The sequence below is a fragment of the Triticum urartu genome, chromosome 4A (assembly GCF_056163025.1).
Source record: "Triticum urartu cultivar PI428250 chromosome 4A, HENAU_Tu73, whole genome shotgun sequence".
NCBI lineage: Eukaryota > Viridiplantae > Streptophyta > Magnoliopsida > Poales > Poaceae > Triticum > Triticum urartu.
In genome coordinates this window covers 390193998-390266086 of record NC_141876.1, presented here as the reverse complement: position 1 = coordinate 390266086, position 72089 = coordinate 390193998, and positions in this window count along the sequence as shown.

Genomic DNA, 72089 nt, shown 5'->3' with positions numbered 1-72089 from the left:
AGGGGTCATCCTCCGCTGTTCCATCGCCATTGCCTTCTTTTGGGGTGTCCACCATGTATATATCATAGGATGAGGTGGCTTTCCAGTGCCCTATAGGCGCTGGTTCTTGATCGTCTCCTGCATCGGCGTCCATACCGTCAATGTCTTCGGAGTCGAAGTCGAGCATGTCGGTTAAATCATCGACAGTGGCAACGAAGTGGGTGGTGGGTGGGCTTTGAATTTCTTCATCATCTGCCTCCCAACCTCGCTGACCATAGACCGGCCAGGGCTCTCCTGATAAAGAGAGAGACTTTAGTGAATTCAGAATATCGTCGAAGGGCGAGTGCTGAAAGATGTCCGTGGCGGTGAACTCCATGATCGGCGCCCAATCGGGTTCAATCGGTAGGGGCGCGGAGGGCTCGGAGTCTGGAGAGGAGTCCGGCTCCTTGGAGTCACGGGCTTCGCAGAGAATAGGGCTGGTGTTCGGCTCGATCTCCGTAGAGATTGCAGCCCCCGAGGCGGTGTCCAACCACCCATCTTCGATTGGCGCAGTTGGCTTCGAATTAAGGGTCGGAGCCGATGCGGGCGCGGCCTCTAGGGCACTGTTCGGCGGCAGGGCTAGATCATGCCCATCGTGACAGTGCGGCGCGCTCGGCTGCGGCTCGAATCCGTCGAAGATCAAGTCTCCGCGGAGGTCGGCCGTGTAGCTCAAACTTCCAAATCTGACCTGATGGCCAGGGGCGTAGCTTTCGATCTGCTCCAGATGGCCAAGCGAATTGGCCCGCAGTGCAAAGCCGCCAAATACGAAGATCTGTCCAGGGAGAAAAGTCTCACCCTGGATTGCATCGTCGTTGATGATCGGAGGAGCCATCGGGCCTAAAAGTGACGACACAGAGGAACTCTCAACGAAAGCACCAATGTCGGTGTCAAAACCGGCGGATCTCGGGTAGGGGGTCCCGAACTGTGCGTCTAGGCGGATGGTAACAGGAGACAAGGGACACGATGTTTTTACCCAGGTTCGGGCCCTCTCGATGGAGGTAAAACCCTACTCCTGCTTGATTAATATTGATGATATGGGTAGTACAAGAGTAGATCTACCACGAGATCAAGGAGGCTAAACCCTAGAAGCTAGCCTATGGTATGATTGTTGTCCCTACGGACTAAAACCCTCCGGTTTATATAGACACCGGAGAGGGCTAGGGTTACACAGAGTCGGTTACAATGGTAGGAGATCTACATATCTGTATCGCCAAGCTTTCCTTCCACGCCAAGGAAAGTCCCTTCCGGACATGGGACGAAGTCTTCAATCTTGTATCTTCATAGTCCAGGAGTCCGGCTGAAGGTATAGTCCGGCTATCCGGACACCCCCTAATCCAGGACTCCATCAACCATAAAGACCGAATACCTTAGGGAGCGTTCGGCGTCGCGAGTTTGGCCTTATATGCATCAGCTCTGAATCATGTCTTTGGTCAAATGTTGGGTTTGCCCGGCTCCTATGTTTTGCTGCCTTACGTTCCGCTCTATCTGCTAAGGCGGCACCAGGAGAACTACTGCGATTGTGCCCTGGTTCATCCGGACAAGCACCTCAGTAGAGAAAGCCGAAAACCGACTATCATGATATAGTGTGAGACTGGTCAACCACTCGATGACCTATCGGAATCTTTGGGATTCCTTCGCCTTATCGAAGGGCCGTTTCTCGGCCAGGCATGTACGCACCCTGAATTCGGATGAGTGCGGAGCCACCAGGGGCTATATAGTAGCCCCACTGTCAAACTCCTCTGGCTAAGTGAAAGTGTTAAAGCATTATAGTCCGGTTGCCTAGTTCGCTGCGCTATCACCTCCTTAATGGACCAAGACGCTGGATCAAGTGTGAACACGCGTCTTCTACGAACACCCCCGCATTATATGCGTGGGGGCTGAAGCCGACGACTGCAATCTTTCAGGTTATATACATATATACATAAACGGTTGCACAGGAGGCATCATAATACTTTCAGGCAAAAGTATAAATACAGCCTTGATAAACTTAACAAAACATTGTTTTTACAATGGGAATACATGTCACTCAAACATAATATTCTTCGAGCACTGGGCCTCTATCGAACGAGCGCCTTTAAGAACTTCTTCAAAATAGTGCTCGGCAGCCACTCGGCCTATGGCCGAACCCTGTGCCGCAACAGTGGTGGCATCCATCTCCGCCCAGTATGTTTTGACACGGGCAAGGGCCATCCGCGAGCCTTCTATGCACGCCAACCTCTTCATCGCATTAATGCGCGGCACCGCACCAAGGAACTACTGCACCAAACTAAAATAGTTGTTCGGCTTTGGCCTTTCCGGCCACAGATGATCCACAACAGACCTCATGGCAAGTCCGGGCAATCTATTCAGCTCGGCCCATTCGGCAAGCCGATCAGTCAATGGAAGCGGACGCTCTGGAACGTTAAATTGTGACCAGAATAGCTTGTCCACTTCACGATCTGTTTGATCTCGGAAGTATTCGACCGCATCGACAGCACTCGCCGCCAAGTCCAAATATGCGTCCGCCGAACTCCACAGCCGGTCCAGAGGAGCATACCGAGGATCTCCAAACTTCCTCCGTAGCATAAAGGGTTTCCCAGCCGCGATATCGCCGGCTTGACGCAGCTCCTCCTTCTTTGCTCTCATCGCAGAGCGGGTGTCTTTGGTCGCCATCGTGGCCTTTTCCAGGTCGTCGCCTTCGCCCGGTTTTCTTCTTCAAGAAGCTGGCACCGGTCGGCAGTATCTTTTAACTTTACAGCCATCTTGGCCATTTTTCTTTGCTCTCGCTATGTGCGGCCTTTTCGGCTCTTAACTCTTCGTCCGCCTTTAAAGCAGCCGCATTGCTACTCCTGGCTTGCTCCTTGGCTCGGGCAAGCTCCGCCCGAAGGGTCTCCACGGTGGCCACTCCATCTGCAGTCACAAACATATTAAAGATACTGGCATCAGGCAGCTCTTATTATGTGACAATCGCTAGAAAAATCACTGACCATGCGCCTCGTCAAGTCACTCGTTGACAAGCACGATGTCGGCATCCGCTGCATCCAGCTGCCGCTTTAGTTCGACATACCCATCAGTCCGGCTAGCCACTGGAGCCTCCACCACTTGCACATACAGGCAGTCTGGTTATTATCTGGGACTATGATACTCTGTTTTCCGCCGTTTTCGACAACAACCAAAGTCTCAGGGGCTACTATCTACACAGGGCACATCCCAAAATGTGCGGTACTTTCAAAAATGTACATCATTTCACGTACCTCAAAACCCGTCAGTAGACTCATAAAGTCTTCATGCAGCCCGCTTTCGGTGGAAGAAATCCTTTCGATCACTGTACCCATCAATGTGCGGTGCTCTTCTAAGATAGCCGCTTTCTCCAGCAGATCCCTTCGTACATCCGACCGCACACCAGACAGTGCCGGACTCTTTTGATTTCTCTCTTCGAGAGCCGGATACTAAGGACTTTGGGTGGCCATAGGATTACCTTCTGGCCTTGCCGGATCAGGAGAAGCCCTCCGTGATGACACCTCAAGGTCGCCCGCTTCGTAAGGCGGTGTGGCAAGGGGAGGCGTGTCACTCTCCATCATCTCTGGAAGAAGATCCCCCGAAGATGAGCTCAGCTGAGAAGGGCTAAGATCCTAACTATAATATAAATGCTTCGATTATTCTCCTCAGAAATAGAGCAATATATTTTCGTTATTGAATACCCTTTTACTTATAGCTCGGTAGAGGGTTGATCCCCGCGCGGACATTGTGCGGCAAGAGTACCCTCTGAGGCAGGTCCCTCTGGCGGAGATTTCTTCTCCTGTTTGGAAACCATAGTTTCCGGATCTTCAGAGGTAGACCTCTTCCTTCCCCAGAGAGAGAGAATGTCAGATTCTTCCCCTTGGTTATCCTCCCTTGCGGAGGCGCTCATTCCCTCGGTTGGAATAGGTAGCGATGGAGGCCCGCTTTCACCCTCTTTATTCCCCCCTTCATCTTCCTTTGAGGGCACGAGGCAAGGTGCTGGCTCGAGCATCTTTTCTAGCACTGGATTGTCCAAGCCTCAGGAAGGGGGGCCGAACACCGGATCATCTTCGCCTTTGTTATCCTGTCCTAGTCAAAGAGTGATTCTTCAGAATGATGTCATGATAAATAAAAGGACAGTGTGTTCGGCCATGGGATTACTTACTTGGGTAGCGGTGCGGTTGCTGCTCAGGCCCACATCCTCGGTAGTGTCCGGACACTCTATTTGGGGTCCGAAGAATGACTTGTACATCTCCTTGTGCGTCATGCCGAGGAAATTCTAAATAGTGCGCGTACCTTCTGGGTTGAATTCCCACATGCGGAGGGGCCAACGTTTGCAAGGCTGGACTCGACGAACCAGCATAACGTGCATTACCATAACCAGACTAAAATCTCCCTCGAAGAGATCCCGGATGCGGCTCTGCAGTATGGGCACGTCCTTGGCTAGACCCAGCTTAGCCCCCTGCTGATCCATGACATCAGTTGTGGTGGAGGGCCCGAGCGAAAGGTGGGGGCAGCTACCCACTTGGCACTTCAGCGAGCTGTGACATAAAACCACTCCGTTGCCACAATCCGGACACCTCTGGGAAGGAACCCTTTGGCCACGGAGCGTCAGCAATCTTGCTTATTAGAGCACCTCCGCATGCTGCTTACTGCCCCTCGACCATCTTCGGCTTCACATCAAAGGTCTTGAGCCACAGACTGAAGTGAGGGGTAATGCGGAGGAAGGCCTCACACACGACAATAAATGACGAGAGGTGAAGTAGGGAATCCGGGGCCAGATCGTGAAAATCCAGCCCATAATAGAACATCAGACCCCTAACAAAGGGATCCAGAGCGAGGCCTAGTCCTCGGAAGAAGTGGGAGACGAACACAATGCTCTCGTTGGGTTCGGGAGTAGGGACAACCTGCCCTCGGGCGGGCAGCCTGTGCGAAATTTCGGCGGTCAGATATCTGGCCTCCCTCAACTTCTTGATGTCCTCCTCCGTGACGGAGGAAGGCACCCACCGGCCTTGAAGGATGGATCTGGACATGATTGAAGGTCTGAAGCACCAGACCTTGGCTTTGGGTGTTAGAACTCGAGGCGGGGGAAGGATTCGATTGAGCATGGGAGGGAAAAAGGTAAAAGCCTTGTCCCTTTATAAAGAGGGTGAATATCAAGCGTCCTCCTCGTGGCCGTTTGGGACTTGCCTAAAATCTAGGAGTCCTGGGCACGGTTGGGTTACCCACATCCGTATTAATGAGAATCCCGTAATAAAGGGAACATGATCTCTGCTTTGAAAAGACGTGTCAAGAAACCGCCTCGCGTTATGTGCGGGGCTGGTTAAAGAAAAACGGTTCGAATAATTACCGGGCCATGGCGTGATGCCATGCTGCTAAAACATGTCAACAGATTAGATTTGTGGAAATATTATTCTCTCTACGGTGGTATGTGGAACTTATTTTGCAGGGTCGGACACTATCCTTGTATTCAAACTCTTTTGTGGTGTGTTCGGAGGAGGAACCCGCCTTGCAATGCCGAAGACAACACTGCACGCCGGACTCATCGTCATTGAAGCCTGGTTCAGGGGCTACTGAGGGAGTCCTGGATTAGGGGGTCTCCGGATAACCGGACTATATCCTTTGGCCGGACTGTTGGACTATGAAGACACGAGATTGAAGACTTCGTCCCGTGTCCGGATGGGACTCTACTTGGCGTGGAAGGCAAGCTAGGCAATACGGATATGTATATCTCCTCCTTTGTAACCGACCTTGTGTAACCCTAGCCCCCTCCGGTGTCTATATAAACCGGAGGGTTTTAGTCCGTAGGAAAACATACAATCATACCATAGGCTAGCTTCTAGGGTTTAGCCTCTCCGATCTCTAGGTAGATCAACTCTTATACTACTCATATTATCAAGAATAATCAAGTAGGACATAGGGTTTTACGTCCATCAAGAGGGCCCGAACCTGGGTAAAACATCGTGTCCCCTGCCTCCTGTTACCATCTGCCTTAGATGCACAGTTCGGGACCCCCTACCCGAGATCCGCCGGTTTTGACACCGACACTGTCCTTGAGCATGGAGCCTGTGGTGGATCTCCACGGTCAGGTATCTGGCCGCCCGAAGCTTTGCAATATTCTCCTCTGTGATGGAGGAAGTCACCCATCGACCTTGAGGGATGGGTCCGGACATGATGGGGAAAGCTTGGAGCAATGAAGTCGAACCTTGGGTGCTAAAACTCGAGGTTAGAAAGGTTGAGGAGAGGTTTGGCATAAAAGGATAGCCCTTGGTTCCTTTATAAAGGCAGCAGGTATTGAACGCCTCCTCCTAAGCCTAAAAACCTGCCTATTCCCAAGGAATCTTTCCAGTGGAATAGTTGGGTTACCCATGCTTGTATTAATGAGGATCCCGCAATAAGGGGACACGATCTCTGCTTCAACAGAATGTGCCAATAAAAACTGCGCCTCGAAACGTGGAACAGGAAATGGTTCGAAATAGCAACCGGAAATACGTGATGTCATCTTGTAAAAAAGTTGTCAGCGGATAGGACTCGTGAAATATTATATTCCCTGCAGTCATGTGTGGTACTTGTGTTGCAGATCTGGACACCTTCATTTTATCCAAAGACTATCTTGGAGTATTCGGAAAGTGGAACCCGCTTTGCAATGCCGAAGACAATCTGTGCGCCGGACACATCATCATTGAAGCCTGGTTCAGGGGCTACTGAGGGAGTCCTGGACTAAGGAGTCCTCGGGCGTCTGACCTATCAATATGGTCCAGACTGTTGGGCTGTGAACATACAAAGACCAAAGACTCTACCCGTGTCCGGATAGGACTCTCCTTGGCGTGGAAGGCAAGCTTGGTGTCGACTATGAATATTCCTTTCTTTGTAACCGACCTTGTGTAACACTAGATCCCTCCCGTGTCTATATAAACCGAAGGGCTAGGTCCGTAGATATCACAGAATAATCATAGCCAGGCTAGACTTTTAGGTTTTAGCCATTACGATCTCGTGGTAGATCAACTCTTGTAATACTCATATTCATCAAGATCAATCAAGCAGGAAGTAGGGTATTACCTCCATAGAGAGGGCCCAAACCTAGGTAAGCATTGTGTCCCCCGTATCTTGTTACCATTGATCCTAGACGCACAGTTCGGGACCCCCTACCCGAGATCCGCCAGTTTTGACACCGACAGTAGAAGCACTCAGTTTCAGGCTTAGGTCTAGCTTTGGGCTTCTTCACAGGAGTGGAAACTTGCTTGTCATTCTTATTGAAGTTCCCTTTCTTTTCCTTTGCCCTTTTTTCTTGAAACTAGTGATCTTGTTAACCATTAACACTTGATGCTCTTTCTTGATTTCTACCTTCGCCGATTTCAGCATCGTGAAGAGCTCAGCAAGCTTTTCTGTTATCCCTTGCACACTATAGTTCATCATGAAGTTCTAGTAGCTTGGTGATAGTGACTAGAGAACTCTGTCAATCACTATCTTATCTAGAAGATTAACTCCCACTGATTCAAGTGATTGTAGTACCCAGACATTCTGAGCACATGCTCACTGGTTGAGCTATACTCCTCCATCTTGTAGGCAAAGTACTTGTCAAAGGTCTTGTACCTCTCAACACGGGCATGAGTCTGAAATACCAATTTCAGCTCTTGGAACATCTCATATGCTCTGTGGCGTTCAAAATATTTTTGAAGTCCTTGTTCTAAGCCGTAAAGCATGGCACACTAAACTATCAAGTAGTCATCATATCGAGCTTGCAAAATGTTCATAACGTCTGCATCTGCTCCTGCAACAGGTTTGTCACCTAGCGGTGCATAAAGGACATAATTCTTCTGTGTACCAACGAGGATAATCCCCAGATCACGGACCCAGTCCGCATCATTGCTACTATCATCTTTCAACTTTTCTCTAGGAACATATCAAAAATATATAGGAGCTACATCACAAGCTATTGATCTACAACATAGATATGCAAATACTATCAGGACTAAGTTCATGATAAATTAAGTTCAATTAATCAAATTACTTAAGAACTCCCACTTAGATAGACATCCCTCAAGTCATCTAAATGATATGTGATCCAAATCAACTAAACCATGTCCGATCATCATGTCAGATGGAGTATTCATCAATGGTGAACATCTCTATGTTGATCATTTCTACTATATGATTCACGTTCGACCTTTCGGTCTCCCGTGTTCCGAGGCCATGTATGTACATGCCAGGCTCGTCAAGGTTAACTCGAGTATTCCGCATATGCAAAACTGTCTTGCACCCGTTGTATGTGAACATAGAGTCTAACACACCCGATCATCACATGGTGTCTCAACACAACAAACTTTCGCAACGGTGCATACTCAGGGAGAACACTTATACCTTGAAATTTTAGTTAAGGGATCATCTTATAATGCTACCGCTGTACTAAGCAAAATAAGATGCATAAAAGATAAACATCACATGCAATCAAAATATGTGACATGATATGGCCATCATCATCTTGTGCTTTTGATCTCCATCTCCAAAGCATTGTCATGATCTCCATCATCACTGGCTTGACACCTTGATCTCCATCATAGCGTTGTGGTCATCTCGCCAACTATTGCTTCTACAACTATCACTAATGCATAGTGATAAAGTAAAGCAATTACATGGCATTTGCATTTCATACAATAAAGAGACAACCATAAGGTTCCTGCCAGTTGCTAGTAACTTTTACAAAACATGATCATCTCATACAATAATGTATATCACATCATGTCTTGACCATATCACATCACAACATGCCCTGCAAAAACAAGTTAGATGTCCTCTACTTTGTTGTTGCAAGTTTTACGTGGTTGCTACGAGCTTCTAGCAAGAACCGTTCTTACCTACGCATCAAAAACACAATGGTGATTTATCAAGTTTGTTGTTTTAACCTTCTACAAGGACTGGCCGCAGTCAAATTATATTCAACTAAAGTAGGAGAAACAGACACCCGCCAGCCACCTTTATGCAAAACTAGTTGCATGTCTGTCGGTGGAACCGGTCTCATGAATGTGGTCATGTAAGGTTGGTCCGGGCCGCTTCATCCAACAATACTGCCGAATGAAAATAAGACATTGGTGGTAAGTAGTATGACGATCACCTCCCACAACTCTTTGTGTTCTACTCGTGCATATCATCTATGCATAGACCTGGCTCTGATGCCACTATTGGGAAACGCAACATGCAATTTCAACAAATTTCCTACGCTCATGCATGATCTATCTAGGAGATGCATAGCAACGAGAGGGGGACAGTGTGTCCATGTACCCTCATAGACCGAAAGCGGAAGCGTTTGAAAACATAGTTGATGTAGTCGAACTTCTTCTAGATCCAACCAATCAAGTACCGAACGTACGACACCTCCGAGTTCTGCACACGTTCAGCATGATGACGTCCCTCGAACTCTTGATCCAGCAAAGTTTCGAGGAAGTAGATGAGTTCCGTCAACACGACGGTGTGGTGACGGTGATTGTGAAGTGATCCGCACAAGGCTTCGCCTAAGCACTACGAAGATATGATCGGAGGCGTAAACTGTGGAGGGGGGCACCGCACACAGCTAACAATTGTTGGTGTGTGTTCTAGGCGCCCCCTCCCCACATATATATAGGTGGGAGGGGGAGGAGAGGCAGCCAGGGGCAACCTAGGGTTGGCTGCCGCCCCCTAGGGGCCCTGCCTTGCCCTGTGCCCTGATAACCCACAAGTATAGGGGATCGTTTGTAGCCTTCTTCGATAAATAGGAGTGTCGAACCCAACGAGGAGTTAAAGGTAGAAAAAATATTCCCTCAAGTTCTATCGACCACCGATACAACTCTACGAACACTCGACGTTTGCTTTCCCGGAAACGAGTATGAAACTATTTGGTAAGAATAAAGCTATGAGTACTTTGCGAGAATAAACCAAGTATAGGGGATCGTTTGTAGCCTTCTTCGATAAATAAGAGTGTCGAACCCAACAAGGAGTTAAAGGTAGAATAGATATTCCCTCAAGTTCTATCGACCACCATTACAACTCTACGAACACTTGACGTTTGCTTTCCCGGAAATGAGTATGAAACTATTTGGTAAGAATAAAACTATGAGTACTTTGCGAGAATAAACCAACGGATAAATTGCAAGGTAATAAAAGTAGATAGCTTTTATCAACAAGAAAGTCATTTGTCCCTAGGCAATTGATAACAAGTACTGGTAATCATTCTTGCAATTTATACGGGGGAGAGGCATGAGCTAACAAACTTTCTCTACTTGGATCACATGCACTTATGATTGGAACTCTAGCCAGCATCCGCAACTACTAAAGATCATTAAGGTCGTGAAACCCAACCATAGCAGTAAGTATCAAGTCCTCTTTATCCCATACGCAAAAACCCACCTACTCGGGTTTAAGCTCCTATCACTCCCACAACCCACCATAAGCGAATTATGAATGTATTGCAACACCCTACAGCGAGGATCCCTCCATTTGCGCGAGATGGAGGGCACCGTAGGACATCACCATAAATAAAATATACAATCATACCAACCAAGATCATGATTAACCCACAGGACAAAACGGATCTACTCAAACATCATAGGATAGCCAAATATCATTGGGAAATAATATATGAAGTTGAGCACCATGTTTAAGTAGAGATTAGAGCGGAGAGAAGAGGTGTTACACTGCTGCATAGAGGGGGGAGTTGGTGTTGATGGTAGCAAGATTGTTGATGTAGATCGTCGTCCTGATCCTTGCACCGGCGACACTCCGGCGCCACCGGGAGAGAGGGGGGAGAGCCCCCCTCCTTCTTCTTCTTCCTTAGCCTCCCCCTAGATGTGAGGAGAGTTCCCCCTCTGGTCCATGGCCTCCATGGTGGCGGAGGGGCGGGAGCCCCTCCGAGATTGGATCTCCCTCTCTGTTCTCTTCTGTTTCGCGCTCCCCAGATCTGGTCAAAAACCACTTCTTATATTCCAGGAGATCCGTAACTCTGATTGCGCTGAGATTTTAACACGATTTTTTTCGGATATAAGCTTCCTTGCACCCGAAGTAGAGCTCCAACTGACGTACGAGGTGAGCACAACCCACCACCACACGCTTGGCCCCTAGGACGCGCCCTGGTGTCTTGTGGGCACTGTGGGCCCCCGTTTGCAATGATTCCAACTCCCAAAAATCACATATATTCCAAAATAATTCTCTGTAAAATTTTATTGCATTTGGACTTTGTTTGATATGTATTTTCTGCGAAACAAAAAACATGCAACAAACAGGAACTGGCACTGGGCACTGGATCAATAGGTTAGTCCAAATAAATCGTATAAAATGTTGCTAAAAGTATGTGAATGTTGTATAATATTGGCATGAAACAATAAAAAATTATATATACGACGGAGACGTATCAGCATCCCCAAGCTTAATTTCTACTCGTACTCGAGTAGGTAAATGATAAAAAAGATAATGTTTGATGTGGAATGCTATCTAGCATAATCTTGGTAATATATCTAATCATGGCATGAATATTAAGACATAAGTGATTCAAAGCAATAGTCTATAATTTGACATAAAGACATCAATACTCAGGTATCCCAACAAACAATCATGTCTTTCAAAATATCAACACTAAAGAAAGCTACCCCTACAAAATCATATAGTCTTGTCATGCTCTGTCTTGTTAATACAAAGTATTTATCATGCACAACCCCGATGACAAGCCAAGCAATTGGTTCATACTTTTTAACGCGCTTCGGCTTTTTCAACCCTCACGCAATACATGAGCGCAAGCCATGGATATAGCACTACGGGTGGAATAGAGTATGATGATAGGGGTAAATATAGAGAAGACAAAAAGTAAGTAAGTCTCACACCGACGTGGCTAACCAACGGGCTATGGAGATGCCCATCAATCGATATCAATGCGAGGAGTGGGGATTTCCATGCAACGAATGCACTAAGAGCTATAAGTGTATGAAAGCTCAATATGAAACTAAGTGGGTGTGCATCTAATCCTGAAATGGAAAATTCCCACCAGTATATGAAAGTGACAACATAGGAGACTCTTCATATGAAAAACATGGTGCTACTTTGAAGCACAAGTGTGGAACTAGCATGCTCCTTCTCTCTTTATTTTTTTTCTTTCTTTTGTTTCTTTTTTTCTTCTTCTTTTTATATTTTTTCTCTCATTGTCCGGAGTCTCATCCCGACTTGTGGGGGAATCATAGTCTCCATCATCCTTTCCTCACTGGGGCAATGCTCTAAAAATGAATAATGATGATCATCACACTTCTATTTACTTATAACTCAATATTACAACTCGATACCTATAACAAAATATGAATCTATATGAATGCCTCTGGCAATACCAGGGTGTGCAATGATCTAGCGTAACATGTATGAAAATGATGAACGATGGCTGAGCCACAAATACTATGTTAGCTATATGATCATGCAAAGCAATATGACAATGAATGCTCAAGTCATCAAAACGGAAGCGGCGGAAGTTGCATGTCAATATATCTCAGAATGGCTATGGAAAGGCCATAATAGGTAGGTATGGTGGCTGTTTTGAGGAAGATATAATAAGGCTTATGTGTGACAGAGCGTATCATATCACGGGGTTTGGACGCACCGGCGAAGTTTGCACCGACTCTCGAGGTGAGAAAGGGCAATGCATGGTACCGTAGAATCCATGGACTCACATTAGTCATAAAGAACTCATATACTTATTGCAAAAGTTTATTAGCCCTCGAATAAAAGTACTACTATGCATGCCCCTAGGGGGTAGATTGGTAGTAAAAGACCATCGCTCATCCTCGACCGCCACTCATAAGGAAGACAATCAATATAATAAATCATGCTCCAACTTCATAGCATAACGAGAGACTATACGCGCATGCTTCGGGAATCACAAACCTTAACACCAATATTCTTACTAACCACAACCGTTTACTAGTACCTCCCACATATTCCATCTCTATATCGCAAAATTATTGCAAGGGATCAAACATATCATATCCAGTGATCCATAAGTTTTATGTAGGATTTTATGACTAACCATGCAAATGACCAATTCCTTTTGACTCTCTAAATAGGTATAAGTGAAGCATGAGAGTTTAATTATTTTTAGAAAATATCATGCTCTAACAAATATAAGTGAAGCAAAAGAGCATTCTACAAACAACGGTTTTCTATGTGAAGAGAAACAGGCAATCCACACTTCAAATGATATAGGTGAAGCACATGAAGCATTCAATAAAGCCATACTCAAAAGATATAAGTGAAATGCAATGATCATTCTATAAATCAACCATGGACTTTCTCATACCAGCATGGTGCATAAAACAAAAATGAAAGCTAAACGCAAAAGACACTCCAAGATTTGCACATATCACATGAACGAAACGAAGACGAAAACATACCGATACTTGTTGAAGAAAGATGGGATGCCTTCCGGGGCATCCCCAAGCTTAGATGCTTTAGTCTCCTTGAATATTTACTTGGGGTGCCTTGGGAATCCCCAAGCTTGAGCTCTTGCCTATCCTCCTTCTCCTCATATCAAGACCTCCTCGATCTTTGATCACTTCATCCACACGAAACTCAACAAAAAAAACTCGATAAGATCCGTTAGTATAATAAAGAAAATCACTAATCTAAGTACTGTACTGTTGCAAACCAATTCATATTTTGTTTTTTCATTGTAGCTACTGTAATATAACTTTTCCATGGCTTATACCATCGATAAAAATTGATAGTTTCATCAAAACAAGCAAACAATGCATCAAAAACAGAATCTGTCTTAAACTGGACAGTCTGTAGCAATCTGAACATTCACCATACTTATGGTACTCCCAAAATTCTGAAAAAATAGGACAAAATAAAAACATTGTATAGCAATACTGCGCAAAAAGTTTGAGAAACCTTTGACGTTCCAGTAAAAAATGTAAAATCGCGCACTACAACCAAAGTTTATGTTTTTGCACCGCACATACCAACAAGCAATCTACTCGTCCTAAAGGCAAATCTTGGCACATTATTTTTATAATACAATGGAATTGTACAAGGGGATAATTATTTTTGTGAGAATCTTCATGAAAAATTCTACATTGTTTCCGTGAGCATGAACACAAGTGTTCAAGGTCGACCCTCACTTCTCCAATGCATAACTTCCAATCGCTTCTCTTTTGTCGAAAAGTTTTAAGTTCCCCTCTATATATTTTTTGTTTTAAAACTTTATAAAAGCACTCAACAGAAATAAATGACTCTCTAAAACTTTCGGGTTGTCTCCCTGGCAGTGCTTTCTTTAAAGCCATTAAGCTAGGCATATCCACCCAGATCCCAAGGTATATCAAAGCCAATTTTAATTAACAATTATTTACAATTTAGTAGTGAGAACAAAGAGACATATATCATGCAATGACGAAGTCTAAATCTCTTCCTATGCATCGGCATGTCATACAAGGACAATCCATGCACATCAAGTACAGGCCAACACATAGTATAAGCAGTTTCTTGCAATTTTATCGTGTTGGAAACATAGAAAGGCGGAGATATCGTTCCTCTCTCATAATAATTGCAAGTAGGAGCAGCAAGCACATTCATATTATATTCATCAAAATCATCACGTATAATGGTAGAATGCAACCCATCAATATAATCCTTAATATAACACCCTCGATGCGGCTATAGCTCCCACGTGTCGAGGCACGACTTAGAGACATAACCGCATTGAAAGCAATGTCGCAAGTTAGGCAATCTTCACAACAACCCATGTAATATAAATAATAAAGGGGAGAAACATAGTTGGCTTACACTCGCCACGTCAATCAAGTACATAAATAGCATTACAACATTCAAACACTCATGGCCCGACTACGGCGCCAAAATAAAAGATAACCCAACATGCGACACGGTCCCGATCACCCCCAACTGGGCACCGCTACTGATCATCAGGGAAAGACACGTAGTATTGTTGAGAGTCCTCGTTGAACTCCCACTTGAGCTCAAGCGCGTCACCTGGAGCGGAAACATCAGGCCCTGCATCTGGTTTGGAAGTAATCTGTGAGCCACAGGGACTCAGCAATCTCGCACCCTCGCGATCAAGACTATTTAAGCTTAATAGGAAAGGCAAGGTAAATGTGTGGAGCTGCAGCAAGCGACTAGCATATATGGTGGCTATCCTGTTCGCAAAAGAGAGCGAGAAGAGGAGGCAAAGCGCGAGCGAGAAACTAGAGAGCAACCTGCGCAAGCATTACTCCAACACCGTGTCCACTTCCCGGACTCCGCCGAGAAGAGACCATCACGGTAACTCACACTGTTGATTCATTTTTAATTAAGTTAAGGTTCAAGTTATCTACAACCGGACATTAAAAAATTCCCATCTGCCCATAACCGCGGGCACGGCTTTCGAAAGTTCAAATCCCTACAGGGGAGTCCCAACTTAGCCCATGACAAGCTCTCATGGTCAACGAAGGAATAGACCTCCTCCCGAGACGTTCCGATCAGACTCGGTATCTCGGTTCTTCAAGACACTTCGACAGGTTAAAACAAATCCAGCAACACCGCCCGAATGTGCCGACAAATCCTGATAGGAGCTGCACATATCTCGTTCTCAGGGCACAATCGGATAAGCAATCCTTACAACTAAAACCAGCCCTCGAGTTTCCCCGAGGTGGCGCTGCAAGGGGCTCTAGGTTGGACCAACACTCAGAGGAGCACTGGCCCAGGGGGGTTTAAATAAGATGACCCTCGGGCTCCAGAAACCCAAGGGAAAAAGAGGCTAGGTGGCAAATGGTAAAACCAAAGTTGGGCATTACTGGAAAAGCTTTAATCAAGGCGAACTATCAAGGGGTTCCCATTATAACCCAACCGCGTAAGGAACGCAAAATCCGGGAATATAACACCGATATGACGGAAACTAGGGTGGCAAGAGTGGAACAAAACACTAGGCGAGAGGCCGAGCCTTCCACCCTTTACCAAGTATATAGATGCATTAAGATAACAAGATAATATAATGATATCCCAACAAGTAAATAATGTTCCAACAAGGAACAGTCTCCAATCTTCACCTGCAACTAGCAACGCTATAAGAGGGGCTGAGCAAAGCGGTAACATAGCCAATCAACGGTTTGCTAGGACATGGTGGGTTAGAGGTTTGACATGGCAATTTGGGAGGCATGATAAGCAAGTGTTAGGCATCGTAGCATGGCATAGCAAAAGAGCGAGCATCTAGCAAAGCAAAGATAGTAGTGATTTCGAGGGTATGATCCTCTTGCCTGCAAAGTTGTCAGAGTTGACTGGGTCCTCGAAAGCAAACTCAACGGGCTCCTCGTTAGCAAACTCATCTCCCGGATCTACCCAAACAAGACAAACAAGCAAATGGAACACAATCAACCACGTGCAAGGCTCAAACAATATGATGCAAGGATGGTATGCTATGCGGGATGCGATGCGGGATGCATATGCAAGATGTTACAAGGAATGCATGAACCTGGCCTCAACTTGGAAAACCAAGTGTTCCACTGGAAAGATGAGATGAAATCGCTTGAAAACGATATAAAGAACGCCGGAATCGGAGTTACGGTTTGGAAATGGCAAGCAATTCAAATATGACCACGTTCTGCGATTTACAGCAAGTAGCCATCTAAATGCAACAAGATGAACATGTTACAACACCCAAACATGGCATCAAAATACATGGCAGGAATCCATTCAAGAAGCTTAACAAAAGTCTAGCACTGAGAAACGGCCAATTCATCCATTAACAGGTTCAAACAAGCATGGAAAAAATGCATTTGACAAACAGATCTCAGACTTAGTGAAATTAACACTTGTCTGGAATTTCAGATCAGATAGCACTCTTTGGAGCAACAAAACTACATGCTACAGGACCTTAACATGGCAAAGTAAAGCATGGCATGGAGCTACTCAAAGATCTTAACAAAATTCCCTTAGTGACCTTGAGCCAACATGGAACAGAAAATACATTTGCAAACATGTGAACATGGCAAAAACATAATCAGTTCTCAGACTTAGTGAAAACTGGAGCATGCTGAAACAGATATCAAGTAGGCATGTTTACGAGCTCGATGCACTCACTACGTAGCATGTCATGACAATCTAAGCATACATCCATCAAGAATACACAAAATGCAAGCTATACATGGCAAGAACAATAGCATAGCATGCGCGGATCAACTACAACATCATCGGCAAAATCGCTAACAAGTAGACAATCTGCCTAGATTCACGAAATGACAAAAGTAGAGCTCGATTGACTCAAGCTAGGGTGCTCCATAATTGCAAACAAAGACATGGATGGATAGAGCACTACAAGATTAAAAAAACATCCTTACTGATCATCCTCAAAAGAGGCACGGATCACTAGGAAACAACATGAACATATGGCCATATGAGATAACCAGCTCAAGGACTTAGTGGAAATGCTAAGTCCCTGAAATCAGCATTAACAAATGCACCACTTTGCAAGCTTGTGCTAGTCACCACACACGTCACAAAAATACATGGGTTACACCTCTGGAAAGATGGAAAAACCCTTAACAAAACATATGTAGAGCTCATGGGCATATCATGCACACAATAATCATGGCAAAAATGAAAAATATCTAAATGGAGCAGCAGATCTGACAATTATCTCTAGTAGAACTCTTCCAACAGCATTTCGGGCATCAAGATGAACTCAAATGAAAATGATGCAATGATATGAAATGATGTACTCTCTGAGACGAACATTTTGATATGCTATACGCCCAAAATGGAGCTACGGATGAGGACTTACAATGCGTCAAAATATGCAAAAAAAATACTGAGATTAGGGTTTCGGGGAAAAGAGGTCAACCGGATCCAGATCTGGAGTTCGTCGGCACGCGAACCGAGGTCGGCGGCGCGGACTCGCCGGAGAAGGGGGTGGCCAATCGAACGGCGAGGTGGCGGAGGGCGGCGCCGGTGGGTGCGGACGACGCCGAAGACGGTGGCGTGGGCGGCGTGCGGAGCCGGCGGGTCGCCGGAGCCGGACCGGCGAGGAGGCGCGGCGGGCTTGCTCCGGCCGGCGACGAGGGCTGCATCCGGCGCGGTCTCACGGCGGCGCGGCGAGCCGGAGTTGAGGACGCTGGCGGCGGAGGTCGGGCGCGGGGCGCGGCCCGTCTTGCGGCGAGGAGGGCCCGGCTCGGGCCGAGCGGGCCGGCGACGGGGAGGCTGGCGCGGGACACGTGTCATGTGTCCATTGGCTGCGGGCGGCAGCACAAAGACGTCCGGCGGACGGCGGACATGTCCGGTGGCGGCGAGAGCGATTTTAGGGTTTCGGAGAGGGAAGAACCGAGAATTTCGGAAGGGGGCTATTTATAGGCATAGAGGGAGCTAGGAGTGTCCAAATGAGGTGCGGTTTTCGGCCACGCGATCGTGATTGAACGCTCTATATGATGGAGAGGTTTTTGGTGGGTTTTGGGCCAACTTGGAGGGGTGTTGGGCTGCAACACACAGGAGGCCTTTTCGGTCCCTCGGTTAACTGTTGGAGTATCAAACGAAGTCCAAATGGTACGAAACTTGACAGGCGGTCTACCGGTAGTAAACCAAGGCCACTTGGCAAGTCTCGGTCCAATCCGGAAATGTTTAATCCCCACACACGAAAGAAAGGTAGAAATGACCAGCGGAGGAGAACGAAGCGCCGGAATGCAAAACGGACAAGGGGGAAAATGCTCGAATGCATGAGATGAACACGTATGCAAATGCAATGCACATGATGACATGATATGAGATGCATGACAACAAGAACAACACACAGAGACAAAAACCCGAACCCGAGAAAATAAAATAACTTAAGGCCGGAAACGGCAAGAGTTGGATTACATATTGGGTAAATCACATCTGGGGTGTTACACTTAATAAGTGCAAACTTCTCCGATATAGTGTAGTTTGGAGAATTCAAAAATATAATAGTACTATCATGTGTGCGTGCAACAACATTGTCATTCTTAACATAAGGAACTATAGAAAGTTCATCTCCATAAGCATAATTCAAATTCGCATCATGGACACAAGCATAGCAAGCATAAAGTTCATCAAAAAGGGATATTTCAAATGAATCAACGGGATCATAGCAATTATCATAGCATTCATCCTTCGGTAAGCATGAAGGGATATTAAATAATGTATGAGTTGGAGGGTTACTCTCATTAGAAGGTGGGCACGGGTAGCTAATCCACTCTTCCTCCTTTTGTTCTTCGCTCTCATCATGTTTTTCATCCAATGAGCTCACAGTTTCATCAATTCCTTCTTCAATAGACTCCTGCAAAATATTACTCTCTTCTTGGACAGCAGAGACTTTCTCAATAAATTCATCAATGTCGGAATTGTATTTATAACTATCATAGCAAAACTTTTAGGTCTATAGATTGAATCATCAAAATCTTCAAACTTGTCAAACAAAGATTCAATTTCATAAGCACCCTAAAAAGCAACAAATTCTTCTAATTGTTCCACATCATAGTAATCATATATACCATTAGCATAAGAAGCCTAGGTTTCATTATCATTAAATTTGCATGAAAAGGGAAGGTGTGGAGCTTTCATCCTAGAGCAACAAGCATACATATCTCAAGCATAGCTCCTAAGCATACCAATGCAACATATGAATTTGATCCCATAATAATTTCCCTTTTTGTGTCAAGCAATAATCCCTAAAGTATTCACATTGATCCAATGTTACTCCCATTATCAAGTTGAATGGGGTTTTCTCAGGATTATCAAAGTACAGCATAATATTTTTCACATAATGAGCATCGAGGGTCTTAGGAGGTTCCCCATCTCCATGAGTAGCAACTATCACTACTTTTTTGGTCTTTCGTGTTCCATATCCATAACTAAAGATACAGAACAACTCAGAACAGAAAATAAAAACTACTTAGTGATAAAGCAAACAAGCACACACGAGAATATTCATCCCACGCTATTGCTCCCCGGCAACGGCGCTAGAAAAAGGTCTTAATAACCCACAAGTATAGGGGATCGTTTGTAGCCTTCTTTGATAAATAAGAGTGTCGAACCCAACAAGTAGCTAAAGGTAGAAAAAATATTCCCTCAAGTTCTATCGACCACCGATACAACTCTACGCATACTTGACGTTTGCTTTACCGGAAACGAGTATGAAACTATTTGGCAAGAATAAAACTACGAGTACTTTGCTATAATAAAATTACGAATAAATTGCAAGGTAATAAAAGAAGATAGCTTTTGTCAACAAGAAAGTCATTTGTTCCTAGGCAATCAATAACAAGTACCGGTAATCATTCTTGCAATTTTATACGGGGGAGAGGCGTGAGCTAAAATACTTTCTCTACTTGGATCATATGCACTTATGATTGGAACTCTAGAAAGCATCCGCAAATACTAAAGATCATTAAGGTCGTGAAATCCAAACATAGCATTAAGTATCAAGTCCTCTGTCGGTGTCAAAACCGGCGGATCTCAGGTAGGGGGTCCCAAACTGTGCGTCTAGGACGGATGGTAACAGGAGGCAGGGGACACGATGTTTTACCCAGGTTCGGGCCCTCTTGATGGAGGTAAAACCCTACGTCCTGCTTGATTAATATTGATGATATGGGTAGTACAAGAGTAGATCTACCACGAGATCAGAGAGGCTAAACCCTAGAAGCTAGCCTATGGTATGATTGTATGTTATGGTTGTTGTCCTACGGACTAAAACCCTTCGGTTTATATAGACACCGGAGAGGGTTAGGGTTACACAAGGTCGGTTACAAAGGAGGAGGTATCCATATACGTATTGCCTAGATTGCCTTCCACGCCAAGTAGAGTCCCATCCGGACACGAGACGAAGTCTTCAATCTTGTATCCTCATAGTCTAACAGTCCGGCCAATGGAGATAGTCCGGCTGTCCGGAGACCCCCTAATCCAGGACACCCTCAGTAGCCCCTGAACCAAGCTTCAATGACGATGAGTCCGGCGCGCAGTATTGTCTTCGGCATTGCAAGGCGGGTTCCTTCTCCGAATACATCACAGAAGAATTTGAATACGAGGATAGTGTCTGGCCCTGCAAAATAAGTTCCACAATCCACCGTAGAGAGAATAATATTTTCGCAGATCTAATTTGCTGGCTTGTTTTGGCAGCACGACGTTATGTCATGGCCCGGTGATTATTTGAACCGTTTCCTTTAACCAGCTCCACACATAACGCGAGGCGGTTTCTTGACACGTCTTGTCGAAGCGGAGATCGTGTTCCCTCAATTACGGGATTCTCATTAATGCGGTCGTGGGTAACCCAACCGTGTCTAGGACTCCTAGATTATAGGCAAGTCCTAAACAGATACGGAGAGGACGCTTGATATTCACCCTCTTTATAAAGGGACAAGGTTTTCGCTTTTCCTCTCTCGTGCTCAATCGAACCCTTCCCCTGCCTCGAGTTCTAACACCCAAAGCCCAGGTTAGGTGCTCCATATCTTCAATCATGCCCGGATCCAGCCTTCAAGGCTGATGGATGCCCTCCTCCGTTATGAAAGAGGACATTTAGAAGTTGAGGGAGGCCAGATACCTGACCGCCGAGGTTTCGCATCGGCTGCCTGCTCGAGGGCAGATCGTCCCTACTCCCGAACCCAACGAGAACGTTGTGTTTGTCTCCCACTTCCTCCGAGGTCTAGGCCTCACTCTGGATCCTTTCATCAGGGGTTTGATGTTCTATTACAGGCTAGATTTCCACGATCTAGCTCCGGACTCCTTTCTCCACATCTCGACATTTATTGTCGTGTGTGAGGCCTTCCTCCGCGTTACCCCTCACTTTGGCCTGTGGCTCAAGACCTTTGAAGTAAAGCCAAAGATGATCGAGGGGCAACATGCAGCGTGCGAAGGTGCATCAATAGGCAAGATGGCAGGAGCTCAATGGTTGAAAGGTTCCTTTTCCAGAGGTGTCCGAATTATGGCAACGGGAGTGGTTTTACGTCACGTCTCCCAGAAGTGCCAAGTGGGCGGCTGCCCCCGCTTTCCTCTCGGGCCCCCCACCACAACTGATGTCATGGATTAGTAGAGGTCTGAGCTGGGGTCCAGCCAAGGACGTGCCTATACCGCAAAGCCGCATACGAGATCTCTTCGAGGGAGATTTTAATTTGGCTGTGGTAATACAAGTTATGCTGGCTCGTCAAGTCCAGCCTTACAGACGCTGGCCCCTTCGCTTGTGGGAGTTCAACCCAGAGGGACCGTGTGCCATTCAAAGTTTCCTCGGCCTGACACACGAGGAGATGTACAAGTCATTCTTCGGACCTCAAGTAGAGTGTCCGGATATTACCGAGGACGTGGGCCTGAGCAGTAACCGCGCCGCCGAACAAGTAAGAAAACCTCTGGCCGAACACACTGTCTTTTATTCATCATGAAGTTATTTCTGAGAGTTTGCTTTTTGACCAGGACTGACTAACAAAGGCGAAGATGATTCGGTGTTTGGCCCCCTCCCTGAGGGTTTGGAAAATCCGGTATTGGAAAACATGCTCGAGGTCGCACCTTGCCCGGAGCCCTCGAAGGAAGATACCGGGGGGGATAATATGGGCGGACGCGGGCCCCCATCGCTGCCAGTTCCAACCGAGGGAATGAGCATCTCCACGAAGGAGGACAACCGGGGGAGGAAAAGGACTGCTTCTGAGGATCCAGAAGCCGGAGCCTCCAAACGGGAGAAGAAGTCTCCCACAGAGGGTCCTGCCTCGGGGGGTGCTTTTGCCGCACAAAGTCCGCGGGGGGATCAGCCCTCCAACGAGTCGTAAGTGATCAAAAATACTTTAATAGTAAAGGTATTCTATCTTTTTTCTGAGAAAATAACCACCGCATATATCTTGCAGTTCGGGCCTTAGCCCCTCTCAGATGAGCTCGTCTTCGGGGGATCTTCTTCCAGAGATGATGGAGAGCGAAACGCCTCCACCGGACTCCTCCTCTCAAGAAGCGGGCGACCCCGAAGTGTCGTCACGGAGGGCCTCTCCGGATCCGGTGAGGCCAGAAGATAATCCCATCGACCCCCGAAGTCCCCAGCGTCCGGCTCCCGAAGAGTGCAGACAAAAGAGTTCGGCACCGTCTGGTGTGCGGTCGGACGTTCTGAGGGAGTTGGTGGGGCGAGCGGCCATCTCAGAAGAACACCGTATGCTGATGGGTACGGTGATGGAGAGAATCTCGTCCGCCGAAAGCGGATTACATGAAGCCTTTATGAGTCTACTAACAGGCTTTGAGGTACGTGAGATAATATGTGATAGTACTGCACATGTTAGGTGGGCCCTGTGTAGATAGTAGCCCCTGAGACTCTGGTTGTCGTCGAGAACAGTGGCGAACAGAGGATCATATTCCCAGGCAATAACCAGACTGCGCCTATGTGCAGGTGGTGGAAACTCCGGTGGCTAGCCGGACTAGTGAGTTTGCCAAATTAAAACGGCAACTGGATGCGGCAGACGCTGACATCGAGCTTGTTAACAAGAGGCTTGACGAGGCACAGGGTAAGTGTTATTATCCGGTGAACGCCACATAGTAAGAGCAGCATGATGCCAGTATCTTTAATATGTTGTGACTGCAGATGGAGCTGCCACCATGGAAGCCTTGCGGGCAGAACTTGCCCGAGCCAAGGAACAAGCGAGGATTAGTAATGCGGCTGCTTTGAAGGTGGCCGAAGAGTTGAAAGCCAAGAAGGCCGCACATTGCAAGAGCCAAGAGAAGATGGCCAAGATGGTCGTAGAATTCAAAGACACTGTCGACCGTTGCTGGGTCCTTGAAAAAGAAAACCGAGCGAAGGCAACGGACCTTGAGAAGGCCGCGGCGGCGGACAAAGACACCTGTTCTGCTATGAGAGCGAAGAAGGAGGAGCTGCGGGAAGCCAGGGATATTGCGGCTGGGAAACCCTTCATGTTACGGAGGAAGTTCGGAGATCCACGGTATGCCCCTCTGGATCGGCTGTGGAGTTCGGCAGATGCGTATATGGATTTGGCGGCGAGCGCTGCCAATGCGGCCAAGTACTTCTAAGGTCAGACAGATCGTGAAGTGGACAAGCTATTCTGGACGCAATTCCACGTTCCAGAGCGTCCGCTTTCATTGACTGACCAGCTAGCTGAATGGGCCGAACTGAATAGGTTGTCCGGACTCGCCATGAGGTCTGTTGTGGATCAGCTATGGCCGGAAAAGCCAAAGCCGAACAGCTATTTCAGCTTAGTGCAGCAGTTCCTTGGTGCGGTGCCGCGCATTAATGCGATGAAGAGGTCGGCGTGCATAGAAGGCTCGCGGATGGCCCTTGCCCGTGTTAAAGCATACTGGGCGGAGATGGACGCTACCACTGTTGCGGCGCAGGGTTCGGCCATAGGCCGAGTGGCTGCCGAGCATTATTTCGAGGAGGTTCTCGAGGGTGCTCGTTTGATAGAGGCCCAGTGCTCGAAGAATATTATGTTTGAGTGATATGTATTCTCATTGTAAAGACACTGCTTTTATGAAGTTTTTATAAGGCTATGTTTATACTTTTGCCTGAAAGTAGTATGATGCCTCCTGGGCGGCCGTTTATGTATACATGTGTATAACCTGAAATATTGCAGTCGTCGGCTTCAACCCCCATGCATATAATGCGGAGGTGCTCGCAAAAAACACGTGTTCACACTTAACCCAACTTCTTGGTCCTATTAAGGAGGTGATAGCATAGCGAGCGAGGCCATCGGACTATAATGCTTTAACACTTTCACTTAGCCATAGGAGTTTCACAGTGGGGCTACTAGATATCCCCTGGTGGCTCCACACTCTCCCGATCGTGGGGTGCGTACATGTCTGGCCGGAAAACGGCCCTTCGTTAAGGCGGAGGAATTCTAACATTCCGATAGGTCATCGAGTGGTTGACCAGTCTCACGCTATATCATGACAGTCAGTTTTCGGCTTTCTCTATTGAGGTGCTCGTCCGGATGAACCAGGGCACAATCGCAGTAGTTCTCCTGGTGCTACCTTAGCCGGTAAAGCGGAACATAAGGCACCAAAACACAAGAGCCGGGCAAACCCAACATTTGACCAAAGACAATGATTCAGGGCTGATGCATATAAGGCCAAACTCGCGACACCGAACACTCCCTAAGGTATTCGGTCTTTATGGTATAAACCGGGCCTAAATAGTGCCCTTCGTAGGAAGCCCCTTGTGTCCAGGTATGTGCATTATTCTGACGTGGCCACATGCCCTGACGTCAGCATCCTTCTCAACTGTGCTGAGAATTTGGTGGATATGTATCAACAAGAGACAGTAAAAAGGTTTACGCAGGGTCTTAATCTAAAAAGAATCCTTGGAGTGGGTCCCTGTTGCATGTCTGCGCCTGTGTCTCCGTTGTGCCGTATCCTGGACGGGTGTTGCACGATGATCATCTGTAAAAGAGAGGAACTTAGGTGAAAAAGTTGTTGTGCGAAAAGATAGTTTTTAAAGAAACCATATATAATTCAAGATGAGTAAAAATTGTCACTTGTCTGCGCGTGTTGAGCCCCTTGTATTTGTAATAGGGGTGTGACCATTGATCCGGTATAAATTACATATAGCGGCGCCGGACTCGACTAACCGTGTCCGAGGTCTTGACGACCTGTTAAATGCTTTAGTTGGTGAGGCCGTTTTTAATGTGCGGCTGCCAAGGCAGCCGCATTCTCTTCGGCGCGCAAAGATCGCTTAATACTTCCGTTTACTATAATGATGCCACGTGGACCGGGCATCTTGAGTGTGAGGGAAGCGTAGTGTGGTATTGCATTAAAGCGAGCGAAAGCTTCGCGTCCAAGTAGTGCTTGATAGCCACTTTGGAATGGAGCGATGTGGAAGGTTAAATGTTCGCTACGGAAGTTATCGGGGAAGCCGAATATAACTTTTAGTAGCAGGGAGCCCGTGCAATGTGCCCCTGGGACTGGCGTTACTCCTTTAAAGGTAGTATTGCTATGGCAAATTTTTGTTGGGTCTATCCCCATTTCGCGGATTGTATCCTGATATATCAGGTTTAGACTGCTGCCGCCGTCCATCAGGACTCGTGTGAAGTGGTATCCGTCAATTATTGGGTCTAATACCAGGGCAGCCCATCCTGCACGCCGGATACTTGCTGAGTAATCACGATGGTCGAAAGTGATCGGTTGAGACGACCAGTGGCAGGACTCCGCGGTGATAGGCCCTTGGGCATATTTTTCTGGGAGTGCCGTTTTGTTTCTTCCCTTGATCACGTGTAACACGTTTACTGTTTTGACTTCTGGCAGAAATTTCTTTTGTTCCCCAGTGTCTTGCTTGAGAGGCTCATCCTCATCTTCGCTTGGTGTATCCTCCCCCTTGTGTACGGCGTTGAGCTTACCGGACTGCTTGAAGACCCAACATTCTCTGTGGGTATGATTAGAAGGTTTACTAGGGGTGCTATGGATCTGACATATTTGGTCCAGAATTTTGTTTAGGCTGGACAGTTCGTCTCTAGCGCCTTTAGGGGGCGGCTTTTGCTGACCTGGCCGAGAGCTTTTGAATCCGGCGTTTACTATCGTGCTCTTCGTGTTGTCTTCTTTATCCTGGTGTTTGTTATTGCTGTTGCGCCGTGATTTTCCGTTTCCATCTCTAACTTCAGATGTACTGGGGTCGTTGGTGCTGCATCTGGCTAGCCAGCTGTCCTCACCCGCGCAAAAGCGAGTCATGAGGCTTGTTAATGCTGCCATTGTTCTCGGCTTTTCTTGGCCGAGGTGTCTGGCAAGCCATTCGTCATGGACGCTATGCTTAAAAGCTTCCAAGGCTTCGCGTCCAGACAGTCGACAATTTGGTTCTTTTTAGTAAGAAATCTTTTCCAAAGTTTTCGGGCTGACTCTTCGGGCTGTTGAGTTATATGACTCAAATCGTCCGTGTCCGGAGGTCGGACATAAGTCCCTTGAAAATTTGCCCGAAACGCGTCTTCGAGCTCTTCCCAGCTTCCAATGGAGTTTTCGGGGAGGCTTTTGAGCCAGTGACGAGCTGGCCCTTTGAGCTTGAGGGGTAAGTACTTGATGGCGTGGAGATCATCTCCTCGAGCCATATGGATATGGAGGATATAGTCCTCAATCCAGACCCCAGGGTCTGTTGTTCCGTCGTATGCCTCTATGTTTATGGGTTTGAATCCCTCTGGAAATTCATGGTCCAGCACCTCATCGGTGAAACATAGGGGGTGTGCGGCACCCCTGTATCTGGGTGTACCGCGTTGTTCAGATGTTTGTTGTGTTACATTGTATGCTGGGGCGCGCTTGCGTGGTCCATAGATGGATCTGGTTGCACCGTCCTTTTGGTGCGAGCCCTCGCGTGGATCGCGTATTGTCTTGTGAGTGGCATTGTTTGCCGCTCTATGTTGGCCGTGAGGTCGTCTATCCGGCCAGGTGGCTGTTTTGATTTTTGGCTGTGGGGGGTCTGAGGCCTCCTCATCGAATTTAGGTAGCAACTTCCGCTTTGGGTAGCTCTTGCTGGGGCGATTGTCGCCGTACTTCGCTGCTGTGTTGAGTACTTTACTCCATCTAATTTGGAGTGTGTCCTGCGCAGCCTTGAGCCTTTGCTTCTGCTTTTTCAGACTCCTCGTGGTGGCAACAAGCCTTTGACGGGCATTCTGCTGCTCCGGGTGCCTGTCCGGCGTTATGTCGTCCGGACTATAATCTTTGACAGAATTGGTTTGTTTGGTTTGATTCCCCGTATTGCCATGGTCTGACAGTGGTTCGCCCTGCTCCAACGCTGGGTCTGTATGATCGTTATTTCTGCCGAGGCGGGATTTGGGGCGGCGCTTGCGCCGCCGCTTTGACTGCTTCTCGAGGGAACAAGCCTTCGGTGCGTCCTTCTGTTCCTCGTCATCGTCTTCTTTTGGTGTGTCCACCATGTAAACGTCATATGATGAAGTGGACGTCCAGCGCCCTGTGGGTGGTGGTTCCTCTTCGCCTCCCGCATCGTCGTCCATACTGTCGATGTCTTCGGAGTCGAAGTCGAGCATGTCGGTTGAGTCATCGACAGTGGCTATTAAGTGGGTGGTGGGTGGGTGTCGAATTTCTTCGTCGTCCGCATCCCAATCCTGTTGGCCATAATCCGGCCAGGGCTCTCCTGACAAAGAGAGAGACCTTAGTGAATTCAGAATGTCGCCGAAGGGTGTTACGCCCTCGATGCGGCTATATCTCCCACGTGTCGAAGCACGACTTAGAGGCATAACCGCATTGGAAGCAATGTCGCAAGTGAGGTAATCTTCACACAACCCATGTAATGCAATAAGGGAAAGAGATACATAGTTGGCTTACAATCGCCACTTCACACAATTACACGAATAAAGCATTACATCATCCAGATACAATCAAGGTCCGACTACGGAACCAAAATAAAAGAAGACTACCCCAAATGCTACACAGATCCCCGATCGACCCCAACTGGGCTCCACTACTGATCAACTAGTACGAAACAACATAAAGGACAAGATCTTCAACGAGCTCCTCCTTGAGCTTGGTTGCGTCATCTGCACGGTATCATCGGCACCTGCAAACTGGTTTTGGAAGTATCTGTGAGTCACGGGGACTTAGCAATCTCACACCCTCGCGATCAAGACTATTTAAGCTTATAGGAAGGGTAAAAGGTATGACGTTGAGCTGCAGCAAGCGACTAGCATATATGGTGGCTAAACATACGCAAATGAGAGCGAGAAGAGAAGGCAAAGCACATTCGAGAAATATATGATCAAGAAGTGATCCTAGAACAACCTACGTCAAGCATAACTCCAACACCATGTTCACTTCCCGGACTCCGCCGAGAAGAGACCATCACGGTTACACACGCGGTTGATGTATTTTAATTAAGGTCAACTTCAGGTTTTCTACAACCGGACATTAACAAATTCCCATCTGCCCATAACCGCGGGCACGGCTTTCGAAAGTTCAAACCCCTGCAGGGGTGTCCCAACTTAGCCCATCACAAGCTCTCACGGTCAACAAAGGATATTCCTTCTCCCAAGACAATCTGATTAGACTCGGCATCCAGGTTACAAGACATCCTCGACAATGCTAAAATAAGTCCAGCAACACCGCCCGAATGTGCCGACAAATCCTGATAGGAGCTGCACATATCTCGTTCTCAGGGCACAATCAGATGAGACATCCTACGAGTAAAACCAACCCTCAAGTTGCCCCGAGGTGGCCCCGCAGTCTACTCGGTTGGACCAACACTCAGAGGAGCACTGGCCCAGGGGGGTTTAAATAAAGATGACCCTTGAGTCTGCAGAACCCAAGGGAAAGAAAAGGCTTGGTGGTGAATGGTAAAACCAATGTTGGGCATTGCTGGAGGAGTTTTATTCAAGGCAAACTGTCAAGGGGTTCCCATTATAACCCAACTGCATAAGGAACGCAAAATCCAGGAACATAACACCGATATGACGGAAACTAGGGCGGCAAGAGTGGAACAAAACACCAGGCATAAGGCCGAGCCTTCCACCCTTTACCAAGTATATAGATGCATTAATTAAATAAGAGATATTGTGATATCCCAACCAAATATCCATGTTCCAAACATGGAACAAGCTCCAATCTTCACCTGCAACTAACAACGCTATAAGAGGGGCTAAGCAAAGCGGTAACATAGCCAAACAACGATTTGCTAGGACAAGGTGGGTTAGAGGCTTGGTTTAACAATATGGTGGGCATGATAAGCAAGTGGTAGGTATCGCAGCATAGGCATAGCAAAAGAGCGAGCAACTAGCAAGCAAAGATAGAAGTGATTTCGAGGGTATGGTCATCTTGCCTGAAATCCCGCTAGGAAGAAGAACGAGTCCATGAAGAAGACAAACGGACGTAGTCGAAACCAATCCTCACAACACGATGTTACCGGATTACCGGGAAGAAGTACACCGGAAAGAAAGCAAACAACATAGTAAACAACCATCACATAAAACATGGCATGATGCACAATCAAGTATGATGCATGTCCGGTTTAATGAAGCGTGACATGGCAAAATGCAACAAACAACACTACAAATTAAGTGGAGCTCAATATGCAATGGAGTTGCATATTGAAGAAAACACCACATGACTTATTTAGTTCTCTCCCGTTTATATACCCAACAAGATTAAATGTTGTTAGCATGGCAAGAGGTGAAGCATAATGAAACTACCTATCTAGGCAAGTTTAAATGAGGCCGGAACAACAAAACAACAAGTCTGGAAACTCCTCATGTGCATATTTTAGGTTTGGTACTGATCTGCCCTAAACACAATTTTAGAGTTGTTAAACATGTAAAGTGATGCCACCATGTTAAATTAGGCATTTTTCTACCCTATTTACATATCAAGTTTATTTAAAACCGAGCTATGGTTATTTAGTTATGAATTAAAGCATTTTAGCAAGTTATTTAAGCAAATTTAAACAAACATCATTTTAAGCATTTCAAACATGGATGAATATGTCCATGGGCTGAAACCACCTTGCCCAACAAATACAGGATAGGGGCTGGGCGCTGCACACATGGGCCAAGGCCCGGCTGGTGGAGAGGGGAGGCCGGCAGGGGGGCGCAGCTGGGCCTGCTAGCCCTCTCCTCGGTCGACTCTTGCGAGCCGAGCTGCTGCTGTTCTCGTTCCTGAAGAAACAGAACAGGAGCAGAGCCATGGCAATGGAGAAGACAACCGCAAGGGTCTTGGCAACAGGGTCGACGGGAACCGGCCGGAACGGGCAGAACTGAGCGCGGGGAGGTGCCTGGGTTCAAATCCGGCAAGGGGAGTCATATATTGGAGCTCGGGACGGTCGGCGCGCGCTGAGCCCCTGCAGGACACGGGCACGAGAAAAGGGTCAGGGAGGAAGAGAGGGAAAGATAAGAAGGAGCAGGGGCGCACGGCGACCTGCGGAGGTCTGGCGAGGCGTTCGTCCCTGGTTCGTTCGAAGAGGCGAGGCGCTGGGGTCGTGGGGCTCCGGCAGCAAGGAGGCGGACCCGATGGAGCTCGTGCCTGAAGAAGACGGGCGGCGGCCATGCTTGAAGAAGGGATCGGGGATGGGTCTCCCAGGTAAGGATCCGGCCGGTGTAGCTGTGGAGGCGCGCCGGCGTCGAGCTGTGGCAAGACGCGGGCATCCTGCTCTGCTCAAAGCAGAGGCCGGAACTCTCGTTGGCGGCGCGCCAGAAGTTGACTACGGCGAGGAGCAGCAGGGATGGGGGTCTGACGACGGGACGGTGACGGCTCGGCTCCTGTCCAGCAACACAACACGGTGGTGACTCCTGCAAGGCAGAGAGGCGGGCGTCGGGGCTCTAGGTTCAGTATTTGGGACGGGACGGAGGAAGCCGGCGGCGGCTGCTGCTTGCGACACGGCATCCACGGCTGCTCCTGCAGCAAGAAGAGCACGAGGGAGAGAAGCCGTGAGAGAGAGCTACAGAAGGAGAAAGGGAAACGAGAGGGAAGGGCGAAGGCACGCCTGATTCGGTGCTCCGGCGAGATGCTTGCGGAGCCGGAGGATCTAAGGAGGCCGGTGCCTCACGGGCTGTGCGGGGACGAGGAGGCGCGTCCTCGGGCGGCTGCGGAGAGAGCGCAGGCAGAGGAGCTTGGGAGCGACGACCAGGGTCTCGGGCGGAGGATGGTGGTAGGCTGTTGTGATAGGCGGCGCTGAAACCCAGGGAAGTGGTCGGGGGGATTAAATCGGGAGGAGATCCCAAGGGGAAGCGAGAGAGTGGCGGCGGCTGCGGGAAAGGATGGATGGGACGGCTAGGTTTTAGGGTTAGGTAGGCTCAATATATAGCAAGGATTTTTGGTCAGGGGCTAAAAGGACCCTTCGATCGCAATCGAACGATCGCGAATAAAATAGCTAGGGAGTCCAAATACAAAAACGGTGACGTTTTGTAGATGTTTGGGGATGTTCCGGATCCAACGGTGACGAAAGTCCGGTTCGGGTCCGGGACAGCTATCGGACGCGCGCGCGAGGAGGGCCGCGGGCTGACGAGAGAGGTTAGGTTGGACCTGGCAGGAGGTAGTGGGCTGTGTAGACGGTCTCGAGCTGAGAGAAGAGAAGAGAGGGAGGCCCGGCGACTGTTTCCGGAGACCGTAAACGTCCGACGATAGACCGACTATATTGCCGCTATAATTAATCGTTGGGGCATCAAACGAACTCCGAATGCGATGAAACTTGACAGGCGGTCTATCTACACTATAATAAGACCACAAGCCAACTTTCATCCCATTCTGAGAACCTTTTCCAGCCACTTATAAAATACTATTTCGGACGTGCCGCGGGCGCGTGCAAGTGTGTCTGGGCTCAGAACGGACGACGGAAGGAACTGGGAGAAGCCAGGCAAATGCAAGTTTTGAAAACATGATGATGCAATGCACATGATGACATGGCAAGATGCAACACGCAAGCAAAGACATCGCAAAGACAACGAATAATTGGAAGACACCTGGCGCAACGGTCTCGGGGCGTCGCAACACTCCACCACTACGAGAGGATCTCGTCCCGAGATCTAGAATGGCACCGGAGGGAAAAACGGAAGAGAAAGAGAAGAGGTTAAACTAAGTTGCTTCTTTGACAATTCAGTGAAACCACATAACCTTGAAAGGTTGAACAAATTGAAAGAAAGTATACAACGAAGATGAACGAAGCTGAAGACACTCCGTTAGTAAAAAGGAATAATGAACATCACTAGAACTTTGTAGGTTGAAAGACATAAGAAAAAAGGTTGCAATGGACAAGAAGTACATGCTAGCACTCCGGTAGAAAAAGAGAAACAAGGAACGATAAGGATCAATTACGACAACACTCCGATTAAAACAAGATAGAGAAGGAATAAGAATGATGTAATTTGGGCAGCACTCCGACTGTAAATGGAAGGAATTGGACATGATCTTGACAAAACAAGATGATGGGTCAAAGAGAGCAGCTTCGCGATGCCTCCGGAACAAATGGAAGAATGCAATGAAAAGAACGGAGAAGAAAACAACATGTTCTACCTCAAATGAATTTGAGAGAGCATCCTTAAAAGAAGGATTTAACGGAGTTGTTGAGAAATCAACAACGAAAAGAACAGGCTTGTTGAGGGCTTATGGAAAACATCTCAAGAACTTGAGGTGAAAACCTGCCATAAATGGAAACAAGATTGGATTGATATGAACAAGGAGACAACAAACTTATTTCACCGGGAGGATAAATGAAGAACTTGGATCATATATTATCACCATTAATAGCATTAATCCTTAGGGAAAGCTTTAGGTGAAATATAACCCCAAATAACTCTAATGACGAGATTGATGGATTTAAAATACCTCATTCTTAATAACATGTGAATCATGAAACATGAACTCGAATTATCAAGAATGACATAATACCACCTCCAATAATATGGAAGAAAGAATTGCACTCCGGATTGCAATATGAAGAAACTTGAGCTCCTTAGAAAAGAATCTCGATGAACACTTCGAGAAGGAACTAAATCCTTGATGAGCCATCATGTAGAGCCTCCATGAAGAATTCCGGTACAAAAGGATGATCAAACGAAAGGAAGGAGAAATTATAAACACAAGGTGAAGCCTTGCGATGATTTAGAAGGAGCTTCACGACGAGATAATGCGGAAAAGCTTGGAAGTCCGGAAAAGAAAGAAGAAACAAATTTAACCGAGAATTTGATGAGCCTCTGGAATAGGGAATTGAGTTCACTCGATGAAACAAGAATAAGAATTACATTATGCTTATCCTTCAAAAATTAAATTGATGACAAACAACGGATTTGGCATATTACTTATTCTCGTAGAAAAGATTAAGAGAGATATCGCGCCAACTTGAGAAGGTCTTCAACGAAACACCGGTGGAATCGAAACAACGAATGAATTGATATGATAACCAAGGAAGAGAACTCTTGAACGAATCACCGTAAGGATTAAAAATGAACAAAGAAAAGATAAGGAAGACACCGGGAAGAATTTAGCAAATGAACGAAGATGATTGAGAGAATTTAGATACATGAGAACGAAGAGATCACGAGCTGATAAGAGAATACTTGAATGATGCACCAGTAAGATTTAGAGAATGATAGCTAAAAGCTGAGAATGAATAAGTCTTCTGAAATGATGGGCTTCGGAGAATCAAACTGAAAAGACTCCTGAATAGCTCCGGGTGAGAGCAATGAATTCTCACAATCGAAAACAATTATGAGAGGATGGCATCAAGCTAGCATCACGACTCTTGAAGAGAATGGAGCAATATTGATAGAAAAAAACTTCTTCGGTCTTTAAATCTGAGAATGACGACGAGAAACACCACCATGAATTATTTAGATGCTCCGAAAGAATCAGAAGCGAAGAGATTTAGCCAACGATGAAAAGAATTTGAAAGATCTAGGAGAAAGACATTTGACTGATGATAATTCATTCTTACGTCAAACTTTAGAAGATTTGAGAATATCTCCGGGAGAATAAGAAGAGTCAGGTAAGATCCTGGAAAAAAACCTGTGGGTTAGGGCCCACTCAAAAGAAGCACCGTTGAATGATTTAAAAGATATATTGTGCCGGTTGAATTAAAAGGCTTGAATGAGATAACATCCTCGAAAGAGTTTGAACGAAAGCAGAGTGGAAACATGAATCTTCTGAGCTATCTTGAGCACTCCGGAACAATTGAATAGCAAGTGGGGAATGATTAAGAATTGCACCGGCATGAGAAAGCATTGAAATACGGAAAAGAATATGATCAACACCAAAAACTTGAATTGAAACCACCAGAGAAGAAAGAGAATGGGTAAAGATGTACTTGAGGTTCCGTTAGGATCTTCATGAAAATCATCGGGTAAGAACATTGACGAAAAAGAATGGAGAGACTTCATATCCATAAGATGGATGCTTGATAAAGAAATCTTAGTCCTTGAAGAAAAAGGGTGGGTGGGCGGGAAAAACAAAGGCAACTTGGAGACGGATGAAACAAACACCGTTGAGAAGAACTGATACTTGATCTTGCGGATGTTGAGATGATCGGACCCACTTGAAGAGAGACACGCCGTTTGAAAAGAATTGACAACACAATCTCGATGATCAAGAAGGATTAGTATTCACATCGGAGTATGCGAACACCGTTTGGGGAAGGTATGGAATCAACACTTGACATGGAAGCAACTCGAATACCACAACTCAAAACAAAAACAAAGGATTGGCTTGGAAAATAAGCCGGAACAAACATATGATAGAGATTTCATCCGAAGTTTTCGTGGTGGGACCTACACGGGCTCGATTGTATAGCACCATTATGTACAAGGAAGTGCACATGACATACGAAGCGTCCCCGAGTCGGCATAGCCAAGGACTCTTTAAGACACAACGAGACCACTGTAATACCAACCGTGGATAGGCGGACCACTAGACGTCGAACCCCAATTTCATATCATACATCTGTCAAAAAGAAATCCTAAGAGCTACTTGAATTCCCACTTATAAACTCCCGAAATTTTCCGGTTATGCAATCAGGTGTTGGGGATACAGGGGAAGCATAATATCTCACCCAAAACTAGCAAATCCTACATCAAGCTGTATCCATCCTTCAACACATAACCAAGAAACCTTCGGAAATCATCTACCTCAACCTTCGAAAAGCATCCGTTATACGAGTTATGGCAATACTCCCGAACTCCCGCCCCAGTACTAGGTGGCGTCGAGGTTATCTCACCAACAACTGCATAAAAGAGATTTTCGATGTCGGCGAAATTAAACTCAGGTATTCCAGAACTGCAACGATAAAATTGTGACGACAACACCTCGGAGCTCAACTCCCCGGGACACTGCCACAACCCCTAAATGTAAGGAGGCACCAAGAATAATGTTCTCGTCACAAATTGATCGGAACGATTCCAAGATACCCGCGTGATCCTAATTTTTTTTAGTGAAATTGAGAAGAGAAGAGTCAAAACTCTACGTCAGGATGCCTTACCAGAGCGATGAAGGGACTGAGGAGTAAAAAGAATTCCTAACTCTCCGATATATAATTCCTAAATGACTCAAAACATTTTTCTAGACTCAACAACGCCAGCTATTCGATCAAGCAGGGGGTTCCTAAAGTCGGGGAAGGCTCTGATTACCAATTTGTTACGCCCTCGATGCGGCTATATCTCCCACGTGTCGAAGCACGACTTAGAGGCATAACCGCATTGAAAGCAATGTCGCAAGTGAGGTAATCTTCACACAACCCATGTAATGCAATAAGGGAAAGAGATACATAGTTGGCTTACAATCGCCACTTCACACAATTACAGGAATAAAGCATTACATCATCCAGATACAATCAAGGCACGACTACAGAACCAAAATAAAAGAAGACTACCCCAAATGCTACACAGATCCCCGATCGACCCCAACTGGGCTCCACTACTGATCAACTAGTACGAAACAACATAAAGGACAAGATCTTCAACGAGCTCCTCCTTGAGCTTGGTTGCGTCATCTGCACGGTATCATCGGCACCTGCAAACTGGGCACCACTACTGATCATCTGGGAAAGACACATAGTAACGACGAGAGTCTTCATCGAACTCCCACTTGAGCTCGGTCATATCATCTAGAACGGTATCATCGGTCCCTGCATCTGGTTTGGAAGTAATCTGTGAGTCACGGGGACTCAGCAATCTCACACCCTCGCGATCAAGACTATTTAAGCTTATAGGAAGGGTAAAAGGTATGAGGTGGAGCTGCAGCAAGCGACTAGCATATATGGTGGCTAAACATACGCAAATGAGAGCGAGAAGAGAAGGCAAAGCACGTTCGAGAAATATATGATCAAGAAGTGATCCTAGAACAACCTACGTCAAGCATAACTCCAACACCGTGTTCACTTCCCGGACTCCGCCGAGAAGAGACCATCACGGTTACACACGCGGTTGATGTATTTTAATTAAGGTCAACTTCAGGTTTTCTACAACCGGACATTAACAAATTCCCATCTGCCCATAACCGCGGGCACGGCTTTCGAAAGTTCAAACCCCTGCAGGGGTGTCCCAACTTAGCCCATCACAAGCTCTCACGGTCAACAAAGGATATTCCTTCTCCCAAGACAATCTGATTAGACTCGGCATCCAGGTTACAAGACATCCTCGACAATGCTAAAATAAGTCCAGCAACACCGCCCGAATGTGCCGACAAATCCTGATAGGAGCTGCACATATCTCGTTCTCAGGGCACAATCAGATGAGACATCCTACGAGTAAAACCAACCCTCAAGTTGCCCCGAGGTGGCCCCGCAGTCTACTCGGTTGGACCAACACTCAGAGGAGCACTGGCCCAGGGGGGTTTAAATAAAGATGACCCTTGAGTCTGCAGAACCCAAGGGAAAGAAAAGGCTTGGTGGTGAATGGTAAAACCAATGTTGGGCATTGCTGGAGGAGTTTTATTCAAGGCGAACTGTTAAGGGGTTCCCATTATAACCCAACCGCGTAAGGAACGCAAAATCTGGGAACATAACACCGATATGACGGAAACTAGGGTGACAAGAGTGGAACAAAACACCAGGCATAAGGCCGAGCCTTCCACCCTTTACCAAGTATATAGATGCATTAATTAATAAGAGATATTGTGATATCCCAACAAAATATCCATGTTCCAAACATGGAATAAGCTCCAATCTTCACCTGCAACTAACAACGCTATAAGAGGGGCTGAGCAAAGCGGTAACATAGCCAAACAACGGTTTGCTAGGACAAGGTGGGTTAGAGGCTTGATTTAACAATATGGGGGGCATGATAAGCAAGTGGTAGGTATCGCAGCATAGGCATAGCAAAAGAGCGAGCAACTAGCAAGCAAAGATAGAAGTGATTTCGAGGGTATGGTCATCTTGCCTGAAATCCCGCAAGGAAGAAGAACGGGTCCATGAAGAAGACAAACAGACATAGTCGAAACGAATCCTCACAACACGACATTACCGGAATACCGGGAAGAAGTACACCAGAAAGAAAGCAAACAACATAGTAAACAACCATCACATAAAACATGGCATGATGCACAATCAAGTATGATGCATGTCCGGTTTAACGAAGCGTGACAAGGCAAAATGCAACAAACAGCACTACAAATTAAGTGAAGCTCAATATGCAACGGAGATGCATATTGAAGAAAATGCCACATGACTTATTTAGTTCTCTCCCGTTTATATACCCAACATGATTAAATGTTGTTAGCATGGCAAGAGGTGAAGCATAATGAAACTACCTATCTAGGCAAGTTTAAATGAGGCCGGAACAACAAAACAACAAGTCCGGAAACTCCTCATGTGCATATTTTAGGTTTGGTACTGATCTGCCCTAAACACAATTTTAGAGTTTTTAAACATGTAAAGTGATGCCACCATGTTAAATTAGGCATTTTTCTACCCGATTTACATATAAAGTTTATTTAAAACCGAGCTACGGTTATTTAGTTATGAATTAAAGCATTTTAGTAAGTTATTTAAGCAAATTTAAACAAACATCATTTTAAGCATTTTAAACATGGATGAAAATGACATATTATGAAACTAGATGGAAAACTAAGCATATTTCATATATAAATTGTTTTAAACCGATGCACGAATTGTGAGTTATTATATGCATGTTGTTGAGGGACTTTTCTGCAAAACAGGGTTCTCTGGAATAAAAGACAAATTCTTTCAGGGGAAAAAATATGTCCACGGGCTGAAACCACCTAGTCCAACAAATATAGGATAGGGGCTGGGCACTGCACACATGGGCCAAGGCCCGGCTGGTGGAGAGGGTCACGATGAGCCCCTGCAGGACACGGGCACGAGAAAAGGGTCAGGGAGGAAGAGAGGGAAAGATAAGAAGGAGCAGGGGCGCACGGCGACCTGCGGAGGTCTGGCGAGGCGTTCGTCCCTGGTTCGTTCGAAGAGGCGAGGCGCTGGGGTCGTGGGGCTCCGGCAGCAGGGAGGCGGACCCGATGGAGCTCGTGCCTGAAGAAGACGGGCGGCGGCCATGCTTGAAGAAGGGATCGGGGATGGGTCTCCCAGGTAAGGATCCGGCCGGTGTAGCTGTGGAGGCGCGCCGGCGTCGAGGTGTGGCAAGACGCGGGCGTCCTCCTCTGCTCAAAGCAGAGGCCAGAACTCTCGTTGGCGGCGCGCCAGAAGTTGACTATGGCGAGGAGCAGCAGGGATGGGGGTCTGACGACGGGATGGTGACGGCTCGGCTCCTGTCCAGCAACACAACACGGTGGTGACTCCTGCAAGGCAGAGAGGCGGGCGTCGGGGCTCTAGGTTCAGTATTTGGGACGGGACGGAGGAACCGGTGGCGGCTGCTGCTTGCGACACGGCGTCCACGGCTGCTCCTACAGCAAGAAGAGCACGAGGGAGAGAAGCCGTGAGAGAGAGCTACAGAAGGAGAAAGGGAAACGAGAGGGAAGGGCGAAGGCACGCCTGATTCAGTGCTCCGGCGAGATGCTTGCGGAGCCGGAGGATCTAAGGAGGACGGTGCCTCACGGGCTGTGCGGGGACGAGGAGGCGCGTCCTCGGGCGGCTGCGGAGAGAGCGCAGGCAGAGGAGCTTGGGAGCGACGACCAGGGTCTCGGGCGGAGGATGGTGGTAGGCTGTTGTGATAGGCGGCGCTGAAACCCAGGGAAGTGGTCGGGGGGATTAAATCGGGAGGAGATCCCAAGGGGAAGCGAGAGAGTGGCGGCGGCGGCTGCGGGAAAGGATGGATGGGACGGCTAGGTTTTAGGGTTAGGTAGGCTCAATATATAGCAAGGATTTTTGGTCAGGGGCTAAAAGGACCCTTCGATCGCAATCGAACGATCGCGAATAAAATAGCTAGGGAGTCCAAATACAAAAACGGTGACGTTTTGTAGATGTTTGGGGATGTTCCGGATCCAACGGTGACGAAAGTCCGGTTCGGGTCCGGGACAGCTATCGGACGCGCGCGCGAGGAGGGCCGCGGGCTGACGAGAGAGGTTAGGTTGGACCTGGCAGGAGGTAGTGGGCTGTGTAGACGGTCTCGAGCTGAGAGAAGAGAAGAGAGGGAGGCCCGGCGACTGTTTCCGGAGACCGAAAACGTCCGACGATAGACCGACTATATTGCCGCTATAATTAATCGTTGGGGCGTCAAACGAACTCCGAATGCGATGAAACTTGACAGGCGGTCTATCTACACTATAATAAGACCACAAGCCAACTTTCATCCCATTCTGAGAACCTTTTCCAGCCACTTATAAAATACTATTTCGGACGTGCCGCGGGCGCGTGCAAGTGTGTCTGGGCTCAGAACGGACGACGGAAGGAACTGGGAGAACCCGGGCTAATGCAAGTTTTGAAAACATGATGATGCAATGCACATGATGACATGGCAAGATGCAACACGCAAGCAAAGACATGGAAAAGACAGCGAATAATTGGAAGACACCTGGCGCAACGGTCTCGGGGCGTCACAAAGGGCGAGTGCTGAAAGATATCCGCGGTGGTGAATTCCAGGATCGGCGTCCAATCGGATTCGATTGGCAGAGGCGCGGATGGTTCGGAGTCCAGGAAAGAGTCCGGCACCTGGGAGTCACGGGCTGCGCAGAGGGTTAGGCAGGTGTTCGGCTCGATCGTCGTTGAGACTGTAGCCCCTGAGGCGGTGTCTATCCACCCGTCCTCGATTGGCGCAGTTGGCTCCGAACTAAGGGTCGGAGCTGATGCGGGCACGGCCTCTGGGGTACTGTTTGGCGGCAGAGCTAGGTCATACCCATCGTGATAGTGCGGCGCGCCCGGCTGTGGCTTGAATCCGTCAAAGATCAAATCTCCGTGGATGTCGGTCATGTAGTTCAAACTTCCAAATCTGACCCGATGGCCAGGGGCGTAGCTTTCAATCTGCTCCAGATGGCCAAGCGAATTAGCCTGCAGTGCAAAGCCGCTGAATACGAAGATCTGTCTAGGGAGAAAAGGCTCACCCTGGACCGCATCGCTATTGATGATAGTAGGAGCCATCAAGCCTAACGGCGATGACACAGAGGAACTCTCAATGAAAGCACCAATGTCGGTGTCAAAACCGGCGGATCTCGGGTAGGGGGCCCTGAACTGTGCGTCTAGGCCGGATGGTAACAGGAGGCAGGGGACACGATGTTTTACCCAGGTTCGGGCCCTCTTGATGGAGGTAAAACCCTACGTCCTGCTTGATTAATATTAATGATATGGGTAGTACAAGAGTAGATCTACCATGAGATCAGAGAGGCTAAACCCTAGAAGCTAGCCTATGGTATGATTGTATGTTATGGTCGTTGTCCTACGGACTAAAATCCTTCGGTTTATATAGACACCGGAGAGGGTTAGGGTTACACAAGGTCGGTTACAAAGGAGGAGATATCCATATACGTATTGCCTAGCTTGCCTTCCACGCCAAGTAGAGTCCCATCTGGACACGAGACGAAGTCTTCAATCTTGTATCTTCATAGTCTAATAGTCCGGCCAATGGAGATAGTCCGGCTTTCCGGAGACCCCCTAATCCAGGACTCCCTCATCCTCCTTATCCCATACGCAACAACCCACCTACTCGGGTTTAAGCTTTTCTCACTCTCACAACCCACCATAAGCGAATCATGAACGTATTGCAACACCCTACAGTGAGGATCCCTCCATTTGCGCGAGACGGAGGGCACCGTAGGACAACACCATAAATAAAATATACAATCATACCAACCAAGATCGCGGTTAACCCACAAGACAAAACAGATCTACTCAAACATCATAGGATAGCCAAATATCATTGGGAAATAATATATGGAGTTGAACACCATGTTTAAGTAGAGATTACAGTGGGGAGAAGAGGTGTTACACCGCTTCATAGAGGGGGGAGAGTTGGTATCGATGGTAGCAAGATTGTTGATGTAGATCACCGTCCCGATCCTTGCCCCGGCGGCACTCCAGCGCCACCGGGGGAGAGGGGGAGAGAGCCCCCCTCCTTCTTCTTATTCCTTGGCCTCCCCCTAGATGGGAGGAGAGTTCCCCTCTGGTGCATGGCCTCCATGGTGGCGGAGGGGCGGGAGCCCCTCCAAGATTGGATCTCCCTCTCTATTCTCTTCTGTTTCGCGCTCCCTAGATATGGCCGAAAACCGTTTCTTATATTCCAGGAGATCCGTAACTCCGATTGCGCTGAGATTTTAACACGATTTTTCCCGGATATAAGCTTCCTTGCGTCCGAAGTAGAGCTCCAACCGACGTACGAGGTGAGCACAACCCACCACCACGCGCCTGGCCCCTGGGGCACGCCCTGGTGTCTTGTGGGCACTATGGGCCCCCATTTGCGATGGTTCCAACTCCCAAAAATCACATATATTCCAAAATAATTCTCTGTAAAATTTTATTGCATTTGGACTTTGTTTGATATGTATTTTCTGCGAAACAAAAACATGCAACAAATGGGAACTGACACTGGGCATTGGATCAATAGGTTAGTCCAAATAAATCATATAAAATGTTGCCAAAAGTATGTGAAAGTTGTATAATATTGGCATGAAACAATCAAAAATTATAGATATGACGGAGACGTATCATGCCCCCCCTTTCCATGTATGCATCAAGGGGAAGGAAAGAGGGGGTGAGGGAAGGAAGTGGGAATCCTAATCCACACTTTCCTTTCCCTTCCCCCTTTCCTTCTCCTCCTCCTGTAGCCTTATAGGGCGCACAATCCCCTTGTGGGCTGGTGTATTCCTTCACAAGGCATATATGGCCCATAGGATTGCTGGGGGTACCCGAAACACCTTCCAGTGACCCGATACCCTCCGGAACACTTCCGGTTTCCGAATACCATCGTCCTATATATCAATCTTTACCTCTCAACCATTTCGAGACTCCTCGTAATGTCCCTATCTCATCCGGGACTCTGAACAACATTCGGTCACCAAATCACATAACTCATATAAAACTAAATCGTCATCGAATTTTAAGCGTGCGGACCCTACGGGTTCGAGAACTATGTAGACATGACCGAGACACCTCTCCGGTCAATAACCAATAGCGGAACCTGGATTCTCATTTTGGCTCCTACATATCCTATGAAGATCTTTATCGGTCGAACCATAATGACAGCATACGTTATTCCCTTTGTCATCAGTATGTTACTTGCCCGAGATTCGATCGTCGGCATCTTCATACCTAGTTCAATATCATTACCGACAAGTCTCTTTACTCGTTACGTAATACATCATCTCGCAACTAACTCATTAGTCACTTTGCTTGCAAGGCTTCTTATGATGTGTATTACCGAGAGGGCCCAGAGATACCTCTCTGATACTCGGAGTGACAAATCCTAATATCAATCTATGCCAACCCAACAAACACCTTTGGAGATACCTCTAGAGCATATTTATAATCACACAGTTACGTTGTGACGTTTGATAGCACACAAGGTATCCCTCCGGTATCCGAGAGTTGCATAATCTCATAGTCAAAGGAATATGTATTTGACATGAAGAAAGCAATAGCAATAAAACTGAACGATCAATATGCTATGCTAATGGATGGGTCTTGTCCATCACATCATTCTCATAATGATGTGATCCCATTCATCAAATGATAACACATGTCTATGGTTAGGAAACTTAACCATCTTTGATTAATGAGCTAGTCTAGTAGAGGCTTACTAGGGACACAGTGTTTTGTCTATGCATCCACACATATATCAAGTTTCCGGTTAATACAATTCTAGCATGAATAATAAACATTTATCATGATATAAGGAAATATAAAATAACAACTTTATTATTGCCTCTAGGGCATATTTCCTTCAGTCTCCTACTGGATTGATACCTTGGTTCTCAAAACTGAGGGAAATACTTACTCTACTTTGCTGCATCACCCTTTCCTCTTCAAGGAAAAAACCAACGCAAGCTCAATAAGTAGTAGTGGGTCATGAAGAGAAAATTTTATATGATAGCTATATTGTTGAATATGATTATGATACTACATTTAATTATTATGAGATAGGAAAATATGGTTGTAGAAATTTTTATGTCACTAAATTACCTCTCGGTATGTTGAGACTGCTATTGTTTCTTTCTTCTTCCTTGCATATGCTAGTTTCTGCTTGTCTTCATAATTTGTTTGCTTATAAAATGCCTATGCATAGGAAGTATGTTAGACTTATACTTGTTTTTCATATGATACATGATGCTCTCTTTGTGTTTCAATTATTATCTTTCATGTGAGCATCATCGAAATCTCAAAGCCTAGCTTAATGGCTATAAAGAAAAGCACTTGTTGGGAAACAACCCAATATTTTTATTTTCTGTTTTTATGAGTATATGCAATTATACTTATTTTATGATTGTGTTGTGGTGTTTTAATTAGTGTTTGTGACAAGTAAGACCTTTGGGATGATTTGGAAGATTGTTGATTTGATTCTGTGAAAAAACAGAAACTTTTGCGCTTAGTTCTGGAATTTTGTAAATTCACATAAACATATTCTTGCTTTGAAGTTTTTATACAAGATTTATATACAAATTTCCCACGTTTTCCTAATTTTTTAGAATTTTTGGAGTTAAAAAAGTAATGTCAAAATTCAGATTACTACACACTGTTCTGTTTTTGACAGATTCTATTTTCATTGTGTTGTTCACTTATTTTGATGAATCTATGGGTAGTATCGGTGGGTATGAACCATGGTGAAGTTATAATACAGTAGATATAATGCAAATATAGAATTGAATGAGTTCACAACAGTACCTAAAGCTGGTGATTTGCTTTATTATACTAACGAATCTCACGAGTTTTCTGTTGAGTTTTGTGTTGTGAAGTTTTCAAGTTTTGGGTGAAGTTTCGATGGACCACGGAATAAGGAATGGCAAGAGCCTAATCTTTTGGATGCCCAAGGCACCCCAAGGTAATATTCAAGTACAACCAAGTATCTAAGCTTGGGGATGCCCCAGATGGCATCCCCTCTTTTTTCTACAATCTATCGGTAAATCACTTGAGGCTATATTGTTATTCATCACATGATATGTGTTTTGCTTGGAGCGTCTTTTATTATATGAGTCTTTGCTTCATTTGCTTTTTAGTTTGCCACAATCATCCTTGCTGGACACACCTTTTGAGATGGACACACATTAATCGTGAATTTGTTAGAATACTCTATGTGCTTCACTTATATTTTTTGAGCTAGGTAGTTGCTCTAGTGCTTCACTTATATCTTTTTATAGAACGGCGGTGGTTATATTTTAAAGAAATTGATTAACTCTCATGCTTCACTTATATTATTTTGAGAGTCTTATAAATAGTATGGCAATTTGCTTGGGTTACGAATTTAGTCCTAATATGATGGGTATTCAAGAGGGATATAATAAAAACTTTCATGAAGATCATTGAATATATGGGATGTTACACTCCTTGCATTTTTTGAGATATAAAGATGGTGATATTAGAGTCATGCTAGTGGGTAATTGTGGTTTAGTAAGAATATTTGTGTTAAGGTTTGTGATTCCCGAAGCATGCACGTATGGTCTCTCATTATTCGATGATATTGGAGCATGATTTGTTATTGATTGTCTTCCTTATGAGTGGCAGCCGGGGACGAGCGACAATCTTTTCCTACCAATCTACCCCCTAGGAGCATGCATGGTAGTACTTTGCTTCAAGGGATAATAAACTTTTGCAATAAGTATGTGAGTTCTTTATGACTAATGTGATTCCATGGATTATATGCACTCTCACCCTTTCGCATTTTACTAGCCTCCTCGGTATCGTGCATTGCCCTTTCTCACCTTGAGTTGTGGTGCAAACTTCACCGGTGCATCCAAACCACGTGATATGATACACTCTTTCACACATAAGCCACCTTATATCTTCCTCAAAACAGCCACCATACCTACCCATTATGGCATTTCCATAGCCATTCCGAAATATATTGCCATGCAACTTCCACCATTCCGTTTTATCATGACACATACTATCATTGTCATATTGCTTTGCATGATCATATAGTTGGCATAGTATTTGTGGCTTGGACACCGTTCATATTTTTTATACATGTCACGCTAGATCATTGCACATCCCGGTACACTGCCAAAGGCATTCATATAGACTCATATTTTTGTTCTGGTATCGAGTTGTAATTTTTGAGTTGTAAGTAAATAAAAGTGTGATGATCATCATTATTAGAGCATTGTCCCATGTGAGGAAAGGATGATGGAGACTATAATTCCCCCAGAAGTCGGGATGTGACTCCGGATGAAAATAAAAAAAAAGAGGCCAAAGAACCCATAAAAAAGAGGCCAAAGAGACCAAAAATAAAAAGAAAAAAAAGAAAAAAGAGAGAAGGGACAATGTTGCTATCCTTTTCCACACTTGTGCTTCAAAGTAGCACCATGTTCTTCATGATAGAGAGTCTCCTATTTTGTCACTTTCATATATTACTAGTCACTAGTACAACGACATGTTATACAAACGGTTTTTAACCCCTTTCCGCGACGGCATTTGGAACCGTCGCCAAGTGAGTGTGGGCGATAGGGCGGTCCTTCCCATGGGACCCAGAAATTGTCGGGGATAGGCCCTCCTGGGACACAGGCTGGGGCCGTGTGCGATCGGGCGAGGCATCAAAACACAATCATTTTCATAGATATGTACATCCCACACGGTAATCTGAGAAAAATATTTCCATAGGTATGTACATCCCACACGGTGAATCCCAGAAAATCATTTTCATAGGTATGTACATCCCACACGGTGAATCCCAGAAAATCATTTCCGTAGGTATGTACATCCCACACGGTGAATCCTAGAAAAACATTTCCGTAGGTATGTATATCACACACAGTTCTTTGTGTGGAAACGTTTGTGCAAGGTGGCCTAACACAAACAGTTTGCTGCCGGAAGCCGTGTGTGATTGTTAGTTGATCGAACACATCTGCTTTCGAGAAACCGTGCGGGTTGTTTGAGTTCATCACCCACGGTGTTATCTCAGTAACCGTCTGCAATAGAAAACCCCAATAAGCAGGGTAATTAGCCTATTATTGATAATCCATGTACTAATCAAACTGATATTCCTTATAAAACACGCCAGATATTTCATATCCGTATAAAACCAACCAGGATTTCATAATCGAATTACATCAGATAGCTTTGGCACTCAGTTACGCCATTACACAACAGCACCAAGTTTCACATGCAGCATCAAAAACCTTTGGAAAGTAGCATCATACACAGTAAATAGATAGATGAATCTCATCTGGGAAACTGCAGAAGCGGAAGGAAAATATTGAGCCTTCAGTGATGTTGAATGTCCTTGCAAATTTAGGCCAGTGGCTATGGATAATTGCCCGCCCAACCTTCGTCCTCTTTAGCAAGACTTAAATATTGTACCGTGGGTGTTGGATGAATACCTTCATCGCCTCTTGACCATGCAGGTGGTTTGAGAGGTAATCATCGGTGAACTGCTTTGAAAAGTACTGAAAACGAAGCTATGCATAAATCGCTGCTGTAAATTTTGAAATGGCGCAAGGGGTAAAAACAAGGTAAAAGAGTTGGTACCATCCTATAGTGGACTGATGTCTTCTTCATTGTGCAAACAAAGATCTTGTTGTTATTCGTCACAAGTTTCTTCATCCTAACAATCTTTCTGAGTTTCTTGACTTGACTGATATTCATGGACATCTCATTTTGCAAAATGGGTCAAACAGTGGGTCTAAGCCTCTGACAGCAGGACCTACATGTGCAAGACCAAATTGTAAGAAACATAAATATTAGAATGATTCCTGCAACTGCACAATAATGTGCTATTAGCCAAAGGACCCTGCTTGAACAAACGTCGATGGTAAACCGCAGTGTCTCCCATTGTTTCCCTGCAACACACATAAGGAAGATCTTGATCAGGTTAACTGAGAGTTGCCATATTGTCAGTAGAATATGTATTGAGTACAGCCAAATTCGATTGGTGTCACATGCATAACAATACAAAATTGTACCCACAGCAAATGAAAATCAAATTGGAGAACCGAACCAAATAGTTAAATGGACAGCAGACCAAATGAACCGAAATAGTTAATTGAGCACGACATTGCAGAATAGAAACATGTACTAGAATATAAGACAGTTAACAAAACAAAGAATGCTTGAGAACAGTACTACGAAATGTAGCAATTGTTGGACCAAAGTGTTAATTGAACATTACATTTCAGAGGACCAAACTGTTAACTGAACATCAGATTGCGTATTAATATTACAGAGGACAAATCACTAGAAGGCACTAGCGGTGGCCTCGAGAAAACAACACGAACTGTATTTTAAAGTAGACAACCACGTGGCGGTGTCGATGGTGGCCTCGAAGACGAGGTGCTCCTCCAAGATCTGGCGGTCGACACGCATGGCAGCCATAGCGTCCTCATGCACGCGTGCGGCCGCATGCTACTGAGCTCCATGTTATACTGCGTGCAAAATGGTTGTGGGCGGCGCTTAATTGGAGGAGGGGGCAGTGATTTCGATGGAAGGTGTCGCGCCGTCGGTCGAGGCATGTGGGACGGGAAAGGAGGAGGATGGTGTGGGTGGAGTGTGGATTACCTGACCATATCGACAAGGCCGCACAGCAAGAAGAAGGGTCGGCGGCGAGGAGGCCGCGCAGCAAGAAGAAGGGTCGCCGGCGAGGAGGCGACGCTGCAGGAAGAAGGGTCGCCGGCGAGGAGGCGGCGCTGCAAAAAGAAGGTAGCCGGCGAGGAGGCGGCGCTGCAAGAAGAAGGGTCACCAGCGAGGAGGCGGCGCTGCAAGAATAAGGGTAGCCGGCGAGGAGGCAGCACTGCAAGAAGAAGGGTAGCCGGCGAGGAGGCAGCGCTGCAAGAAGAAGGGTCGCCGGCGAGGAGGCTGAGCTGCCCGTAAGCAGTAGTGAAGGTTTGAACTTGGAAAGCAAGGAGGAACAGTGGAAATGTGGCTTTTGGTAGGAGGGAGTGGGTGGGGAGATAGATATTTTCCGCGGTGGCAAAAAAATTCGCTTGGTGCCGTGAGAAACTAGCGCGCAAGTGTGGTTCAAGCGGGGGCGATGGACTGTAGACGACGAATCTTCCTGCGTAAGCCAGACAAGACGGTGCGCCAAGATATTTTATATCGCATCCCACACGATTCTTTCTAGTAAATTGTTTGTGGTATACCTGATTTTTTTCATTATGTTTTGAAAGACAAAATGGTGTTACGGAGGGAAAGGAGGGTGTTTGAATTGCTAGGACATTTACGTACAGTGAACATGCAACTAGTACATGAGTGTCGTGTTTAAATTTGGAATTATTCCGGATTCGTTTGGCATTTTTATGCATTAATTGAGTTTCTGGGCATTTAATGTGCATAATTCAAATTTGAACTACAAGCACATGCTCCAATGCACCAAAGTTTGTTGAAAAATCACATGTGTGTCTATGGCTAAATTTATAGGTCACATGGAAGAAATGAGAATGAAATTCAAACATCCGGGCATCATGGCTCGGCCGGAAAGATTGAGAACCTTGGTTTTTTAATTCCTGTAAATCCAAAATACGCCTGAAAATCATGAAATTTGGCATGGTGTCATGACATGGCAGCAACATGTTGCGGTAAATTTTTTGGCCAAATTGGGACAAGCTTTGGTGTAAGCTTCTTGCAAACTAGAGCTTCCCTCAAGGCTCGTGGTTCTGAGAGGGAACATGTCACCTCTGTGTGTGAAACGATATACGTACACTGCCTTCTCCCGCCTTAATTTTTTTACACGGGTAGATTAGACCAAATAGAAGCATCATGCTAAATTTTGGAATTGTTCCGGGTTCGTTTGGCCTTTTTTATACATTAACTGAGTTTCTGCACATTTAATGTGCATAATTCAAATTTGAACTACAAGCACATGCACCAGTGCACCAAAGTTGGTTGAAAAATCACATGTGTGTCCTTGGATAAATTTCTAGGTCCCATGCAAGAAATGGGAATTAAATTCAAACATCTTGGCGTCGTGGCTCGGCGGGAAAGATTGAGAAACTTGATTTTTTTTAATTCCTATAAATCCAAACCATGCCTGAAAATCATGAAACTTGGCATGGTGTCATGACATTGCACCAACATGTTGCGGTAATTTTTTTGGCCGGATTGGGACAAGCTTTGGTGTAAGCTTCTTGCAAACTAGAGCTTCCTTCAAGAAGGCTCATGGTTCCGAGAGGGAACGTGTCACCTCCGTGTGCAAAACAGCATACGTACACTGCCTTCTCCCACCTTAATTTTTTTACACAGACAGATTAGACCAAATAGAAGTATCGTGCTAAATTTTGGAATTATTCCGGGTTCGTTTGGCCTTTTTTATACGTTAATTGAGTTTCTGCGCATTTAATGTGCATAATTCAAATTTGAACTACAAGCACATGCTCTAGGGAACCAAAGTTGGTTGAAAAATCACATGTGTGTCCTTGGGTGAATTTCTAGGGGCCATGCAAGAAATGGGAATGAAATTCAAACATCTTGGCGTCGTGGCTCGGCCAAAACTTGGTTTTTTAATTCCTGTAAATCCAAAACATGCCTAAAAATCATGAAACTTGGCATGGTGTCATGAAATGGCACCAACATGTCGCGGTAAAAATTTTGGCCGAGTTGGGACAAGCTTTGGTGTAAGCTTCTTGCAAACCGGAGCTTCCCTCAAGAAGGCTCGTGGTTCCGAGAGGGAACGTGTCACCTCCGTGTGCAAAACGAGATAGGTACACTGCCTTCTCCCGCCTTAATTTCTTGACAGACATATTAGACCAAATAGAAGTATCGCGCTAAATTTTGGAATTATTCCGGGTTCATTTGGCCTTTTTTATACATTAACTGAGTTTCTGCACATTTAATGTGCATAATTCAAATTTGAACTACAAGCACATGCTCCAGTGCACCAAAGTTGGTTGAAAAATCACATGTGTGTCCTTGGGTAAATTTTTAGGTCCCATGCAAGAAATGGGAATGAAATTTAAACATCTGGGCGTCGTGGCTCGGGCGGAAAGATTGATAAACTTGGTTTTTTAATTCCTGTAAATCAAAAATACGCATGAAAATCATGAAACTTGGCATGGTGTCATGACATGGCACCAACATGCTGCAGTAAAATTTTTGGCCGAATTGGGACAAGCTTTGGTGTAAGCTTCTTGCAAACCGGAGCTTCCCTCAAGAGGGCTCGTGGTTCTGAGAGGGATCATATCACCTCCGTGTGTGAAACGAGATACGTACACTACCTTCTCCCGCCTTAATTTTTTACACAGGAATATTAGACCAAATAGAAGTATCGTGCTAAATTTTGGAATTATTCCGGGTTCGTTTGGCCTTCTTTATACATTAATTGAGTTTATGTGCATTTAATGTGCATAATTCAAATTTGAACTACAAGCACATGCTCTCGTGCACCAAAATTGGTTGAAAAATCACATGTGTGTCCTTGGGTGAATTTATAGGTCCCATGCAAGAAATGGGAATGAAATTCAAACATCTGGCCGTCGTGGCTCGGTCGGAAAGATTGAAAAACTTGGTTTTTTAATTCCTGTAAATCCAAAACACACCTGAAAATCATGAAACTTGGCATGGTGTCATGACATGGCACCAACATGCTGCGGTAATTTTTTGGTCGAATTGGGACAAGTTTTGGTGTAAGCTTCTTGCAAACCAAAGCTTTCCTCAAGAAGGCTCATGGTTCCGAGAGGGAACGTGTCACCTCCGTGTGCGAAACGACATACGTACACTGCCTTCTCCCGCCTTAATTATTTTAGACAGGCAGATTAGACCAAATAGAAGTATCGTGCTAAATTTTGGAATTATTCCAGATTCGTTTGGCCTTTTTTATACATTTATTGAGTTTCTGCACATTTAATGTGCATAATTCAAATTTGAACTACAATCACAGGCTCCAGTGCACCAAAGTTGTTTGAAAAATCGCATGTGTGTCCTTGGGTGAATTTCTAGGTCCCACGCAAGAAATGAGAAGGAAATTCAAACATCTGGGCATCGTGGCTCGGCCGGAAAGATTGAGAAACTTGGTTTTTTAATTCCTGTAAATCCAAAACATGCCTGAAAATCATGAAACTTGGCATGTTGTCATGACATGGCACCAACATGTTGTGGTAATTTTTCTGTCCGATTTGCGAAGGCGCACACATTAACAATCAACAAAGTTGTTTTGGAACAAGCACTGTCACGTTAGAAATCGGAAACATAAGTATTATTGAAAATGTGGGCGTTCTACTTACCAATTACGTGCCGCCACACGTCCCCTTTTTTTATTGGCTAGGAGGTGATGTGCGGGGTAGCTATTTGAGTACGGGAGGCGTGCGATTAGACCCCTGCGCGTGCTCATCTGGAGGAGAGCCCTTTGACCGCTACCTGCCACGCACCTCCCTCCCAACGTCTCCATTAATGGCTCCCGGGCCCCTGTTCTATGGTGTGGCTATATGTCTCACTGGATTGAGATTTAAGAGAGAGAAAAGAAAATTTGAAAAGAAAGTTTTCCACGGATCTTGATGTAAGATCTGATGGACCTATATAGAATTGACTGCGACTTTCAGCAAGCATGATGAATATAAGGACGATGACAGTGGATAATAATTGTCTTACATATTTAGGAACATAATTAAAAAAAGCCACATGCGGCAACACCCGAAATACACAAGGGCAAAAGAAGAAGGAAGACAACGATCTGGCACGCTGATCTCTACGTTGCTGCAGGCCGCGGGAACTAGTCTCGGCGGCGAGCAGCGATGAGCTCTTTCTTGTCTCAAGATGCTGCTTGAGAGCATCCACGGATTCCTCCACTAGCCTTATGCACACGATGCTGCTACCTCTTGAGCATGCATTGGTTTTTCCTTGAAGAGGAAAGGGTGATGCAGAAAAATAGTGCAAGTATTTCCCTCGATTTTTGAGAACCAAGGTATCAATCCAGTAGGAGACTACACGCAAGTCCCTCGTACCTGCACAAACAAACAAGAACCTCGCAACCAACGCGATCAAGGGGTTGTCAATCCCTTCACGGTCACTTACGAAAGTGATATCTGATAGAGATAATAAGATAAATATTTTTGGTATTTTTTGTATAGATTGGAAAATAAAGATTGAAAAATAAACGGCGACAGAAATAGCTTGTTGATGGGAGAATAAAATAATAGAGAATAGACCCAGGGGCCATAGGTTTCACTAGTGGCTTCTCTCAAGATAGCAAATTTTACGGTGGGTGAACAAATTACTATCGAGCAATTGATAGAAAAGCGCATAGTTATGAGAATATCTAGGCATAATCATGTATATAGGCATCACGTCCGCGACAAGTAGACCGAAACAATTCTGCATCTACTACTATTACTCCACACATCGACCGCTATCCAGCCTGCATCTAGAGTATTAAGTTCATAAGAACAGAGTAACGCATTAGGCAAGATGACATGATGTAGAGGGATAAACTCAAGCAATATGATATGAATCCCATCTTTTTATCCTCGATGGCAACAATACAATACTTGCCTTGCTGCCCCTGCTGTCACTGGGAAAGGACACCGCAAGATTGAACCCAAAGCTAAGCACTTCTCCCATTGCAAAAAAGATCAATCTAGTAGGCCAAACCAAACTGATAATTCGAAGAGACTTGCAAAGATATTAAATCATGCATAAAAGATTTCAGAGAAGAATCAAATATTGTTCATAGATAATCTTGATCATAAACCCACAATTCATTGGATCTCGACAAACACACCGCAAAAAGAATTACATCGAATAGATCTCCAAGAGAATCGAGGAGAACTTTGTATTCAGATCCAATGAGAGAGAAGAAGCCATCTAGCTAATAAGCATGGACCCGAAGGTCTGTGGTAAACTACTCACACATCATCAAAGAGGCTATGGTGTTGATGTAGAAGCCCTCCGTGATCGATTCCCCCTTCGGCGGAGCGCCGGAAAAGGCCCCAAGATGGTATCTCATGGGTACAGAAGGTTGTGGCGGTGGAAATAGTGTTTCGTGGTGCTCCTGGATGTTTTCGGGGTATATGGGTATATATAGGAGGAAGAAGTACGTCGGTGGAGCTGTGAGGGGCCCACGAGGGTGGGGGCGCGCCTGGCCCCCCTGGGCACGCCCTCCTACCTCATGGCCTCCTCGCTTCTTTCTTAATGTCCACTCCAAGTCTCCTGGATCACGTTTGTTCCAAAAATAACTCTCCTGAAGGTTTCATTCCGTTTGATATTCCTTTTCTGCGAAACACTGAAATAGGCAAAAAAACAACAATTTGCACTAGGCCTTTGGTTAGTAGGTTAGTCCCAAAAATAATATAAAAAGGTATATTAAAGCCCATTAAACATCCAAAACAGATAATATAATATCATGGAACAATCAAAAATTATAGATACGTTGGAGACGTATCAAGCATCCCCAAGCTTAATTCATGCTCGTCCTCGAGTAGGTAAATGATAAAAACAGAATTTTTGATGTGGAATGCTACCTAGCATAATTCTCAATGTAATTTTATTTATTGTGGCTTGCATGTTCAGATCTGAAAGATTCAAGACGAAAGTTTAATATTGACATAAAAATAATAATACTTCAAGCATACTAACAAAGCAATCTTGTCTTCTCAAAATAACATGGCCAAAGAAAGTTATCCCTGCAAAATCATATAGTCTGGCTATGATCTATCTTCATCACACAAAGTATTTAATCATGCACAACCCCAATGACAAGCCAAGCAATTGTTACATACTTTTGATGTTCTCAAACTTTTCCAATCTTCAGGCAATACATGAGCGTGAGCCATGGATATAGCACTATAGGTGGAATAGAATGGTGGTTGTGGAGAAGACAAAAAGGAGAAGATAGTCTCACATCAACTAGGCATATCAACAGGCTATGGAGATGCCCATCAATAGATATCAATGTGAGTGAGTAGTGATTGCCATGCAACGGATGCACTAGAGCTATAAGTGTATGAAAGCTCAACAAAAGAAACTATGTGGGTGTGCATCCAACTCGCTTGCTCACGAAGACATAGGGCATTTTGAGGAAGCCCATCATTGGAATATACAAGCCAAGTTCTATAATGTAAAATTCCCACTAGTATATGGAAGTGACAACATAGGAGACTCTCTATCATGAAGATCATGGTGCTACTCTGAAGCACAAGTGTGGTAAAAGGATAGTAACATTGTCCCTTCTCTCTTTTTCTCTCCCGTCTCTCTTTTTCTCTCATTTTTTTATTTGGGCCTTTTTCTCTCTCTTTTTTATGGCCTCTTTTTTTTTTTTTATCCGGAGTCTCATCCCGACTTGTGGGGGAATCATAGTCTCCATCATCCTTTCCTCACATGGTACAATGCTCTAATAATGATGATCGTCACACTTTTATTTACTTACAACTCAAAAATTACAACTCAATACTAGAATAAAATATGACTCTATGTGAATGCCTCCGGCGGTGTACCGGGATGTGCAATGAATCAAGAGTGACATGTATGAAAGAATTGTAGAGGTGGCTTTGCCACAAATACGATGTCAACTACATGATCATGCAAGCAATATGACAATGATGAAGCGTGTCATAACAAACGGAACGGTGGTAAGTTGGATGGCAATATATCTCGGAATGGCTATGGAAATGCCATAATAGGTAGGTATGGTGGCTGTTTTGAGGAAGGTTTATGGTGGGTTTATGGTACCGGCGAAAGTTGTGCGGCACTAGAGAGGCTAGCAATGGTGGAAGGGTGAGAGTGCGTATAATCCATGGACTCAACATTAGTCATAAAGAACTCACATACTTATTGCAAAAATATATTAGTTATCGAAACAAAGTACTACGCGCATGCTCCTAGGGGGATAGATTGGTAGGAAAAGACCATCGCTCGTCCCCGACCGCCACTCATAAGGAAGACAATCAATAAATAAATCATGCTCCGACTTCATCACATAACGGTTCACCATGCGTGCATGCTATGGGAATCACAAACTTTAGAACAAGTATTTCTCAAATTCACAACTACTCAACTAGCATGACTCTAATATCACCATCTTCATATCTCAAAGCAATCATCAAGTATCAAACTTCTCATAGTATTCAATGCACCTTTTATGATAGTTTTTATCATACCCATCTTGGATGCCTATTATATTAGGAATAATTTTATAGCCAAAGCAAATTACCATGCTGTTCTAAAGGACTCTCAAAATGATATAAGTGAAGCATGAAAGATCAATAATTTATATAAAATAGAACCACCACCGTGCTCTTAAAGATATATAAGTGAAGCACTAGAGCAAAATTTTCTAGCTCAAAAGATATAAGTGAAGCACATAGAGTATTCTAATAAATTCCGATTCATGTGTGTCAGGTGTGTACAGCAAGGATGATTGTGTTAAACTAAAAAGCAAAGACTCAAATCATACAAGACGCTCCAAGCAAAACACATATCATGTGGTGAATAAAAATATAGCATCAAGTAAAGTTACCGATGGACGAAGACGAAAGAGGGGATGCCTTTCGGGGCATCCCCATTATTAGGCTTTTGGTTGTCCTTGAAGTTTACCTAGGGGTTCCTTGGGAATCCCCAAGCTTAGGTTCTTGCCACTCGTTATTCCAAAATCCATCAAATCTTTACCCAAAACTTGAAAACTTCACAACAGAAAATCTCATGAGCACCGTCAGTATAAGAAAACAAACCACCACTTCAAGGTACTGTAATGAACTCATTCTTTATTTATATTGGTGTTAAACCTACTGTATTCCAACTTTTCTATGGTTCATACCCCCGATACTAGCCATAGATTCAACAAAATAAGCAAACAACACACGAAAAACAGAATCTGTCAAAAACAAAACAGTCTGTAGTAATCTATAGGTTTCGAATACTTCTGTAACCCCAAAAATTCTGAAATAAATTGGTCGACGTGAGGAATTTGTCTATTAATCATCTACAAAATGAATCAACCTAATCGCACTCTCCAGTAAAAAAATGGCAGCAAATCTCGTGAGCGCTAAAGTTTCTGTTTTTTACAGCAAGATCGCAAAGACTTCCCCCAAGTCTTCCCAAAGGTTCTACTTGGCAAAAACACTAATTAAAAACATAAAACCACATATAAACAGAAGCTAGATGAATTATTTATTACTAAACAGGAACAAAAAACAAGAAACAAAAATAAAATTGGGTTGCCTCCCAACAAGTGCTATCGTTTAACGCCCCTAGCTAGGCATAAAAACAAGAATAGATCTAAGTATTGTCATCTTTGGGAGGCAATTCTTCAATAGAACACTTATAACCCTTAGGAGTTTCCTTATTTTTATTAATGATCAAACTCCTAGGTAAGAAATCAAGAAATTCATTTGTAGCAAAAGGTTCCTTAATGATAGCGAAAAAGTTGGGATGAACACTTATTGCTTTGAGATCCGCATTTTCCTTACTAGAAGATTCACCCTTTTTATTTTTAGGCACATACATAAACTTGGCAACTCTAATAGTAGGAGGATTTGGAGTATTTTTCACGGAAGAAAAGTCAGACCCTAAGTTGGTAATAATATCCTCAAGTTTATCAATTCTTGTGGAATCTTGATCTATCTTTTCATTAACTATGGGTTCTTTTTCTTTAAAAAAATTCAGAGTAACTCCTACCTTAGATCCATATTGGGTAATCTGGTTGTGGATCTTTTATCCAAATTCTCAATCAACTCTACAGTGGAAAATTTATTTTCAATAATTTCAAGCCTTTGCATCACATGTTCCAAAGTTAAAATAGTTCCATTAACCAAGAGAGGTGGTGGCCCAAACAAATCTATCGTAGCATTATAAGAATCAAAAGTATGGCTACCCAAGAAATTCCCTTCGGTAATGGTATCAAGAATATATCTATTCTAAGGGGTGATGCCTACATAAAAATTGCAAAGAAGAACGGAAGTGGATTGCTTCCTAGTGGATCTATTCTGAGCATTGCAAATTCTATACCGAGCATCTTTTAATTTTCTCCCTCCCTTTGTTTAAAATTGAGAACTTCATGATCGGAGTACTAACAATGATAGAAGGACTAGCCATGATAGCAAAACCGACGATCTAACACACGGACACACAGGAATCAAGAAGCAAGAAAAAGGGCGAATGGAAAAGAGGGCGAATAAAAAGACAAGGGTGAAGTGGGGGAGAGGAAAACGAGAGGCAAATGGCAAATAATGTAATGCGATGGATAAGAGTTTGTGATGGGTACTTGGTATCTCTTGACTTGTGCGTAGATCTCCCCGGCAACGGCGCCAGAAATCCTTCTTGCTACCTCTTGAGCATGCGTTGGTTTTCCCTTGAAGAGGAAAGGGTGATGTAACAAAGTAGCGTAAGTATTTCCCTCAGTTTTTGAGAACCAAGGTATCAATCCAGTAGGAGACTACACGCAAGTCCCTCGTACCTGCACAAACAAACAAGAACCTCGCAACCAACGCGATAAAGGGGTTGTCAATCCCTTCATGGTCACTTACGAAAGTGAGATCTGATAGAGATAATAATATAAATATTTTTGGTATTTTTGTTGTATAGATTGGAAAATAAAGATTGCAAAATAAACGGCGACAAAAATAGCTTGTTGATGAGAGAATAATATAATGGAGAATAGACCCGGGGGCCATAGGTTTCACTGGTGGCTTCTCTCAAGATAGCAAATTCTATGGTGGGTGAACAAATTACTGCCGAGCAATTGATAGAAAAGTGCATAGTTATGAGAATATCTAGGCATGATCATGTATATAGGCATCACATCCACGACAAGTAGACCGAAACGATTCTGCATCTACTACACATCTACTGCTATCCAGCATGCATCTAGAGTATTAAGTTCATAAGAACAGAGTAACGCATTAAGCAAGATGACATGATGTAGAGGGATAAACTCAAGCAATATGATATAAACCCCATCTTTTTATCCTCGACGGCAACAATATAATACATGCCTTGCTGCCCCTGCTGTCACTGGGAAAGGACACCGCAAGATTGAACCCAAAGCTAAGCACTTCTCCCATTGCAAGAAAGATAAATCTAGTAGGCCAAACCAAACTTATAATTCGAAGAGACTTGAAAAGATATTAAATCATGCATAAAAGATTTAAGAGAAGAATCAAATATTGTTCATAGATAATCTTGATCATAAACCCACAATTCATATGATCTCAACAAACACACTGCAAAAAGAATTACATCGAATAGATCTCCAAGAGAATCGAGGGGAACTTTTTATTGAGATCCAAAGAGAGAGAAGAAGCCATCTAGCTAATAAGTATGGACCCGAAGATCTGTGGTAAACTACTCACACATCATCGAAGAGACTATGGTGTTGATGTAGAAGCCCTCCGTGATCGATTCCCCCTCCGGCGGAGCGCCGAAAAAGGCCCCAAGATGGGATCTCACGGGTACAGTAGATTGCGGCGGTGGAAATAGGGTTTCATGGTGCTCCTGGATGTTTTCGGGGTATATGGGTATATATAGGAGGAAGAAGTACGTCGGTGGAGCTGCGAGGGGCCCATGAGGGTGGGCGCGCCCTCCTGCCTCGTGGCCTCCTTGCTTCTTTCTTGACATCCACTCCAAGTCTCCTGGATCATGTTTATTCTAAAAATAACTCTCCCGAAGGTTTCATTCCATTTGGATTCCGTTTGATATTCCTTTACTACGAAACACTAAAATGGGCAAAAAAACAACAATTTGCACTGGGCCTTTAGTAGGTTAGTCCCAAAAATAATATAAAAAGGTATATTAAAGCCCATTAAACATCCAAAACAGATAATATAATAGCATGGAACAATCAAAAATTATAGATACGTCGGAGACGTATCAGATGCGCAGCATGGCATTCTCGTCCATAAGTTTCTCGACGATGACGTTGGTCCTCGTCAACAAGGCAGTGGTCTCCTCCTTCTGCTCCGCACTTCCGACGATCTTGGCCCTCATTATGTCGCGCTCGGCCCGGAGCTTCGCATTTCTCTTATTTAGTTGCCGGATGACACCGACAAAAGAGGCTTTCATGTCGTCCTGCAACCTCATTGATACATCTCCAACGTATCTATAATTTTTGATTGTTCCATGCTATTATATTATCTGTTTTGGATGTTTAATGGGCTTTAATATACCTTTTTATATTATTTTTGGGACTAACCTACTAACCAAAGGCCTAGTGCAAATTGCTATTTTTTGCCTATTTCAGTGTTTCGAAGAAAAGGAATATCAAACGGAATCCAAACGGAATGTAACCTTTGGGAGAGTTATTTTTGGAACAAACGTGATCCAGGAGACTTGGAGTGGACGTCAAGAAATAAGAGAGGAGGCCACAAGGCAGGGAGGCGTGCCTAGGGGGTAGGCGCGCGCCACCCTCATGGGCCCCTCACAGCTCCACCGATATACTTCTTCCTCCTATATATACCCAAATACCCCGAAAACATCCAGGAGCACCATGAAACCCTATTTCCATCACGGCAACCTTCTGTACCCATGAGATCCCATCTTGGGGCCTTTTCCGGCGCTCTGCCGGAGGGCGTCTACATCAACACCATAGCCTCTCCGATGATGTGTGAGTTGTTTACCACAGACCTTCGGGTCCATACTTATTAGCTAGATGGCTTCTTCTCTCTCTTTAGATCTCAATACAAGTTCTCCTCGATTCTCTTGGAGATCTATTCGATGTAATTATTTTTGCGGTGTGTTTGTCGAGATCCGATGAATTGTGGGTTTATGATCAAGACTATCTATGAACAATATTTGATTCTTCTCTGAAATCTTTTATGAATGATTTAAATATCTTTGCAAGTCTCTTCGAATTATCTGTTTGGTTTGGCCTACTAGACTGATATTTCTTGCAATGGGAGAAGTGCTTAGCTTTGGGTTCAATCTTGCGGTGTCCTTTCCTAGTGACAGCAGGGGCAGCAAGGCATGTATTGTATTGTTGCCATCAAGGATAAAAAGATGGCGTTTATATCATATTGCTTGAGTTTATCCCTCTACACCATGTCATCTTGCCTAATGTATTACTCTGTTCTTATGAACTTAATACTCTAGATACATGCTGGATAGCGGTCGATGTGTGGAGTAATAGTAGTAGATGCAGAATCGTTTCGGTCTACTTGTCGCGGACGTGATGCTTATATACATGATCATGCCTAGATATTCTCATAACTATGCGCTTTTCTATCAATTGCTCGACAGTAATTTGTTCACCCACCGTAGAATTTGCTATCTTGAGAGAAGCCACTAGTGAAACCTATGGCCCCCGGGTCTACTTCCATCATATTATTTTCCTATAACTTGCTATTTCTATTTTGCAATCTTTATTTTCCAATCTATACAACAAAAATACCAAAAATATTTATCTTATTATCTCTATTAGATCTCACTTTCGTAAGTGACCGTGAAGGGATTGACAACCCCTTTATTGCGTTGGTTGCGAGGTTCTTGTTTGTTTGTGCAGGTACGAGGGACTTGTGTGTAGTCTCCTACTGGATTGATACCTTGGTTCTCAAAAACTGAGGGAAATACTTACGCTACTGTGTCGCATCACCCTTTCCTCTTCAAGGGAAAACCAACGCAAGCTCTAGAGGTAGCAAGAAGGATTTCTGGCACTGTTGCCGGGGAGGTTGCACCAAGTCAAGTCAAGATTTGATCTCCCGCCAACGTGTGATTTCTGGCGCTGTTGCCGGGGAGATCTACGCACAAGTCAAGACATGCCAAGTACCCATCACAAACTCTTATCCCTCGCATTACATTATTTGCCATTTTCCTCTCGTTTTCCTCTCCCCCACTTCACCCTTGCCATTTTATTCACCTTCTTTTCCGTCCACCTCTTTTCTGCCCGTCTCTTTTTGCTTGCTTCTTGTTTGCTTGTGTGTTGGATTGATTGTTTATCACGATGGCTCAAGATAATACTAAATTGTGTGACTTCTCCAATACCAACAATAATGATTTTATTAGCACTCCGATTGCTCCTCTTACCGATGCTGAATCTTGTGAAATTAATATAGCTTCGCTGAATCTTGTCATGAAAGATCCATTTTCTAGCCTTCCTAGTGAAGATGCCGCTACCCATCTAAACAGCTTTGTTGATTTATGTGATATGCAAAAGAAGAAAGATGTGGATAATGATATTGTTAAATTGAAGCTATTTCTGTTTTCGCTTAGAGATCGTGCTAAAACTTGGTTTTCGTCTTTGCCTAAAAATAGTATTGATTCATGGAATAAGTGCAAAGATGCTTTTATCTCTAAGTATTTTCCTCCCGCTAAGATCATCTCTCTTAGAAACGATATCATGAATTTTAAGCAACTTGATCATGAGCATTGATGACCCACAAGTATAGGGGATCTATCGTAGTCCTTTCGATAAGTAAGAGTGTCGAACCCAACAAGGAGCGGAAGGAAATGATAAGCGGTTTTCAGCAAGGTATTCTCTGCAAGCACTGAAATTATAGGTAACAGATAGTTTTGTGGTAAGATAATTTGTAACGAGCAACAAGTAACAAAAGTAAATAAAGTGCAGCAAGGTGGCCCAATCCTTTTTGTAGCAAAGTACAAGCCTGGACAAACTCTTATATGAAGTAAAGCGCTCCCGAGGACACATGGGAATTATCGTCAAGCTAGTTTTCATCATGTTCATATGATTCGCGTTCAGTACTTTGATAATCTGATATGTGGTTGGACCGGTGCTTGGGTGCTGTCCTTACTTGGACAAGCATCCCACTTATGATCAACCCCCATTGCAAGCATCCGCAACTACAACAGAAGTATTAAGGTAAACCGAACCATAGCATGAAACATAATGATCCAAATCAGCCCCTTACGAAGCAACGCATAAACTAGGGTTTAAGCTTCTGTCACTCTAGCAACCCATCATCTACTTATTACTTCCCAATTCCTTCCTCTAGGCCCAAATAATGGTGAAGTGTCATGTAGTCGACGTTAACATAACATCACTAGAGGAGAGACAACATACATCTCATCAAAATATCGAACGAATACCAAATTCACATGACTACTAATAGCAAGATGATGACCCACAAGTATAGGGGATCTATCATAGTCCTTTCGATAAGTAAGAGTGTCGAACCCAACGAGGAGCAGAAGGAAATGATAAACGGTTTCCAGCAAGGTATTCTCTGCAAGTACTGAAATAAGTGGTAACAAATAGTTTTGTGATAGGATAATTTGTAACGAGCAACAAGTAACAAAAGTAAATAAAGTGTAGCAAGGTGGCCAAATCCTTTTTGTAGAAAAGGACAAGCCTCGACAAACTCTTATATAGAGAAAAGCGCTCCCGAGGACACATGGGAATATCATCAAGCTAGTTTTCATCACGCTCATATGATTCGCGTTCGGTACTTTGATAATTTGGTATGTGGGTGGACCGGTGCTTGGGTACTGTCCTTACTTGGACAAGCATCCCACTTATGATTAACCTCTATTGCAAGCATCTACAACTACAACAAAAGTATTAAGGTAAACCTAACCATAGCATGAAACATATGTATCCAAATCAGCCCCTTACGAAGCAACGCATAAACTAGGGCTTAAACTTCTATCACTCTAGCAACCCATCATCTACTTATTACTTCCCAATGCCTTCCTCTAGGCCCAAATAATGGTGAAGTGTCATGTATTTGACGTTCACATAACACCACTATAGGAGAGACAGCATACATCTCATCAAAATATCGAACGAATACCAAATTCACATGACTACTAATAGCACGACTTCTCACATGTCCTCAGGAACAAACATAACTACTCACAAAGCATAAACATGTTCATAATCAGAGGGGTATTAATATGCATATAGGATCTAAACATATGATCTTCCACCAATTAAACCAACTGGCATCAACTACAAGGAGTAATTAACACTACTAGCAACCCACTAGCACCAATCCCGGACTTGGAGACAAGAATTGGATACAAGATATGAACTAGGGTTTTGAGAGGAGATGGTGCTGATGAAGATGTTGATGGAGATTGCCCTCTCCCGATGAGAGGAGCATTGGTGATGACGATGGCGATGATTTCCCCCTCCGGGAGGGAAGTTTCCCCAACAGAACAGCTCCGCGAGAGCCCTAGATTGGTTCCGCCAAGGTTCCGCCTCCTGGCGGCGGAGTTTCATCCGAGAAGATGGCTTGTTATTTTATTCCCATCGAAAGACTTCATATAGCAGAAGATGGCCACCAGAGGGCCACCAGGGGGCCCACGAGGTAGGGGGCGCGCCCAGGGGGTAGGGCGCGCCCCCCCACCCTCATGGGCAAGGTATGGCCCCCCTGGTGAACTTCTTCCGCTGAGTATTTTTTGTATATTCTGAAAACATCTTCCGTGAAGTTTCAGGACTTTTGGAGCTGTGCAGAATAGGTATCTAATATTTGCTCCTTTTCCAGCCCAGAATCCCAGCTGCCGGCATTCTCCCTCTTTATGTAAACCTTGTAAAATAAGAGAGAATAGGCATAAGTATTGTGACATAATGTGTAATAACAGCCCATAATGCAATAAATATCGATATAAAAGCATGATGCAAAATGGACATATCAACTCCCCTAAGCTTAGACCTCGCTTGTCCTCAAGCGAAAGCCGAAATCAAAAAATATGTCCACATGTTTAGAGATAGAGGTGTCGATAAAAATAAAAAACGGACATGAGGGAGTCAAGATCATTCTTAGAACAGCAACTTATATAATTATTGTCATATGATTTCTTATGCTAGAGTAATAATTCAATCACAATTTCAAGTATGAATCGTAAACTTCATTGAAAACTAACAAACTATAATCTCACTCATTGGAGTAATTCCAATTTATCATAACATAGGAAAGAGTCAATAAATAAGAGCTTTTCAGCAAGTCCACATACTCAACTATCATATAGTCTTTCACAATTGCTGACACTCACGCAACACTTATGGGTATGGAGTTTTAATCGGACACAGAGAAAGATAGGGGCTTATAGTTTTGCCTCCCAACGATTTACCTCAAGGATGATGTCAACAATAATAGTTCATGAAAACTCACATCCAATTAGCCATATATACCAAGATCTCTCCAACATACTGTGCTTGCCAAAGGATAAAATGTAAAAAGGAAGGGTGAAGATCACCATGACTCTTATGCAAGGTGGGAGATAAAAGTAAAATATAGGCCCTTCGCAGAGGGAAGCAGAGGTTGTCATGTGCTTTTATGGTTGGATGCACAAAATCTTAGTGTGAAAGAATGGCACTTTATATTGCCACTTGTGATATGGACCTTTATTATGCAGTCTGTCGCTTTTATTTCTTCCATATCACATGATCGTATAAAGCTTATTTTCTCCCACACTAATAAGTCATACATATTTAGAGAGCAATTTTTATTGCTTGCACCGATGACAACTTACTTCGAGGATATTACTCAATCCATAGGTAGGTATAGTGGACTCTCATGGCAAGACTGGTTTTAAGACTATTTGGAAGCACAAGTAGTATCTCTACTTGGTGCGATGAATTTGGCTAGCATGAGGGAGAAAGGCAAGCTCAACCATGTTGGATGATCCATGACAATATAATTTATCTCAGATGTAAGAAAACATAACCCATTACGTTGTCTTCCTTGTCCAACGTCAACTCTTTAGCATGTCATATTTTAATGAGTGCTCACAATCATAAAAGATGTCCAAGATAGTATATTTATATGTGAAGACCTCTCTTTCTTTATTACTTCCTATTAATTGCAACGATGACCAAAACTATGTTTGTCAACCCTCAACAACTTTTATTCATCATACTTTTTTTCTATGTGAGCTCATTACTCTCCATAAGACTCACATGATCTCTTTATTTCTTTTTATTCCTTTCTCTTTTATTTTATTCCCTTAGGATCATGGCAAAATAATCAAGCCCTTGACTCAACACTAATCTTTATTATATAGCTCACGGACTTGACTACATAGAGGAATTATAAAGCAAAACTCAAAACTAGATCATGCCATAAACTTTATTATACTAGATCAAGATAATACCAAAAGGATCGAACTAAGGAAAACGATAAAAATAGAAGTGATGGTGATACGATACCGGGGCACTCCCCCAAGCTTGGCAGTTGCCAAGGGGAGTGCCCATACCCATGTGATTATGTTTCTCTTTTGGGGGATGGTGATGTGATATTCTTGGCGATGATGCCCCTCAGGATACGATTCTCCTCCTCGAGCTTATTGACTTGCTGCTTGAGGTCCATTATTTCCTTTCGGAGTTTTCTTGTAACAGCCAAAGCTCCCTCCACCCAAGGGTGCTGCATAGCTGCGGGAGAACCAGTGACACTCTTTTTCATATTCTCATAAGAAAGAAATCTAACATTGGAAGGGATAACCGAATTTGGAATAGCCGAGCTTTGAAGTTCTCCCATTGTGAATCCAGCTCGGAAGCGGGAAGTGACTTCTTGATCCTCTTCCATGGCATCTATCCTCTTCAATTCAGCCTCCATCTCTTCCTCTATTACCAGCCCAAAGGGGTCAACATTGTTGTTTGTCATTGATCTCAGTGCCGGATGAGACACCCGGCTCTCCCCGACTGACTCTTGCGAAGACATCTTGCTCTAATCTGCAACAGAAATAGCTCGAAACACAAACAGAAGATAATTGTGTGGTACGGGAGTCAAAACCCCCGGGAGATTATATAATGAATTTTTACCGACCAAAATACGTGTCATGTAAGAAAACGGAGTCCGGAAAGTGCACGAGGTGCCCATGAGGTAGGGGGCGCGCCCAGGGGGTAGGGCGCGCCCTCCACCCTCGTGGAGCCCTCGTGTCCTTCCTAGACTGCTTCTTATTTTTCTAGTTTTCTAAATATTCCAAAACGGAGAAATATTGCCTTAAAAACTGTTTTGGAGTCGGTTTACTTACGGTACCACATACCTATTCCATTTTGGAGTCTGAAACGTTTCGGAAAGTGTCTCTTATGTATTCCTCCGGGGTTACGGTCTCAATAACATTGGTTTCAACATTTATGGGATTACCTGAGATATAATGTTTGATTCTTTGACCATTCACCACCTTTGGATTTGTGCCTTCGAAGTTGTTGATTTTTTAGCACCGGAACGATAGACCTCCTCGATAACGTAAGGACCTTCCCATTTAGAGAGAAGTTTTCCTGCAAAAAATCTTAAACGAGAGTTGTATAGCAATACATAATCACCTACATTAAACTCACGCTTTTGTATCCTTTTATCATGCCATCTTTTAACTTTTTCCTTAAACAACTTGGCATTTTCGTAGGCTTGGGTTCTCTATTCATCGAGTGAGCTAATATCAAATAACCTCTTCTCACCGGCAAGTTTAAAATCATAATTGAGCTCTTTAATAGCCCAATATGCCTTGTGTTCTAGTTCGAGAGGTAAGTGACATGCTTTTCCATAAACCATTTTATACGGAGACATACCCATAGGATTTTTATATGCAGTTCTATAGGCCCATAATGCATCATCAAGTTTCTTGGACCAATTCTTTCTAGATCTATTAACAATCTTTTGCAAAATTAATTTGAGCTCTCCATTACTCAATTCTACTTGACCACTAGACTGTGGGTGATAAGGAGATGCAATTCTATGATTAACATCATATTTAGCAAGCATTTTACGGAAAGCGCCATGAATAAAATGTGAACCACCATCAGTCATTAAATATCTAGGGACTCCAAATCTTGGAAAAATAACTTCTTTAAGCATTTTAATATAAGTGTTATGATCAGCACTACTAGTTGGAATAGCTTCTACCCACTTAGTAACGTAATCAATAGCAACTAAAATATGTGTATATCCATTAGAGGAAGGAAAGAGTCCCATATAGTCAAAGCCCCAAACATCAAATAGTTCAATAACAAGTGGATAATTCATAGGCATTTCTTGACGTCTACTAATATTACCAATTCTTTGACATTCATCACAAGATAAGACAAACTTACGGGCATCTTTGAAGAGAGTAGGCCAATAAAAACCATATTGCAATACCTTATGTGCAGTTCTATCTCCAGCATGGTGTCCTCCATAAGCTTCGGAGTGACACTTGTGTAGGATTTGTTCCTGTTCATGCTCAGGTACACAACGTCTAATAACACCATCTACTCCTTCTTTATAAAGATGTGGGTCATCCCAAAAGTAATGCCTCAAATCATAGAAGAACTTTTTCTTTTGCTGGTATGTGAAACTAGGTGGTATAAACTTAGCAACAATGTAATTAGCATAATCAGCATACCATGGAGCAGTATGAGAAGCATTTATGACATTTAGTTGCTCATCAGGAAAGCTATCATCAATAGGAAGTGGGTCATCAAGCACATTTTCTAACCAAGACAAGTTGTCTGCAACGGGGTTCTCAGCTCCCTTTCTATCAACAATATGTAAGTCAAATTCTTGTAGCAAGAGAACCCATCTAATAAATCTAGGTTTAGCATCTTTCTTTTCCATAAGATATTTAATAGCAGCATGATCAGTGTGAATAGTTACTTTAGAATCAACAATATAAGGTCTGAACTTATCACAAGCAAATACAACTGCTAAGAATTCTTTTTCAGTAATAGCATAATTTCTTTGAGCATTGTCTAGGGTTTTACTAGCATATTGAATAACATTTAATTTATTATCAACTCTTTGCCCTAGAACGGCACCTAGAGCATAATCACTAGCATCACACATAATTTCAAAGGGTAAATTCCAATCAGGTGGCTGAACAATAGGGGGAGAGATCAATGCTTTCTTAAGAATTTCAAATGCTTCTACACAATCATCATCAAAGACAAATGGTATATCTTTTTGTAATAAATTAGTCAGAGGCCGAGAAATTTTTGAGAAGTCCATAATGAACCTCCTATAAAATCCGGCGTGACCAAGGAAACTTCTTATACCTTTGATGTCCTTGGGGCATGGCATCTTTTCAATAGCATCAACCTTAGCTTTATCAACCTCAATACCTCTTTTAAAAACTTTGTGTCCCAAGACAATACCTTCATTAACCATAAAGTGGCACTTTTCCCAATTCAAGACAAGATTAGTTTCTTCACATCTCTGCAAAACTCGATCAAGGTTTCTCAAGCAATCATCAAAAGAAGATCCATAGACGGAGAAATCGTCCATGAAAACCTCACAAATCTTTTCACAAAAGTCAGAGAATAGCCATCATGCATCTTTGAAAGGTAGTAGGTGCATTACATAGACCAAAAGGCATACGTCTATAAGCAAAAGTACCAAGAGGGCAAGTAAAAGTAGTCTTTGACTGATCTTTGGCTGACACAGGTATTTGAGAGAAACCAAAATAACCATCTAGAAAGCAAAAATGTGTATTTTTGGATAATATTTCTAGCATTTGATCGATAAAAGGTAATGGGTAATGATCCTTTTTAGTAGCCTTATTTAATTTGTGGAAATCAATTACCATCCTATAACCTGTAATAATTCTTTGAGGAATCAATTCATCTTTATCATTAGGAACGACAGTAATACCTCCCTTCTTAGGGACACAATGGACAGGACTTACCCACTGACTATCAGCAACGGGATAGATTATACATGCCTCAAGGAGCTTTAGTATTTTCTTTCTTACCACTTCTTTCATTTTAGGATTCAGCCGTCGTTGATGATCACGAACTGGTTTAGTATCTTCTTCCAAATTAATTTTATGTTGACATAGAGTGGGACTAATGCCCTTAAGATCATCAAGAGTATACCCAATAGCAGCACGATGCTTCTTCAGAGTTCTCAATAATCTCTCCTCCTCATGCTCTGAAAGGTCAGCACTAATAATAACAGGATATATCTTTTTCTCATCAAGATAAACATATTTAAGAGTATCAGGTAATGGTTTAAGCTCAAACACGGGATCACCCTTGGGTGGAGGAGGATCCCCTAGGATTTCAACAGGCAAATTGTTTTTCAGAATAGGTTCCTATTTAAAGAATACTTCGTCTATTTCCCTTCTTTCATTCATAAACATATCATTTTCATGGTCTAGCAAATATTGTTCTAAAGGATCACTAGGAGGTACGGCAATAGAAGCAAGACCAATAATTTCATCCTTACTAGGTAATTCTTCTTCACGGTGTTGTCTACTAAATTTAGAGAAACTAAATTCATGAGTCATATCATCTAAACCGATAGTAACAACATCCCTTTTGCAATCTATGGTAGCGTTAACAGTGTTTAAGAAGGGTCTACCAAATATAATAGGACAAAAGCTATCTTGTGGGGAACCAAGAACAAGAAAATCAGCAGGATATTTAGTTTTCTCACACAAGACTTCAACATCTCTAACAATTCCCATTGGTGAAATAGTATCTCTATTGGCAAGTTTAATTGTGACATCAATATCTTCTATCTCAGCAGGTGCAATATCATGCATAATTTCTTTGTATAAGGAATAAGGTATTGTGCTAGCACTAGCACCCATATCACATAAGCCATGATAGCAATGATCTCCTATTTTAACAGAAATAACAGGCATGCCTACCACCGATCTGTTTTTATCTTTAGCACAAGGTTTAGCAATTCTAGCAGTCTCATCAAGGAAATGAATAACATGCCCATCTATATTATCAGACAAGAGATCTTTAACAATAGCAATATCAGGTTCAACTTTAATTTGCTCATGAGGTGTATAAGTTTTAATATTGCTTTTACGAACCACAGTTGAAGCTTTAGCATGATCCTTTATCCTAACAGGAAAAGGTGGTTTCTCAACATAAGAAGTAGGAACAATAGGATCATTATAAGTGACAATCTTTTCTTCAACTTTAATAGGTGCAGCTACTTTTACTTCTATGGGAGGATGATATTTAAACCACTTCTCCTTGGGGATATCAACATAAGTAGCAAAAGATTCATAGAAAGAAGCTACTATCTCATAGTCAAGTCCATATTTAGTGCTAAATTTACGGAAAACATCGGTATCCATAAAAGATTTAACACAATCAAACCTAGGTGTCATACCTGACTGCTTACCTTTGTCGAGGTCCCAATCTTCAGAGTTGCGTTTATTTCTTTCCAATAAATCCCATTTGAATTCAATAGTCTTCATCATAAAAGAGCCAGCACAATAAGTATCAAGCATGGTGCGATTGTTATCGGAAAGCGGAGCATAAAAATTTTGAATAATCATTTTTCTTGAGAGCTCATGATTGGGTCATGAATATAACATTGATTTAAGCCTCCCCCAAGCTTGAGCGATGCTTTCTCCTTCGCGAGGACAAAAATTATATATATATATATATATATATATATATATATATATATATATATAATTGCGATCACGATGAACAAGGTGCATAGGATAAAACTTCTGATGAAATTCCAATTTCAATCATTTGTAGTTCCATGACCCCATATCATCACATAGCCTATACCATGTCAATGCATCTCCCTTAAAAGATAAAGGCAAGACCTTCTTCTTGATAACATCATCGGGCATACCTGCAAGCTTCAATAATCCACAAACTTCATCCACATATATTAGGTGCTCATCAGGATGTAATGTTCCATCTCCCGCAAAAGGATTAGCTAGCAGTTTTTCTATCATAACCGAAGGAATTTCAATGGAGACATCATTTTCAGTAGGTTCAGTAGGTTGAGGAGCAACTCTTTGCTCTACTGGTCGGGGTGAAGATACCCCGAACAAGCCCCACAGAGGATTACTTTCCATAGTAACAAGTGACAGTAAATTTCAGCACACTATATAAATTTTTCCTTACCAAATTCCACCTACCAAAGGCGCTTCACTCCCCGGCAACGGCGCCATAAAAGAGTCTTGATGACCCACAAGTATAGGGGATCTATCATAGTCCTTTCGATAAGTAAGAGTGTCGAACCCAACAAGGAGCAGAAGGAAATGATAAGTGGTTTTCAGCAAGGTATTCTCTGCAAGCACTGAAATTATAGGTAATAGATAGTTTTGTGGTAAGATAATTTGTAATGAGCAACAAGTAACAAAAGTAAATAAAGTGCAGCAAGGTGGCCCAATCCTTTTTGTAGCAAAGGACAAGCCTGGACAAACTCTTATATGAAGTAAAGCGCTCCCAAAGACACATGGGAATTATCGTCAAGCTAGTTTTCATCACGTTCATATGATTCGCATTCGGTACTTTGACAATCTGATATGTGTGTGGACCGGTACTTGGGTGTTGTCCTTACTTGGACAAGCATCCCACTTATGATTAACCCCCATTGCAAGCATCCACAACTACAACAGACGTATTAAGGTAAACCTAACCATAGCATGAAACATATGGATCCAAATCAGCCCCTTA